This window comes from Marmota flaviventris, chromosome 3 (genome assembly GCF_047511675.1).
Source record: "Marmota flaviventris isolate mMarFla1 chromosome 3, mMarFla1.hap1, whole genome shotgun sequence".
NCBI lineage: Eukaryota > Metazoa > Chordata > Mammalia > Rodentia > Sciuridae > Marmota > Marmota flaviventris.
The window spans coordinates 63,140,565-63,209,534 of NC_092500.1; the positions used below are offsets into that span (position 1 = coordinate 63,140,565).

Sequence of the window (68,970 nt, forward strand, 5' to 3'; positions counted from 1 at the left end):
CTCTGGTGTCTTTCCTGCTGTTTTGGGTCAGACCTCAGAACTGCTAGGTCCTACATATCCCATTGGCCTTTAAGGAAGGAAGACAGGAAGGAAGGAAGGGGAAAGAGAGAGGCAGGGAGGGAGGGAGGAAGGGGGGAGGAGGGAGGGAGGGAGGTGGGTAGGAAGAAAAGAAGAAATATAGATGTATATGTGTGTTTTCCTGGGTAAATAGCCATGATAGTGGTTACATTTAAAAAAAAATATTCAGGGCTGGGGTTGTGGCTCAGCAGCAGAGCGCTCGCCTATCACGTGCGAAGCCCTGGGTTTGGTCCTCAGCACCACATAAAAAGAAATAAATAAAATAAAGGTATTATGTCCAACTACAACTAAAAAATAAAATATTTTTAAAATATTCAATTCTTTGCATTTTCAAATGTAAATTCTTATCTTCTCAAGATTACAATCAAGACAGACCAGACACATGCATTTGGATGATGAATTCTGGGTAGACTTTTGGACTCTCAACTAAGAAAGCCCTGGGAATCCCAGTGATATGTAAGGCATATTCTTTGCTATCTTCCCTTGACCCCAACTCAGAATGGAAGACTGTAGCTGTTGTCATGATAATCTTGGACGTAGACAGAGCTCCCTGGCCTCAGTCATTGAGACCCTGGGTGTTGCCGCTCAGGTTACCCTGACACTAGGATCAACTCCACACCTCTCTCTGCACAAGTACACAATTACTCCTGGGAGGAAGCAAGTCTGGGCTGGAAGATACAAGAGCTCCCTAAATAATAGGTGGCATAGCTGACATTCCTTGTGGGTCTATCCCTATTTGGTATCTTTTCCTTTTTCTATAGTCCTCCTGTCTTTCTATCACCCACACATTCCACTGCATGCCTCCTGGAAAGAAAAGGCCTATCCTCTGGGCCCTTTGATAACCCAGTCCTGTAAAAATCTACTCCTCTGAATTTCAGCCCATTCTCTATTGGGTAACAGCCAGATGGCCAGATTAGGAAACTTTCACCAATGTTTACACATACATTCTCCCAGGCAACCATGTTTTTTGGTAGGGGTATTCAAAAGCCATTGCCCAGAAGGAGGGAAATACCTCTGTTGCCTTTGTGGCAGGTGGCGAGATAGAAATTTGAGTGAAGATGGTTTATGATTTTCCTTAAACCATGTCATGGGGCAGCCACCCATCTTCTCTGTGGGTAAGGCCAACGTTTCCCCATATGTGAGGCTTCTAGGCTGTTTGGAGGGGCACAGGACTCTTTATCCCTTTATTGCCAGATCTTTTTTAAAAATATATGTTTTTTAGTTGTATACGGACACAATACTTTATTTATTTATCTTTATGTGGTGCTGAGGATTGAACCCAGGGCCTCACGTAAGCTAGGTGAATGCTCTACCACTGAGCCACAACCCCATCCACTATTGCCAGATCTTGAACAGCAAAATTAAATTTAAAAGAGACTGTCTTCATCGAGGGATGAAAGAGATTATGCATGAGTTTATTATGGTCCAACTTCTGATTTATTCTGATCATGGTGGTCATCATTTATTCTATAACTTAATTCCGACTTATAGATAGTATCCTATAGTCTTCTCTGCTCTCATAATCATAATAGCCCCTATTTATAGAAGATTATTATATACCTGATGATTTATATTGGATTTGATGAGGAAATGTAATCTCAGAAAGGTTAAATCGGTTGGGCAGGGTAGTGCATGCCTGTAATCCCAGATACTTGGGAGGCTGAGGCAGGAGTATCACAAGTTTGAGGCCAGCCTGAACAATTTAGTGAGACCCTCCCTCAAAATAAAAAATAAAAAGGGGATATAGCTCAGTGGTAAAGTGCCCCTGGGTTTAATCTCCAGAACCAGGAAAAACAAAAACAAACAAACAATGTTGAGTCACCTGCCCTGGTCACATGGCTGGATGTGAATCCAGGCTATAAAACCTATCTGCTAGGCTTTAACCCTTCAAATATGCTTTATGAGTTAGGTAAACTACAAAAAAAAAAAAAAAACAAAAAAAAAACATGGAAATGAAGAGGGTTTTTTTTCCCCCCTCCTAAAATGGTTTTACCTCCTCAGGCATACAGAAGGGGCTCCCCAAAGCACTTCTATACTGGCTTTGATAGTGGCTGACCCAGGTACATGTGTACTGTGGGAATTTTCATTTCCCTGAATCCAATTTTACTGGAAGCCCCTGTGATTTTTCAGCATGATCACTACCTCACTGCTTAGAGTCCACCCATTTTCCCAAGATGAAGAATATACCCATAATTGCAGGCATCTGTTTCTAGGGGAGTCCCTGAATTCAAACTTCTTCAGGCAGAGTCCAGCTTTCCCACAAGGGTCAGCTTGTGAAACTGAGAAGTATCTAGAGATTGTTCTTCAGAGCCCCTCACCTCCCTAAGCATCCCCCATAAGCACTCCTTTTCTGGCTCCCTCCTTGTTTGATGAAGTATCCCAGTGGTGCCTTTGTATTTTAAAGGATGTGATCTGCAGAGGGCTGTACTTAACATCATGTGCTCTAATGGTGGAACTTCAGGCATTTCAGTGGCAGGATAATTGGGGAGGGGGAAATAGAGCCTTCCCAGGGGCTTGAAACTGCATCACTACATAAGGCTGATCCTGCATCTCATTATCTATTAACTTCAGATGAAAGCTACAAAATTGGATCCCTTTATTCTGATATTTGAAACTAAGCAGATAGTGGGATGATTTCTCTGTTTTCACCTGGCTGCTGGCATCATGCAGACCCCCTCCCCATCTTCCTGTCCCATCTTGTTTTGCCTCTCTGGCCTCAGGGGCAGGGTCCTTCAGGGTAACAGCTCCCTATGGTGTGTCTGCAAGGGCCCCGTGGAAAAGGTTGAGTTGTCAAATGAGGAGACACTGCAGCAAACACCCCCACTCTCCCACCCCCCACCAACTCTGGAATGAAGATGAAGAGTCTTCTGTGCCTGGTTTGGTTCACGGAGACACATAGTCCATCATTTGATTTGCTACAAAGAGTATTCCTTCTCCCTGCCCCCAGCATCCACCAGTGTTTGCTTAGAGTCTCAGAGCTGGAAGGATCTTAGTGATAACCTAATCAAACCTCTTCATTGTGAGGAAAGGGAAACTGAGGCTTAGAGGGGGACCAGAATCCAAGTGTTCAGATGTCAAACTAGTATTCTCCGCAATACTACACTGAATCTGGCTCTCTTTGTGTTTCAGCTAGGTATCTTTGAAACCGCTCCCTCAAGATCCCAGAATGCAAACTTGATTTCCACAGCAGAGAACACCAACCATCATAATAATGTGGGCCCTCCTTCCTGGTTGTGACCATTTTTTGGTGAATGCCTCATCAGACACCATGCTTCATAATCCCATTGGAGCCAAGATTTGTGATTTCTATGACATTAGAGGGCCTCACCATTCCCCCTATTTCTACACTACATTACACATTAACCCACCTCAATCTGTTTCCTAGCTGGTCAGGGACTGGAGAGGGGGCTGAGAGGCTAGAGAGCAAAGGGGCAAGGGCAACTCTTTTGGCTCTTATTTCCCCCACTCCCAGCTAGAGATGAGAAAAGGAGACTATTGAAACAAATATTCCCTAAGATATTGAAGACTTAAGGTTTTCTTGCTTGTAAAAAAGATGGTGGAATGAGATGGACAACATCACCCTAAGTACATGTATGAAGACACGAATGGTATGAATATACTTTGTATACAACCAGAGATATGAAAAAATGTGCTCTATATGTGTAATTTGAATTGTAATGCATTCTGCTGTCATATGTAACAAATTAGGATAAAAATAAAATTAAAAAAAATATTGAAGACTTTTTCAAGCTTCAAGGAGGAAAAATCTCTTATTAAGTGGACTTTTCTTCGTGTACAACTCTGAGGACCGGAAGCAAGGGTAGGGTTGAGCTTAGCATTAGTAATGCTTGTTATACTTAAGAACGAGTGCCAGGGAGGTGGCTGGCACTTACCCATCCCTAAGTAAAATGTACACCTCACATAAACAACAACTTACCCATCCCTAAGGAAAAAAGAACCAACAAACCTGGACTGTTCCAAGTATAAAATCCACCTGATCACTTGGTCTGATATGGACACAGTGGCACTGGACTGGGGGTCCAAAGTCTGTTATTAGCTGAATTGTGTCCCCTGAAGATTCATATGTGAAGTCCTAACTCACAGTATCTTAGAATGTGACTCTGGAGATTGGGCCTTTAAAGAGTCAATTAACAAAATGAGATCATATAGGTGGAACCTAATCCAATATGCCCCATGTCTTTATAAGAAGAGATTAGGGGCTGAGGATATAGCTCAGTTGGTAAAGTGTTTGCCTCCCGTGCACAAGACCCTGGGTTCGATCCCCAGCACCACTGAAAAAACAAAAGAGATTAGTTCACAGACAGACACCTAGGGAGATGACAGCTACCTACAAATCAAGGAGAGGGGCCTCAGGAAGAACCAACCTGCTGATTCCTTGATCCTGGACTTCAAGCCTCTAGAACTATGAGAAAATTAATTTATGTATTCAAGTCACCCAATCTGTGGTACTATGTTATGGTAGCCCTAGCAAACTATTATAACATGTAAATGTGTTTCAGCCATTTATTTGCTGTGTGACCTTGCAAGCCTTTACACATGGACGCCAAGGTCACTTCAATACCTAACATTCTGTGATCCCATATAAAGAGAAAACCCAAATTACACATGAATTTTCTTGCTTGCAATGGTGTATTAAATTGTAGCTACTCATATTCATGCAATCATGTATACAGCCTACGCCCCTCCTTTACTCTTCCAAAGGCATTGTCACTTACTGGATCCAGTAATGCCAGGAGAGATACAGGGTTGAACGCAAACACATTTGAGTCCCCCAACTCTCAGAAGCCATTGATGCTGCTGCAATGGTTGAGATGAGAACATTTGGTCAGTTGACTCTTTTGCTGAATATAGTACCATGTAGCCCTGCTGGTTAATCTCTATTTAATGGATTTTTTTTCTTTTCCTTTTCCTTTTCCTCCCTCTCTCATTCTTCCTCCCTCCCTCCCTCCTCCCCTCCCTCCCTCCCTTCCTTCCTTTTCTTTTTTTTGCTACTAGGGATTAAACTCAGGGGTTTTTCACAACTGAGCTGCATCCCCAGTATTTTTATTTTGAGACAGAGTCTTACTAAGTTGCTGCGAGTCTCACCAAGTTGCTGAGGCCTTGAACTTGTGATCCTCCTGCGTTAGCCCAGTTGCTAGGGTTACAGGCCTGCCCTACCATGCCTAGTTGAATCTTGTTTTTAAACCATCAGATCTGGGGCTGGGGATATAGCTCAGTTGGTAGAGTGCTTGCCTTACATGCACAAGGCCCTGGGTTCAATCCCCAGTACCAGTATCACACACACACACACACACAAAAAAACAAAACCTTGTCAGATCTGTCCTTCCTTTTTGACTCAGAATTACTTCAGGGCCATGCAAGACCTAGTCAACAATCTGATCCAGCCATTATTCTTTTATTGGTAAGTTCATTCAGAAGAATCAGCTTCAGACAATTGATACAGCCTCATTCAGATCCAAGAGAAAGCACCCTTAGGTCATGTCTATAAGAGCCAAAACACCCACTTAGGTCAATCAGTTCGGTGAAAAAGCAGTCCAACCTACAACAGTAGCACAGTACATGACTTGTGCCCTTTCCCCTTCTCACCAGGCTGACTCCTCAGTATGAAGAAATGTGTGTCATATAAACACATGCACCAATACATACTATACCATGTCACACCACTCTATTCTTACCTTTTGGGGTGAGAAAAGACTGAGAGAGAAAAGTTGTGCTGGCAGGGGCAGTGGAAAGCCTTTGGCATGACTTACGTGAGGTGTACCTTTTCATGACTGTGACTCAGATTATAGCTTTGGTCAATATTTGGTCCATCTGATGGTTCAAGAGGGAAGAAGCCATCTAGATTTTGAGCTTATTAATTGGTAATAAGTTAAAAAAAGGTGGGGGGTGTCCCAAGGGTACTTCCATGTGTCTGGGCTTTTGTATTTGGTTTCAGAATTTCTGTGTTTGTATCCCTGCATATTCACATAACCCAGGTGTTTGGGTTTGTATGCCTGTGTTGTCCCACACACCTGAGTTTGATGAAAGATATTTGTACATTTGCATCTATCTCTGAGTGTTTGCATGTGTTTATACATGGTTCATGTCTGAGCAGGTGGATTTACTGGAAGCTTTTGGGTTTCTGTATGAGGATGCCATTCCATGTATCTACACATCTCTGGAGATCAGGAACTCCCACTTGACCTAAGACATCTCTCAAATGCTTGGCAAACCAAGAAAGTAACCTGATGCTGGAGAATGATTGGGTAGGCCCTTGATTCAGATTCTTTCTGGCTCAAGTCCTATTTTGTTCCAAGATGAGGTTTGAAGTATTTTCTAGTAGGCCCCTCTGGCTGCCTCTACCACATCTAGACCTCTAGGGCTCCCTCTCAGCCCTATTTGTTTCTTATTGGGGACTGAACCCCGGGGTGCTTCCCCACTGGGCTATATCTCCAGTCATTTTATTTTATTTCATTTTAGACAGAGTTTCACTAAGTTGCTGAGGTTGGCCTCAAACTTTGATCCTCCTGCCTCAGCTTCTCAAGCCAATGGGATTACAGGCATGTGCCAGCATACCTGACTCTAAGTCCCATTTTTAATGGACCTAACGAGTAAAGGAGGGGAGTTGGAGGTCTGGGATTTAAAGAAGGAAATAAAAAAAGAGCTCCATCTTTTCTATCCATTGTCATTTTCTCTTATTGACATTAATTAACCCTGAGCAAGAGACACAGGGAAGTCAGATTATTAGACCTTTTTTACTCTTTAAAAACTAAAGTAAAATTGCTAAAAAACTTAGGTGGCTATTATAATCATATTGTTATTATGCTATTAAAAAGTCTATCTTTTAGTGATATTCAATGAATTGCTTACAGAAGAAATGTTATGAAGAAATGTTATGATGTCTAGAATTTGCTTCCAAATATGTGAGATAGTTTTGAGTAGGGGAATAGAGGAAACTAGATTGGCTGTACATTTGTCATTGTTTAAATAAGGTGAAGAACACATGAGTATTTGATTATATTATGCTCTCTCATATTTTGTTTTGGTTTTTCCATAAAAGAAAAACATTGCATACACTTAAATAGCCTACTATTTCTCCCCCATACTCCTATTCTGAGATGTAGCTGAGATTACAATTATTTCCCCCCATTATGTGGATGAAGAAATGGAGGCCCTCACTGGGTAAGTGATTTTCTCAAAGCAATTGGGAGCAGAGAGCTTGGCTAGAATTCAGACAGACTAACTCCCCACTGAGAGCTCTTCTCATTGGATCCTGCATAAATATGAGTCTCATACTGTCATAAAACATAGAATTTGTGAATAAATACCATCAGATTAATAAAAGAACCGAGACTCCAGTTGTTCATACATTTGCATAGGGCTTACACTAGGACACCTGAGGGTTCTACATTTGTATCAGCAGAGACACACATCCACCTCAGCTCTCATAGCTATACTTTCCTTGTTTGTATACTTGTAGGCCACTTATTCTGAAAAGGTATGGTAGACATGATGTACAGGAAAAAGAAAAAGATAAGGATCAGACTGCTACTTCCAGTGATATTCAATGCTCTGTGTGATTATATGGAAAGCTGTGTTTTCTACATATTCTTGGTAAGACTGTATCTATAGGGGATCTGGAAGGAAGAGGTATTCCTAACATTGGACTTATTGAGCCCAGGACTATAGACATATGAGAATTTGGTGAGGAAGGAAAGACATTGGTAAGTTGGTGCCTTGGACCTCTCAGCATACCTATAACTTTGCATGCAGAGGTACAAGATATTTCTCTCCCTGACAAATAGATATATTCAGACAACCACAAACATGATATGCTTCCATAAATGGTTTGCATATGGCCCACATCTACCTTCCTTATGCATGTTATATAACCAGGCCTCTATGGAGACAGCGGCTAAGAAGGCAGGCACAGGACCAGAGTCAGAGGACAGGGGTTCCAATCTGCTGCCCATACTCGCTGAGTGCATCGTCTTTACAAGTAATATCCCCCCTATTTGGCTTTGGTTTTCCCTTCCTCAAACAATGCCAAACATGTGAAAGGTACTTTATCCATTGATTTATATTTTACTGTATATGCTTATATTTAAAAATGAAGAATAATATACCTATGGCATAAATATATCTGTCTATATAATCTGTCTATACAGGAGAAAAAAGTTAACTTGCTTAGGATAACTCAATTTGAAGACATCATGGAATAGTGAAAGGATTATGGGTTTTTAGAGTCAAAAGCACTATGAAAGAAATAAAAAAGCATCCAACAAAATTATTAGTGTGGCTTCTGCTGGGTATCTCAGCTGGTTAGTCCAGTGGACTTTAAAGTGTGGCCCAAGGATCTCTGGGGATGCTGCATACCATTTTAGGAGCTCTGCAGGCTCTTCCACTCCAAGTTACATGTCTGTGTAAGGCGACGGACTTCAGATATTTCAACCAAAGCATCATACCAGAAAAAAATTGAAGGCAGAAACAGGCAGGATAATCCACCTGCCTTCTATGAAGCTAGACATTAAGGAGATTTGCAAAAGTATAAAATAATAACATTCTTTGCCTTAAATATTTTTTTTTGTTTTGGAGAATATATTTTCATTAAAATGTAATTGTATTATCATTTAATCATCAATATTTTAAAGATTGTTTTAAAGTTTTAGTTTTAATTTCTAATAATATAAATATCGATGGATACAATCCATATAAATAAAACTCCTTAAAATTTTAATAATTTTTAAGAGTGTAAAAGGTTCCCTCCAGGCACAGTGGTGCATGCCTGTAATCCCAATGACTTGGGAGGCTGAGGTAGGAGGATCAAAAGTTCAAAGCCAGTCTCAGCAACCTAATGAGGTCCTAAGCAACTTAGTGAGACCCTGTTTCAAAATTAAAAAAAAAAAAAGTGTCGGGGGATGGGACTTAGTGGTTAAGTGCCCCAGTACCAAATAAATAAATAAATAAAGTGTGTAAAGGGTTTCTGGGACCAGAAGTTCTGAGAGCCTCTGGTTTAGAGCCAGGTGTTAATGAGGACAAGAACTTGCCAAGGTGAAACCAAGATAGGTAGCAAAACCCAGGTTATTCTCCAGGTCCCACTTGCCTCAAGCTGGGACTACCCCACCTCCTCACCATGATCCCTGCTGAACTGCTTATCCTAACAGCCAGTGACCATGTTCATTATGAGCAAAGAATTGGAGTGGTTCAGAAGCAGCCACTCTGGAGTCAGGTAAATCTGACTAGAGTCCAGGCTCTACTTTTGCATTCTTGGCTTCCTGAGCCTCACTCAGTTTCCCCTAGTGTCAGATGGGAATATAACTTTTTTACAGTGTTACTGTAAGGCTTGAATGAGATAATGAATCTAGTCCAGTGTCTGGTACATAGCAAGTGTTTAAGTAAATGTCTGTCATTGTTAATGATAATAGTAGACGGCACTCACTGACAGCTTATTCTCTGCCAAGCCTTAGTCTAAGTGCTTTTTATGCACTAATCCACTGAGCCTTCCAGTGTCACTCTAAGGCAGTTCGTGGCTCTAGGAGATAGTTATCTGCCTGTTGCTGCTTTATTGTTGTGGCAGTGGTTGTTGCCTAGATCCTACTCATGAGTAGAATGGTATAGGCTGAGGGTTAAATAAAGGTTCATGATTGTGATTTCTCTTTGACACAAAAATAAGTATAGTAAGTGAGGAATCTGCTCTCCTAGACAGTCCTCTGAGTCCTGACTCCTTCCTCTTTAGCCACCGCCAACCTAACAAACCAAATCAAGAGACAAGAATGAATCTTCAGGCCATGCGGTCCTCAGCAAAGGACCATTCCTTTCATAGCAGTTTATAGGGAAGAGGGAACAGCAAAAGGCTTTGTCACCAGTGACATAGTGATAAGTCAAAGAAGTCACTTCTTAGGTGCCTGTTGGGATGTTATTCTCTGTCACTCATTGCCCCTACACACATAAAGACCCACATTGCCTTCAGCAAGGCCACCTACCCATGCATATATATGAACAAAAGACATGAGTTTTAGATATTTGCAAGTATGTGTCATGTATATTTGAGGGCATGCCTCTAGGTAAACATGTTCAGAGAGCAAAGACTGTGAAATTGTTGACTGAAGAGAGACTCTCTCTAACTGTCTTTCCTCTTCCTTCCTAATTGACAAAAGGTTATCATAAAACACAGGTTACCACCTCCTGTATCTTTTTTGAGAACATCCTGGCTGGTCCAGGTCTATCTAATCAGTGTGTGTGTGTATGTGTGTGGGTGGGTGTGTAAGGAGTGGTAGGTAGTTCAATTGCCTTTCATCACCATGGAAACTGAATGGCAAAACTATTGGGAACATGAATCTGGGGCTCTTGACCAACAGCTGCTCTTCTAGGACAGAGAAGGAGACAGGCAGGGGCTACATCTCAGGAGGAGCTGAAGAAAGGGAAGTAAGAAATGGTTACTCTTTTCCACCAGTGTTCAACTATGGGTACTAGGACAGGACTTTAGAATTATTTCAGTCTGGTACCCTGGGGATGTAAAATGAGTTTTTGTTAGAGACAAATCTACTCAGTAAAGTTCAAGAACTTTGCACCTAAATTATCTGGACTCAACCCCAAGTGGATTGACTAAAAAAGGAAAGACAGGTTATTGTCTTCATTGAATTGATTTACCATGTTCTCCTTCAAACTTTGGAGATCATATATTCTCTGGGAATGAGAGGAAGGAAGAAGAATGTAAGGGAGTAATTTTTTGTTTCTTTTTTTTTTTTTTCTTTTTAGGAAACAAAGAGGATTCCCAATGTGCAGAGTGTGGATACTGCCTCAGTCTCCTTAATTAGATTATTAAATTAGATAATGGATTCTAGTAGGGACTGGGGACCTTTTTAATTGCTCAAAAAATGGCTTGGCAACCAAGGGAAGGGACAAAAGGGAATGATAAAAGACACGGCCAGGCAAAGAGGTCAGAAAAGTCCATCTCCTCTCTATGGTTAGAATTTGAAAGTATATCCCAAATTTAGAGCCCCAAAAGTCCCAACAGAGAACTGAAGTAGTTATCTAAATAATTCAGCACAGAGCCCTCCGACATGGAATCCTTGTTTTTACCTGAATTTAATGGATTATTGTTCCAGTGAGAGGAGACTAAACCCTGGTGGCAAAGACCCAAATTGTGCCATTCCAGGAACATTTCCAGCAGGGAGATAAAAGTGATGGGAGTTAGGAAGGGGTCCCAAGTTTTGGTCCAAAAGGAATCTTGACCATGTTGTATCAGACCAGAGGCCAGAGGCCTTTCATTTGGGTTTTTTAAATTTGACTGCGTGAGGTTGGGAGAGGAAGAAAACAGAAGGAAAAATGGTATGGGGGAGGGGCAGACAGGAACAGATGCTTCCAGATCTAAAGAAACAATTTGGGGTGGGGGCAGGATCAAACAGAGGAAGAGGAGGAGGAGGTGGGACCGGAAAGAGAACAAAGGTAGAGAGGAGATTGGAGTCTGTGCAGTGGAGGAAAGATGAAGGGGAATCTGGTGAGATGGCTGAGCCAACATCTGCCCCTGCTATAAAACCTTGTTCTTTGCTGCCAGCCTGGGGCCACTCTGGAATGGTCAGATCAGGCTTGAGGTGGCCAAGCCTCAGGGCCCAGCCAGGAACCTTTGAACCTCAGCAGTCCCTCTGAGATTGCCACCCCTCCCCCACCTTTTGGTTTTTCTTCCTCTTTTTTACAGTGGGAAAAGAGTCCTGGGGAGGGGGGCGGTTAGGGCAGGGGATTGTCCCAAAGGATGAGTGAGGATGGAGAAGAAAGAGGAGCAAGGACATGGGGAAACGTGGAGCACAGAAGGGAGTAGAAATGCTAAGCAGAGACCCTGAAACACCCAAGAAGACAGACAGGACTGGAGGCAGTCATATTTCAAATGGTTTGAAATCCTGGGAGAAACTGAATCCATGAGGGGAGTTTCCAGCTGGGAAGCCCACACCCCCCATCATACCTGAGCCAGGTCAGATGAGATAGGGGTGAGGTGGGAAGTGGGGGAAATTCAGGTCAGTGCAAAACAAGGCTACACTGGGAATATTCCATACCTTCCCATTTTTTTTTTTTTAACTTTTCCTAACTAGCTGCCTTTTTGTACCTTCCGTTAGAACTCAAGTTCCTTTCTGTGACCTTCTTTTCCAAAATCTGTTCCAGCTGAGTGGAAAGACTCCGCACATACAAAGGTACAGACAGAATGCCACCCAAAGGAGGAGAGTCACAAGTGAGAGACAGGCTGTCATCAGGGTGTGAGGCATCACCCCCACAAGAACAGAAAGGCTTAGAGGACATCTTCCAAGTGGCTCACAAACCCCGGGACCCCAACCCCTACCCATGGATAGCTCAGTCCTATTCCTGCCCATCTGATTTAAGAACATATTTCCTTTTTATAAAGTTCCAATCCTAGTCTGGGATTGGACAAAGGCCAGGGGACAGAAGAAGGCAATTCTTTATATGGTTGGGGCAGGAAGTGGACATTGGCCCGGAATTCCTCTGATGAAGGGGATTGTTGATTTGATGGACTGAGATTTTTTTCTAGGCGGTCCTGAGAGCTGGCTCGAAGCATTCCTACTGATAGCTAGATCTCCCTTCACCAACCTCACAAAAGTCTTGAGAAGGAACGTTCCATTTCCTGCTCATGTAACTGGGAGAAAAGTACCCTTTCATTTCTAAGGAAAATTAAATTTCATTTGGTGGTGGTAGTGGTAGGGTGAAGCAGCCATTGAAAGTCCACTCGAGATTCCAGAAAAAAACTGTAAAGTGAAATAGGGGAAAGAAAGGGTATGTTGGGTTCTAAAGGGTAGGACACTCCAGGCCGAGCAGAGTTCATCGTTCACCGAACCCACCCAGCCGGCCACGCAGCCCACGTCCCCCTCCTCGCGCCCTATTGTCTGCAGCCTGAGCCCTGGGTCGTGACCTGGCCGAAGGCGGCACCGCGACCTGGGCAAACGCGCGACGTGGAACCCGGAGGAGGAGCTGGGCCGCCGCCTCTGGAAGCTCGCCTTTGCCCTGGCTGGCCCAATTTCTCCATCCTTGAGACCCCTGCTGCTCCAAGAAAAATTGCTGAGACACCCCCACTTCCCCCGAAAACCATCGGATTTTACTCCATTGTCTCCCTACGACTTCCCAGGAAACCAGAAGAGGGGAGCAAGAAGGGAGCGGGAACCCAGGGTTGGGTTTAGCTGTTTGACAGTGCCTGCGACATACTGGGTTTCACGGTTTCTGCCCCGCCCCCCTAAATTCAAATATACTTCCCTCTTCCAATTTCTATTGCTGGGAAGAGAGGGAGTTCCAAAGTGAGGAGTGAGTAGAGATGACATTTCCGTAGGCTTGACCCATACCCCCAGGACAGTCAGAGTAGACCCAGGAGGACTCTGCTTATTAAAGAATCTAGCAATTGTTGATGGGGACTGGAGATTTAAAATAATCTCTTTTCCTTTATTAGACTCTATAACCCTATTCACCCTCAAACACACTCGGAGACCTCCAGCCTTGTCTTCCGTTCCTCCTGATTCAACTGGGGCTGGCAGGAGCGACAAGCAGGAAGAGGGAGATGCAGAGGCCCTTATCCCTGCTTGCTTTCATCTGGGTTCCGCTGGATCCGCCAGTGTTTCGAAGAAGCTAAGAGCTGACACCAGAGAGAAGAGAATCTCCTAGGAGTGGAGGGAAAGCCAGACCTGAGAAGGGGCTCCTGGACTTGGAGGGCAGGCAACAAACCTCCAGACCGGCTTCAGTTTCTGTCTGCTTCCCAGGTCCAAAAGGGAATGGAGCTTCCTGAGCTGCAGGTTTTAAGGTGTCTGAGGGAGCCCTGCAAATCTCTGATTCAAACAGTGCATCCTACCATTTTTCTCTTGGAGCAGCTAAAATTCGGATACTCAGAGCAGCTACATGCTGCAGGAGAAAAATTAAAATGGGGCTAGCAATGCTGGGTGCAGAAAAAACAGGCTGCCTAGAAGAGTGGTCAGTTCTATTAGAAAGATTGGTCAGAGGCAGATTCCCCCCCACACACACACCAAATTCCCCAAATGTTTATTTTGGGCTTCTGCCCATCCAGATAAATCAAGCCAACAGATTAGGAAGTTCATAAAATTGTATTCTTAGGTAATGACATCCAGAAAGGTAATAAATATTCCCTCTGCTCTGGTGGCCGCTGGAGTTGGGATCCTCCATTTCTTTTTTCCAATCATAGAAGACTCTCTGGGAAGGGGAGCATTCTAATTAGCTCTCCAAAGGTGGGGTATTAGATAAAAACTGGAGAACCTGGAGAATAGGCTTTGTGAGTACAACACCATGCTCCCTCAGGACTGGGAAAAAAAGCTGCTGCGGGGGCGGGGGTGGGGGTGGGGAGCATGGAACAGCCCCAGCACACTGATCCTCCTTGTCCTGGTACCCTCAATCTCAAGGGCCTCTTTCCCAGGCACTCTCCCTGAATCCCAGGAAAGCAGAGAAACCTAGCAGAATGCACCCTGACTCCAAGCTCCGGCAAACCACTTAAGTATTACACATTCCCCCACATTCATGTTCTCTCTCTCTCTCCCTAACACACACACACACACACACACACACACACACAAACACATACACACACACACTTACACAGAGTATGAAAATGTCTCTGGATTTCAATCTTCCAAGTCCACCCAGGAAGAAAGCTGACACGTGGATTGCAGAGAAAACTTTGTAGCAAACTTAATACAAACAGCAGTAAGAAGCCCTCAGAGAAAAAAAGTGCCCAGTCCTTTCCCCCTAAGTCTCACTTTTGGGGGGGGGGCTCCGTCTTGTTCCTTTTTGAACCAAATTTCTCCACCTCCAGATACATGAACTCAGCACAGAAACCCAATTTTTCCCCAAGAAGAACCTTTCCATTCACATTCGGATTTCCCGCCTTCCCTCCCTAACACTAGTAGTTAAGACAAAAATCAAGGGACGGAATTTGAACTTTTGTGCTCCTCAGCCCAGAGCAGATCCAGTGCTAACTACTTACATGTCAAGGGGATTTGGGGTCTGTGGGGATCTCCTGATGCTTGGAGAGAAGGACCTTGGAAGATTGGTGTAGCCGCAGATTCACCCCTTCTTTTTACTTGGCCATTGAAGAGAGAGATACAATGCTGCGCTAGCAGGCATTCATGCGCCTTGCCTCTCCCATGACTCTGGGCAAGAAATCCCCAGTTCTACAAAAGCAGTGGCATCCTATCTGGAGACCCAGGGCTGAGCAAGGGCTGGCCTGGGAGGGTTGAAGATGGGGGTGGGGGAGAGGTCAGAGGCGCTGCAGAATATAAAGGCAATGGGAAAGAAAATGCTGTGTCCTCCCCGTGAACCTGGGCTGTGTCCTCCCCCAAGCCTTTCCCCACTGCTCCACTCAACTTCAATAAAAGACTGGCCCTCAGCCTCCCAGTGAGAATATAGCAGCATTGGGCAGGCAAAGTATGGGGACCAAGACTGCTAGAACTTGGGGCTCCAGCCTAGGTTCACATCCCCCACCCACCTATGCCTGGGCAGCCTGAACCCTGGTCTGGGTAATGAGGTCTAAAGCAAAGGAGAACTTTTGGGAAAGACGAGAAAATGGATCTTACTGGAGGGAAGACCAGATACAGAAATCTTCAAAAATTCAACTGTAAAAATTTTTGTTTCATTTGTCAAGATTTATGGATTTCTAATGTTTCCCCTCTTCGGACCAAAAGAGACAGAGGGTAACTTTGTGTGTGTGACAAGAGGTTGGGGAAAAGCCATGCCTGTACAGAAGGGGAAATAAAATAAACACCCTAATCCTTTTAAGCTGCTTTTCCCGAGTTGAAGAGTATTCCTTTAGTAAGTTCTGGGAGAAACTTAAGAAATAAAATGTAATGATCTCCCCCTACTTGTTCTCATTTCTTCAAATGGCAAATTTAGGAAAGTACTGTGGATCTGAAGTTATCACCCCACCTCCTTTTCATTTCAGCTTCATTACAGACTTAAAAAGACATCCTGACCTCAGAACATCCTTCTTTTTTTCCCCAAGCATTGTTACATGCCCCCCCCCAGGCCCCAATACCACTGCTTTTCCTGTCCAAAGGCAATTGCCTTAAGATGATAGGGGCTACAGTCAGATCAGGCCCCTAGTTCACTTGATTACATAAAATAACTCCAGATAATTGTTGGCCCTGCTTCCTCACACTGTAGGCAGCATGTTTTGCTGTCTCCAGGGTACCATGGAGGGAGGAGAAAGTAGACCTAAAGGACTAAGCAATTCGCCCCCAACACACAGATACGCTTGTACACACACAGTCTATTCCAATTGCCAGCCAGCAAGTGGTTCAAGAGGAAATAAATTTAGTGCACACAAAACAGATTTTCACAACTTGGTCCCACTGTTGCCTTTTGATCCAGAATTTGGGATAGAGGAAAGGGGTATCCCTATATACCCCAAATTGTCTCTCAGCCTCTCTTCTACTTCTGATTGCCCTCTATCCTGAAATTTTGGATACATTGCCTAAGAAGTTTGCCAACTGCCTTGCCTCCACTTTCTCCCAACAAACAAGTAAAAACTTGAGTAGGCCTGGTTTAGGGCCTGGACTCTGGGACAGAATTTATCTGGGAGCTTGAATTAGTTTTTCAGGTAATCTAAGCTGCTTCCTCCCTCTCCCTTAGCCCCAAAGAAACCATTTTATTTTATTTTACATTCAGAGAGCCTTATCAGGCTACCAGGCTAAATCCAAACTCTGCCAGAACCTGGGAGGTTGTAGGAAGAGGGGGTGGTACTTCCCTCTCTTTGAGTCTCTTAACACCTGGCAGGTCCACGATAAAAGTTAGGGGAAAACATAAAAGTCCTTCATTATCTCCAGCCATCAGCCTTTGAGGTGTACCCAGGCAAGGGGGCCTTCCAGGCCTTTGGCCTCCACTTCACCCTTTTCCCCAAGTCTAAACAAACAGAGAAACCATCCTGACAGGTTACTTTGCTGCTTCAGAATCACTAGCTCAAAACCCTTTCCTCTTTTAAGGAGAATTGCTAATGTGGAGGGGACATCTTTCTCAATCTCCACCCCCAAAAAGATTCCTAAAGGATGAAAAGTTTTCTCTTTCCCACTCCCCTTAACTTCCCTTCTAGTCTGTAGATTAGGCAGGCCTACTTGCCAGAAGACAGAATGGAGAAGAGGCAGAGGAATAGACAAAATGAAGAGATTGTACCTAACTATAGAAAAGTGGACCTCCCCCCATGCCCGCCCCCCCCCCCCACACACACCCCAGCTCCACTTAAGCACACCCGAGTTTGGCTTCTCTGAAGATTCAAAAAGAAGGGACAGGAGAAATCAGTCACAATCTCCCATATCCCTTACCCCCAACCCCAAACTGATTCTTCTAAGGACATTGGAAACTGGAGTTGAGAGTTAAGGTTTGTGTGTTTGCTTAGAGTAAACTTAAGCAACTATAGAAAAGGTGGGATGTTACCAGGCCAGTAGGAGGGGGATAAAAAGAAACCAACAGACATTGACGTAAAACTAATTCACATCCACTGGTTTATTATTGATCATGGGGCATTTCACATCAACACTAAAATTCTTTATTGCAAGTTTTACAATAATCAAGTAAATTCAGTCCAAAAACACAATAACCACGATGGGGGTGGGGGGAGATTCTACCTATAGACTGCCTCTTTGAACTGAAAGTTCATTTTGATTTTCTTTTGGCTCCTCAAACTGAACAGCTCTGAGAGGCTCTCCAGATGCATTTAGCTTTGTCTGCTGTCCTCCCCCCTCCTCCCACCCCCCCACAATAATACAAAAGAACTTCATAGCTTTGTTCTCCTTAAAATGACTTCCCCCTCACTAACCTCCCCTGGTGCATTTTCAATGCAAAAGGCCTAAGGAAAGAGGGGGGAAGGAGGAGGAGAAGAAGGATGAGAATTGGCTTAAAAATCTCCCTTTCCTTTTTTCTTTTCCTCATTTCCCCTGAAATTCACCCAAACCAGACCATCGCACCTTGCAATATATATTTTTGCAGCTTTTTTTCTTAAAAAATAAATAACCCCCCAAATGACCTTTAAAAAAAACCCCAGCAGGTACCATGCTAAGACAACATCACATGCTTAAAAGGGTCCTAAACAGTGGAAGGGAGAGAAGGGCAGGGGGCTTGTTTGTTTATCTGTTTTGTCTGTTTGAATTGACAAGGGAGGAGGTGGGAGAAAGAAAAGAACCAAAATATATATATATATTAAATTCTATAAATAAGAGTCAATTTGTGTGTGAGGGGAGGATGGGGGCATGGGGTGGGGGCAGGGGTGTGAGTTATGTTTTATAACCTGGTAATGTCCTCTGCCCGTTGCTGCTCCGGCGGCGTGGCGCTCTGGGAGTGGTCTTCAGAAGTGCCCGGGGTGGCTGCGGAGAGGGTGCTGGGCGCAGCGCCGGCCGGGGGCGCTGACCTGACTTTGGTGTTGGGGAGTCGGTGGTCCTTCTTCCATTTCATGCGACGGTTTTGGAACCAGATTTTGATCTGCCTCTCAGAGAGGCACAGCGAGTGGGCGATCTCGATCCTTCTCCTTCGGGTCAGGTAGCGGTTGTAATGAAACTCTTTCTCTAATTCCAGGACTTGCTGCCGGGTGTAGGCTGTCCTCGAGCGCTTGGGCTCCCCTCCGTTATAATTGGGGTTCACTGAGGGGGCGGGGGAGGGGAAAAGCAAATAGTGGGGTTCAGAGGCAAGTGAGGCTCGCCGCCCCCCACCCTCACCCCATCCTCAGCTTTGAGGAACAGGAGGAGGGAGTGGTGGAAATAAAGTCATCAAGCTAAATGGGTTATAAAGAAGTTGAAGGAAGCTAGAGACTTTGTAGTGTAATAAGAGGGGAATCCTCATTGTAACGACACTGAATTATTTATGCGCCCTTAGAAAGCGAGCATAGTTTTCACACATACATAACAGATCGTAGCACATGGCTCGGACTGCCCAGAGTAGCTAAGCCATAAAATTTATGGGGGATGTAATTACCCATTCTCGCTCGTAAATCCAGTTCAATTGTGCTAACCCAGAGTCGCTCCTGGAGAGAGAGGGGGAAGGAGAGAAAGGAGGACGGGGGCCGGAGGGGGCCAGGGAGGGTGGGGAGCGCCGGGAAAGAGGGAAGGGAGGGGGGAGCAAAAAGCAAAGTTGCCTACCCGTGCTAACGTGAATTTTTTTCATCCATGGGTAGACTATGGGTTGCTTGCTGGCGGCGCTGGAGGGATGGTCGGGGGCTGGCTGGCTGCAGGCTGGCGGGGCTGGGGACGGGGAGGCGGAGGCGCCTGAGAGAGGCGCCGGCTCGCAGAGCGGCTGCGATTTCTCGGGGTGATGGTGGCCCGCCTGGGCCGGCCCGTGGCCTCGCGAATTGCCCGGCCCCTGGAGACTGGTGCAGCTATACTGGCGCTCAGGGTAGCTAGGGCGCGGAGGCGGTGGTGGGTACAGCTCCTGGTGGTGATGCTGGAATCCCGATTCCCTGGTCCGGCCGTAATATTCCGGACTGTGTTCAGGGATGTAGCTATTTTGCGAATATTCTTCGCATGGAGGAAATTTCGGATCGATGTAGTTAGAGTCCATCAAATACGAGCTCATGATCATTAATTTCTGGAGTGGAAAATAATTTTTCTCGCTTTGTCGTTTTTCTGCTCCATAAAGCCCTCCTACTAGCTAGCGACCCTGTAAAGTTACTTTCACCATGTGACTCCGCCGGCCAATCACACGGAGCAACCCAGTCCCCGGATAAGGAACCGAATCGCTTTATTCAAAATGTATCCAATTTTTTGTGTGTGTGGTGGTGCTGCTGCTTGTGGGGGGGGTGATGGGGTGATAGCTGGTAGGGGCTGGGGTGCCCCCCTAGCGCACGCCCCGCCAGACATACAACTGACCCCTGCAAAAGGGGTTGGGAAGCTTCCAGCTCCTCTCCAAAGCCTGGGCATTTGGGGGCTGCCGGAAGGCTGTGCTTCAGCCCCCGCCCAGGGTCTTCTCTCCGGCCTCCAGTTGGCCCAGTGGGCCTCTGCTCCAGTGCTTTTCCAGCGGTCTCCATTCATGGCGATCGTGTTTCAATCTGTGTAGGTCACCAGGCAGCGCCCCTCTTTCGCAGGAAGAGGAAGTTGAATGAGGACTGGAGTGGAGGTTGGATGGGGAGGGGCCCAGGCTAAGCCGAGGAGGCTGGAGAGCCTGGGGTGCCAAGGATCCAAGGATCCCAAAGTCCAGCCACCCTCCCCCCTACACACTCACCCAACCCTCTGGCCACGGGGACGGCGAGGCAGGGTCCCCAGCTGGACCAGGCAGGTAGAGGCAGCCAGGATGCAAATGATTCTGACGTCATTTCTGGAGGTCTTGGGGTTGAGCCCCCCGCTGAAGAGAGACAGGAAGTGGTTGGCAAAAGCAGAGTTCAGAAGCCTTGCCCTCCCCTACTACCCACTGACCCTCCCTGTCCCAGACCTAGAGCAAAGGATCTCTTCTACTGCTGGCTCCTGTTTCCACTCTCCACGCTGCTGGGCCTTCTGTTTTCTGACTACTACCTCCAGACTGGCCCCTAAGGAGCTCTGGCAAAGAGAAGAGCTTTTTGAGGAAGAGGTCAGTGTCCCATGATGGTGCCCAGTCAGGGTCCTGGGAAGTCTTCCTTCCCCATCCCCACAGAGAGAAGACCTAGCTAAAAGGGAGGCCTATCTGTGTAGAGCCTGCTTGCTTCCGGCCAGGGACTGTATCCATGTAACACGTGTGTTTACATGTAAACACATATTTCCCAAGGGCCAGCTCTAGGCTGCCTTCCAAAAAGGAGGGATGGGGTCACCAAGCTGGGGAGGTAGGGCAGGTCTTGGGGGTTCTCCAGCTCATTCTCAGCCTTCCTCTCCCTCTGCCACCCACCCACAGGAATACCATAATGTGGGGGGTGGCAGGACCATAGAGGAGGGAGGGGCAGGGAAAGGCTGCTTTCCCAGCCCCCCTCCCTCAGCGAGGGTGGCCACATCATACCACCAATTCTAATTAACTGATCATCCATAACTCAGAGTGGGGGGGGGGGGGGTGGCGGTTGCAGAAGGGAAAGCCCAGGGAGGGAGCCGGGTCCCCTTGTTGTACTTGATAACAATTATAGTTTAAAATCATAGCTTGCCGGGGCTCGGCTATATTTTACTTGATAACAATAAAAGTGACACATAAAGTTAACTGTTTATGTTTTATTTATTAGACTAAATCTGCCAGCGGTGGTAGGAGCGCTTGCCTCGTCGCTACAGCTTTTATAGGGCTGTAAAACGTCATAAATCAGTCTCGCGGAATCGCCCGCACTCTTTGTGTCGGCGGCGGCGCAGGGCTGGCGGCCGCTGGCTGCCTGCTCCCTCCTTTCCACGAAAAGTCGTAATGTGATTTTTTCCCTCTGATTTTATTATTATGATCGCCGCCGTGATTAGTCAATCTACCTTTAATTCGCAGCCCTACGCTGCCTCCTCCCAGCCCAGCCTGGTTGACACTTGAATAAGTACCTTTTAAAACGGCATAACAACTATTTGAAGGTTTAATTAGAACATCTGCAATTAAGGGAATGAGGAGGCGAAAGGGAAAAAAAATAAAGCCCTTGTGAGGGAGAATGAAGGTAGGAGATTCCCAACCTTCTCTCACCAGCTTTGGGATGTGTGAGAGGGTCCCCACTTACAAATTAGGGCTCACCTTGAGGGCTGGAATGAGAGGGAAGATGGGCCACAGGTAATGCTCAAAGGGGCCAGTTCTAGCCTGGGACCCTAGCCGCCTGTCCTGCTCCAATGATTAGACTCCCATCCCAGCCCAGGTCCACCCCGACCAGTTCTTGGTCCTGTGGGGGCTGGTGCTTGGGGAGGTCCCTGCATACCATCACTCCCCAGGAGGACAGGGTCCTGCCCCCACTGTCACCAGCTAAGTAAGGGAACAGGAATTCCCTGGAGGTATGCCTTCTCTTACAGGAGATTCCCAAACTTCTGAAGTTGATGAAGAACTCCTGCCCACATGGTGCAGGACCCTGTGAGTGTGATGGTTGGAAGTGGAACTTGAAGTTGTGAGTGAGGGAGAAGCAGTTACTTGGTTGTTGGTGGTTGGGAACTGTGTGAGGGTTTTCTGTCTTGTAATTGTTGTGGGGTGGGCATTAATTACTGGTTGCTGGAAGAGGGCAAAGGGAAACTAGTTTTGAATCTGGAACTACAAAAGTTTGAACAGTAGCCTCAGACTGCCCCCATGGGAAGGTTCAAAGCTCCAGAGAGCTCTAGTAGGGTGGGGGAAGGGTTGGTGAAGGGAGAGAAATACTTCCATCCCCACCCCCAATCTCCCTTCTAGGCCTGCACCTGGTTCCCAGATCATCCCAGCTGAGAAAATTCTCTTTCTCACCTGAAGAAGTGAGCTCTCTGCCTGGTTCCCCTCCTTCTATCCTTCACATCCACCTTCTACCAATCCTGCTCCCCATTTTAACCCTCTTTTCTTCAACCCTCACCCTCCTGAACTTATCCTGCTATGCTGCTCCTCCCAGGTTTTTGAGCTCTTGTAGGAGGGTTGAGGAGACCTCTTGGGCAAATATGAGTAGGTAGACACAGAGGGTTCAAATGCTTCCCATTGAATGTCAAGTCTATCTTTGGTATTAAGGTTAACAATATATATATGCATACACACTATTAATTCTTATTAAAATATTAAATGTCCTTTATGCAGCCATAAATACATTGAGTTCTCAATCCAGGTTTGCACAGCCAATGCAACCCGAATATCCAGAAAGTAAAAGCCAGGAGATAGCCCCAAATGTGCCCACACTTATCTACATCATTACAAAACCAACCCACCAACCCCCAACTCTCTTTAGGCTCCTGCAGCTTAATAGTAAGGAAGTCACCTATCACATAAATAAAATACCTCACCAAACATACACATACAAATATTTTTACCTGGAATTATTATTACAAGTATGGAAATAAAATCCTTTTGGAGGGCTCCTGCACTTAGCAATGGCTAAAATGGGATGGGAAAGGGGTACTAATGCAGCTCTGCCTGTGATGAACCTTCTATCTGGTCCTGCCTTCTTTTGTGCTTCCCCTCCTGCCTCTTGCCTTGCCAGCACAAGGACCTCCACCTCCATCTCTGCTCTGCCCTTCACCTCGCTCTGCCCCAATTTTATGTTCTATTTTTTAATGTTTTTCTGACTACCTTTTGCCAGAATCCAAATGCTCTCTGCACGCCGCCCCTAACCCCATCTCCTTTTTAAATCTCGATCTGGTTTCTCTTTAGGAAACATGTTTCAGTACAAAGCGCTTCCCTTCTGACACCACTGAAGAAAAATATGTGTCCATTGTGTGTGAGGCCTTATTGTGCCTGGATTACCATACTGACCGTTGGATAACCCATATTCCTCCCCTCCCCAGTAACAAGCTGCTGGCTGAGAGACCTCAGCGGCTCCACAGATTCTGTGCTGCATTAAAATCTCACCTCTCACGTTCCCTGGATCTTCCAAGGGAGAAAAATAAATGAGAGAAGCAATGGAGAATTTGGAGAGCAAAGAGAAGGAAATCGAGGGTCATTCCTTTCCCAATCTCAAAAGTGCAGTTTATTTTTACATGTATGTGTTTGGTTTTACGTTGTGATTGTTGATGTTTTAGGAATTAAAAATTGCATCATGTCTTTTTCCTTTTCCTCAAATAAATAGACTTTTAGATGATATGCAATCAGGCAATTAATTCATTTCATTTAGATCTTTCTAACCCTTCCCCCGCCAAAACTTGAAAACCCCAAATTGGAACAAGACTCTCATACCATTTTTCTTTTGTGTGTGTGTGTGTATGCGCAAGTACGTGGATATATGTGGATATATGTGTGTTTTTGTCCCTTTCTAATGCTAGCAGGCCAGGCTAATATATGCAAAAGAATATGCAAATACTTAATTGATTTTTTCTTAAATCTCTTGTCAGTAAAAGTAATGAATTGGTCTAAAATGATTTTAATAACCCGGACGTGTCACCAGAAAATACTCAACCTTTTTTTTCCTCCTGGAATCGTTTATAGCCTCAAAAAAAAAAAAAAAAAAAAAGCAATCATGGAATGTTAATTTGCCCCCCTTTAAAATATTAAAGATGAATTTCTCTTGTTTGTTCTGAGACCATAGGCAAGGTCCTCCCGTGGATTTCCCCCGCCTTGCCATGCCTTCCTTGAAATTCAATTTTCCTCAAATCTCGTTTAAAGTGGCTTTTTAAAAAGTGGCCGCATTTTAATATTGGTTAGACAGAGTGACCTGCATTTCACCTCGGGTGTTTGACTTGTTCCAATAGGTCACTGCCATGGGGTTATTGATGGGGAAACTCCATTGAAATTTGTCTCTTCGCAAATGGCCTTTAGATCTTCCAGCGAGTTCAATAACTAGTTATAATGTGGAAGGGGAAAAATGAAGGCCCTGGGCTAACGAATTTGATGTTTCATTTTTATGCTGGAGAAATTGTTAGTTAGTGGTTGGGTTCCCCACCCCCTTCTTTGCTCATCCCAGCTTCATTGACCCCCCCCCCCCACTCTCATCCAAGGCTGCTGGATTATAATCCCTTTAAAACTTGATTTGGGTTGCCTCTTTCTCTCTTGGATGCAAACTTTACTTCTTACTCTAAATATTGTTTTGTTGTTAAAAATTCTGAAGTGTGGATGCAGAAAGCTTGTTCTGCTGGAGGTTTGAAACCTGAACTTCTTTGTTAGGAGAAGGACTTTTAAAGGAGCCTAAATGTTGCTTGAAAAGATCTAAAAATTAGTCTGGCCTTAGTTTACCGAGTACTCCCTGGCCCAATGCTCCCAGGATTGTGGAATGGAAAGGAAACTGGAAACACTTTTAGAGTTTGATGAGGATATCTTAAGGTGTCCTACTCTATTCTTGGCTGCTGACCTGCTAGGGCAGGCACCTAGGACCAAAAAAGGCAGATGCTGGAAAAAGCTAAGGATAAAGGGAGAATTTCATGTACCACAGAAGGTAATCCTAGGTTCCCTCCTGGGTTAGAGTCAGAAAATGTATGGGGACCTGGACGGGTAACAGCTTGTCAAACTCTGCTCCTTCACAAGGAGGGAGCTCCCAGAAAGCTCTAAGACGTGCATTTTAGTGAACTAAAGAGCAGAAGAAAATGACGGGGTTGATGGAGATTTTATAAGGTTCTCCCCTTTCCCCCCAGAATTTTAAAGAAATGGGAGAGGAAAGGGCAGAGGAATGGAGGGAAGATCTTTATTCTATTCCTGGAACCATAGCCAAGCTGGGGAGCCCTTGGCTCCTCCAGAGAAGCCTCTGTGAAAAGGAGCTGTGCAGATTTCCCTCTCTGACCCAGACACAGCAGATCATCACCATTATTAACCTCAATAATAACAAGAACATCTTCCTTCACAAAACAGAGCTCTCTGTGTGCTTTATTTTCTCTTCTTCCAGGAACTGTTCTTCTCTTTCCCTTCCCAAAGGGGTCCAGTTTCCTTATCCCGAAATTTCCCCTTTAGCCCACTGGCCTCCCTCTGGCCTCACACCGGCCTCCAAATCTGGCCCATACATCAGAGTTAATCCAAAGAAACACCTTGAATCCCGGGATGGTGGGATCAAGGTCAAAGAAAATTTAAGTGCCTGAAACTAGGGTGCTACCTCCCTCCGTCCCCTCAAACCCAGAGGCAGCATCTTGGTGCCAATCTGGGTTTTCAGACAAACTTGCCTCGGCAAATTCGTGGCACCAGTGGGATCTGGGGAGCAGCCTTCAACTGCAACTGTGCATCTCAAGCCCGTGAGAATGGGGAAGCCGGAGAAGAAGCTATCCGCGACTTGAGGATCTGCTTGGGAGAGGGCACAGTCTCTGCTCTTCCCAGTCAAGCAGGAATCAATAGCGATCTGCTACAAACTTCCCCGCAGCCGATCAGCGCGCTCCAGCTGGGCGGCAGACATCCCCACGCCGCTCGCTCGCCTCGGCCCGCACTTTGGCCGCCTGCACCGGGAACCCAGGACCCCAGCCTCGGGCATCGCCCCCTCCCTATTTTAATTACGTGATTGATTTTCGGTTGGGCCGCTTCAGGACGCCTCTGCCTCCGATTATTTAAATCTTTGGGCTCCCTTTTTTTTGTATTTCCAAGTCCTCCAGACCGGGTGTAATTCAGAGACTGCCCGCCCCTGGGGCGAGCGGCGGGCTCGCACGGTGCGGCCTGGGTCGGGATCCTCGCGGCGGCCTCGCCCTGCAGCCCTACCCTCCACGAAGTGGCCTGGCCACGTTGTTAGGCGCGGCCAGGTCTGCAGCCGCCCCACGGCGCGCTACTCTGATAACTGTAGTCTTACCCATTCGCCTTTCTGAATTATTTTGTGCTCCATTATGTTCTGATAGAAAAAAAAATAATGCTCTCGGTTTGGGTTATCATTTCGTGCCTGGCCTCAGAGCTGGGCTGTCTGCATTTTTGTCGTCACTCGAATAAAATGTGTACCATATAGTCTGCGTTAAGATCTACAGAAGCAAGGACGCCTGACTCCAATCCCTAAAGGAACTCGGGTTCCTTTCCCTAAACACCTGGGCTTCACCCTGGCGGGTGATAAACGCCAAGAGAAGCAAATTCGGCCACAACTTCAGGTTACTAAGCACCAGTGGGACCGCAGAGCTGGCGATCCTGGCCGCGGTCCTTAACCGGCACTGCGCGGCTGGATTTGATTTCCACTTCATGGCCCCAGAGAGAGGCCCCCTCACCCTGACTGCCCCATCGGGCACAGGACAGCAGCCTCCAGGGGTACAGGAACAAGCGGTTCAGCCCTCTCCACCGAGGGGACTGAAGGTGAGGCAAGGAAGGAGAAAGGGGGATTTAAATGTAGAGAAGAGTAGATTTAGGGTGGGGAGAGGAAGGGGAAGACAAGAATATAGAACAGGAGCCCTTTCTCCCCCTGAAGCTGACCTCTTTCCCTTTCTCTCATCCAGGAGAAACTCTTTGCCCCTACCAAACTGCTTCTTTCCCTCTTACTATTTCATTTATGTACAACTAATAAACACTTCTCTGCTTATTTTACCATGTCCTGTTCATTCTTTGATCCTTTCTCATGAGGTAACAATGAGCTGCCAGTAGCAGTCTTTAATGTATGTGTGTATGTATGTGATATATATGTGCATGTATATATGTTTTTATACATTATTTATATACATATAAATATATATTTATTCTCCCCTAGGGGAGAGGGGGAGTGTTTGGAATGTTTTTCTCACTGCAGAAGTTCAATGAGGCTCAAGTTGGCCGCAACCTTTTCCCAATCCCCTGACTTACAACACCCAAATTCCTGCCCCCCAATCCCTTCCCCCACATCAATGTTGCTGGGTAAATAAGAGTCAGGATTCTGGAGACGTTGGCATCTGTAGCAATCATTAGTCAAAGCCGCAGAAGCCAAAGGAGCCGAGGAGTTGGACAGAAAAAATCTTGGAAATGATATACAGGAGCCACCGAGGCATCAATCCCCACCGATAAGAGCACGACTGCTGGGGGCCCGCTTAATTGGGCTTGAGACACCAAGAACAACTGGAGAGGGGGCACCTATGGTTTGTACAATGACCCTGGCATCATTTGGGTACCCTACAAAAATAGGTGGGACTTACCCTTTCCTCCAAATTTCAAAAACCCCTGTTAGGGTGGCAGGGTGAGGGAAGGAGATCTATATGCCCCTCACCCTGGGACCCATTAGGAACTGCACTGGAGGGCTCTCCACTTTCCTCTTTGCCCCTTCTCTTTAGTGGCTGCCTTTGCAGGTTCTGCAAGCTGGGGAACATGGCTTGGGACCTCCAGCTACAGAGACAGCCTGGAGAGAGGCAGTTATCTCTAGAGTGGGTTTCAGGGGGGCAGATAACAGTTGAACTAGAATTGGAGTTAGCCTTAATGATAGTGATAGAATCACTTGTTTTAATAGGCAAAACATCCAAAATATATTCATTCCCCACCCCCACTCACCTGACATCTTTATAGATCAAGAGAGACAGAGACTGAAATGCAGTAAGTGTAAGTTCTTCTAGAGAGAGATCTACACCTACACCCAGATATGTGCATTATGGAACTATCTCTAAACATATATTCAAACATTTTAAGTTTGCAGAAAAACTGCAATAACTATAAAGTTCTCCAAATATGTAGCTTCAATATATAGCTATTTTATGGGCTAGGACCCTTGAATAAGTCTAGATAAAATTTCAAAATAAAGATTGAACAACACATACATAGTTCTTTCCAACTTAGAAAAAACCACCAAATATTCATTTAGATGTTTAGAGAGAGCTATACCAATACATCCTATCATATAAACCAACATTTATAGGAAGAGTGGTAATGTTCAAAGAGGAATCCAACAGAGGACTATGTTCACTATGGATGTATGCATCTAAAGATGAGTAGGTCTGCATTTAAATGTGGAGCAGAAAGGGATGTGAAGCATACATCCTGATACAGACATAGAACAATCTATAAGTGCATTTTCATGTATACAATTATAGGAGTGCTCAGATCTCTACAGAGACGCATGTATTTGCTGGTATATAGGAATTGGGAGGATTCCCTGGTGTTTGTGGGTTTAGGGTGTCCCAGCCCATACTTCTCTGGGGAGTGGTTCAGAGAAAATGGAGCCTTCTCAAGTACTAAGGAGACCTAGGAACTCATAAAATTTATGGTTTCCTGCATATAGGAGCATTTTACTGGCAATAGATATGAGCCCTGATGCCTGCCCATACCCCCCAACACACAAAGGGTCCTGATCTGATGTAGACCACACTTAAGAGCAGGATTATTCAATTCTTTTTCCTTTAGTTCCCTAGCCCATGGATGAGAATGGGTAGGGACTTGTGGAGGTTGGGATATCTTTGGTAGGGGAAGGCTCATTATAATTACAAAATAGAGCCATCTGGGTAATATATATTTTGTATGGAGACAGCTTGGTAGAGAGATATGTGAGAAGACTGTGGGCTTACACACACACACACACACACACACACACACAGACACCTCTTAATTACATGAAACACAGTCACAGACTTCAAATAGTTTCCTCCATTCCTACAATAATGGATGAGGTCTCTATATTCCTCATTCTTATCTCTTTCATAGTTCCCAGGAGTTCTTTCTCTTCCACACCCAAGATCCCTACTTGTCAAGAAGCTGCTTTAAGGCTAGGAAAAGAGGTTACAGGGAGACAGCAGCCCCAAAAGAGTTAGCCCATAGGAGTCATGGTATTTGCAGATAGGCTCTGAAGTCTTTTGCCTTCAAACTTAGTTCCTTTGTGATTAAAGTTTGAGGGACAGAGATCTGTACTGGCAAAAGAAGAACCAAGGTTGCACAATTTCTACATCTGGAACATTGGAGGAGGGGATCACCAGCTGGCCCTGTTCTTATTGGAAGCAGAGGATTTGGAGGACTATGAACATTTTTTTTCCCACTCTGGTTTACTAGGGAAGGGAAACAAGGAGGAGCCTCAGGTGGGCTTGGGGACTTGCAATCCAATCTAGTTAGCCAACTTGGGGAAAGTGATTTACAAAGCAAAAACTAAGATGCTACTTCCTGAGAAGTCACCAGATCAAAACAGCCTCCTCTAGGTGTTTATGACCCCATCTCTACTCCCAACAGGAAAATCACCCTCAATAAAACCTTGGCCCACGCCCCTATTCTCCACCCAAGGGAGGAGGGGGAGACACAATCTGAAATGAGGGACCTGACCTTTATTCCCTTTAAAACACACACACTCACACACACACACACACAAACTTTTCAGCCAGAAAGTTTGACTGTTTTAAAGAAGTTTTTTGTTGTTGTTTTTTTTTCTAGAAAAGATTTTTCTCCAATGTTGGAGCAAAGAAACAGCCCTGAGGGGTTTGGAGTTGAGCCTGAAACAGCACAAAGGGTCAATTACATAAGGGTCTAGCTTTCTAGGCCCCCATGGCCCTACAACTCAGTCTGGGCCAATGGGACACTGAGGGTCACCAAAATCCTAGCTGCTACCAGCTTGGGGAGGAGGGAGAAAGAAGAAAACTCAGCACTTGTTCAGAGCTAAGGGGCTGGAGATGGGGAGGGCAGGACAAATGTTTTCAGACTGGGCTGATAAGCAGAATAGAGTAGGAGAGGATTGGGCAGTTGGTTGAAGGCTGGTTTACTGTGTCCAGCTCAGGCTTTTCACCTCTATCAAACCATACTTTCATACATACACTAGCTTCTACATGTTCAGCTATTCTGGTGTTTAGGGACAGAGAATGAGAGAAGTAAGGATCTCTGGAGGGCAGAACCAGTCTGCTTTACCTCTTTGAGACCTATGATGCAATAAGAAAAGATCTCAGGAAAATAAGCTCACAAATTTTACCTAGACTAATTTTTCCTAGAAAAGAAAAACCATAGTAAAATGGTAGAGAATGGCTAAGAATCATGGTAGAACTAGAGAGGTAGCCTTCTTCCCTTACCAGCTCTCTAGCATACCCAGAGCCTTCTATGCTGTCTCTCATCATACCTTCTAAGGAATGGTCGTCAGAGCTGAACAAGGTTCTGGATAACTTAATGACCTAGTTCAACTGTACTAGACCCCACACAGTACACACACACACACACACACACACACCCTCTTTCCACTCACTGAGCCTTAGGAATGGAAGAGGGAGATGAATCCCAGGGTTCTGTTGGGATCAAGGACAAAGAGATCTCTATCACCACAATTCCTAGACTCAGACTCTGTCTTGTGATTCCTTGGGCTCCTGGGGTCCCATCAAAGTAGCCAGGGAGATTTTTATCAGGACAATCCACTAGGAGTTATAAGAACCCAATAAAGTGGGGAGGGGAGGAAGGGATATAACTTTCTTGTCTCTCTAACAACCTAGTCTTCTCCTTTTATTGAATCCCTAACCCAACAAGCCCAGCTTAACATCCTGATTTCAGATTTTCTTTTTTCTCCACTTCCAAGGGCTTCAGAAGTTCTAGTTCCACTGTAGAGGAGGCTCAGAGTAGCAAAGTTCTCGGAGTAAAAGTGATTTAGAACATTGGAGGAGGGGATCACCAGCTGGCCCCTCAGAATCCCAGAACAATGATGTTTCAGCATTCCCCTTCTCAAAAACAGCTGAAGCACTTACAGACCAAGTGCAACAAAGAAACAGTTTGCTTGACCATTAGGAGGGTTTGAGGCCCTCTGATGAATCTTCATCCCCAATGCCTAGCTCTCCTCCTTCATCATGGGATCTGGTAAGCCCAGTGTGAGAAGTCTACACTGAAAGTGAAAGCCAGTCTCAGAAAAGGCTACCACACCTTCTACTAAGGAAAAATGAGTCTGGGCTTTAATTCTAACACATAAAAGAGGCAAATGGAGCGGTGTGGTTGAAGGTGATTTAGAAAGTAAGGGATCTCAATGATTTCTGATAAGAGTTTCCCTCTTCCTGGTTTTTCATCCTAATCCTTCCTACCTGGCCTGTGGCATTGTCCCCAAACCAGCCCTGCCCAGAAGACAAACAAACAAGCAGGAGTGTTGACAGAGGCCAGCTCAAACCAGCTATCACTCCTATCCTATCCTTAATGCCTTCAGAGGAGGGTGTAAAGGTCCAGGTACCATAGCCCTTCAAAACTCCTGCCCCTTAGCTTAAGGACTACAGGAGACCAGGAAGAGGAAGGGTAGGAAACCAACCAGAAAACTAACCCTGGAATAAAGTCCTGATGATGGAGTTGGTGGAAAGAATGCCCAAGTCTGGACCTACCAGTGGATTAGCTCAGGGCCAGCCTAAGTATTCAGAAAACGCAAGCATTTCTGTCATACATATACATTCTCTATGCTATCAGATGCTCTTGCCCAGAAAAAATTGTCACCCTTTGCTTGCTCTGATCTGACTCAAGTAAATACAACATCAAATTTTACACTTTCAGAGACTGTGTCCTTTGATAGCTATTGGTCAGGACACAGGATCATCACCTAGTCTATCATCACTACATACATATTTGTTATTTGTTGCTGGAGATTGAAACCAGGGACTCCTACATGCTAAGCTCATGCTTTATCACTGAGCTACACCTCCAGCCCTATTATTACATCTTGTTAGAAGAAAAGAAGGGGAAAGGGCTTAAACAAATCCATCAACTCATTAATATGGAAGATAAAGAGGGCTCTGATTCTGTGTCCACTCTTCTCCAGAATTCTTTTCTTAACTGATTCAAAGTTACTTGACAAACTATAAAGGTACCCCACACAATTTTCAAAATGAATCTCTACTTTTGCCCCCTTCCCCAAACCCTTCTCCAACCATACTTGAAGCAATTTAATAAAACTAATGGTTCCTGGAGCACTTCCAGAAAGGTAAATTAAAAGGGGTATCCTTTAATTGCCCCCACCTGCCCCCATGAGGATCAGAAGGGAATAAAAACTTCTAAAAGGTAAGTGTATATATAGAGAGTAATCATGGTCACAATTTGAATTCAGAGTTGGAGTTCATTTGCACTATAGCCTAATTTAGAGTTCACTTCTATAAAGCCCAGAACATTATCTGGGATCATGCTGGCAGACATGGAAATGCTTCAGAGTGTACTCCCACAACTTCAGCTCTCTGTATAACTGAGATTGATGGTTAACATTCTACTTAGTTAGAAACTGAGGACACAGCCAAAGACTCCATAGTGCTGGTGCAGGGACAGAGGAGGGAGGGCTCATATCACTCTTCCCCTCCAAATCTGAGATAGAACAGAACCAGGAGCTAAGGGCATGGTGAGAAGGGAGAAAGGAAGGAAAGGAATGGAGAGGAAGAGCTAGACAGAAACCAAGCACTCTTTTGCTGATTGGTTGGTTGCCATGTGACCCTGCTTAGCACATTTCTCATTGGTTGCTTGCCCTCTTCTAGGGTGAAAGAACTAGGAACAAAATTAGAAGCCTTTTGGGTTGGCTGGGGCACACTGGTACCCGATTGCCTACCCACCCATTTCCCTCTAGGGATGATCAAATGCAGATCCCTGAAAGGGAGTGGGAAAAATCTCAGACTCCTTTTGTGTTTGTTGTCTTGTTTCCAGGTGAAAACAACAAAACAGTAAAAAACTGACCTGAGGCAAATTATTTAAGGGGAAGAAGATCTAATTTGTGACAGGAAGGGGGATGGTATTTAAATGAAAATTTTTAGCTTAAAAACCAGAAAAGAGGGTGAGGAAGTCATTGAATACCTCAAGAGATGTTGGCTATGTAAATCTGTTACATAGAAGCCCACACAGCCCTCTACACAAAAAGGGAACAAAACTGAGACTTGGCTAGGAGTCAGAGAAGGTGGTGAAGTCTTGCCAGGGTGTGAGACTTTGGTTCTGGCTAAATTCCTGGCAAAACACCATTGACCTCTATGCTAGGGCCCTGGGGAGGCTTATGGGAGTGCAAGAGTCAAATTATAGGCCATGGAAACTCCCAACTCCCCAAGCTTGGATGGGAAAGTTTCCAGAAACCTTCAAAATTACAGACTGGTGGGGAGGAGAGAGTTGAGGAGGATAGGTAAAGTGGGGAGGAGAGAACTCAGGAGGAAATAGGCTACTGGAGAGAATCCTCTGGGATCCAAACACTTCCCAGGGAAACAAAGATCTCAGGCTGGAGGATGAGAAAGGCCAACTCTTGGAATACAATTCTTCTCACAGTGAGACTCTGCTTGACTCCTGCTTTGGGGTCTCTGTCTTCCCAGAGTCTGCCTAGCTATTTCTACTTGATACTCTCCCCTTCCCTAGTCCCTTGGGCCTGGGTATCTGAGTGTGCTAACAGCATTCCCTCTTCATCACCCAAATGCACCTTTCCACAAAGCAGGTACCCAGACCTCTCTGGCTCCAAGGCAGCCTCCCCTTCCGGAAGTTTGTTCCCTCTTCTCCACTCCCCTTTCCATCTCCTGTTGGCCTTCTGCCTGCTTCTGGAGGAGACTGAGTTCATATGTTGTCACTTTCCTGGCTTAGCTCCTGGTGACAGTGACGCATGGGAGTGAGTATGCACTCTCAGGTGTGGAGGACATGTGCCTCCCATGCCTGATTCTTTTGCTACTCCTCCCCCCGGAAAACTGAAGGGAGCCCCTCCAAAACCCCCTGAGGAGTGACCCCAGGATACAATGCCCAGATTGGGTCCTGTTACCTCTATCCCATAAAGATCACTCCTCAGGATGGAAAGCTTTCTAGTCCAGCAAAGATATTGTCTCTATTCCCTCCCATCCAATACACATTGATATTACATTCACAGAGAAAAAAAACCTCTAGGCCTCCTGGGGCCTAAGTTTTACCTGAGCCAAGGACTAGAGATGCCAGGAAGATCCCAGCAGCTAGAGGCAGGGGGAAGCATGAACTGCACTGGCCCCAGACAAAGACCCCAGACTTTGGAGACTGGGACTGCTGCCCACCCAGGCCTAGTGGTGAGGGGCGGGGGAGAAACTTTGGGAGCAGTCCAGGCAGCAGCCTTTGGGTCTGAAGCCACAAAGCCCTCCTTCCCTGCCTTTCTCCCCAGCTTCCCTTTCCGCCTGGATTCTGGGCCACTAGCCAAGGACTGAACTGGCCCCTCCCTGGAACAGAAGACCCCAGAGGCACTTTGCACTTGTGTCTAGAGTTTACACACTCGTACAAACAACAAATAGAAACAACCCATGTCTCTGCCACTGGCTTCCTTCCCAACTGAGAGGGAGTGAGGAGGACCTTGCAAAACTCTAAGGAACCATGGCGTCTTTCTGGTTTACATTCAGAGACAAACGGGGTAGGGAGGAGAAGACTGGTTTGGGGAGACAAGTTCCCCTCTTCCTACTTCCCAGCCGCTTCCTCTCCTCTCCCACCCCAGCATGGGGAGGCTTCCCCCCTCCCCTTAATGAGTAGGAACTGCCTTCTTTCAAGTGGTGGAGGCGGGGGAGTTAGGTAAATGGGAGAAAGAGTCTGAGAGAAAGAGAGAGAGGGAGAGAATTAACTTACAGCGTTCGCCTGGGATTCATTTGCGAAGATGTAACCTCTCTCGCCATCATCCCCAGCGCCGTAATCCCCTCTAACTGCCAGGCCCTCTGTCCTAGCATTAAACCTCACCAGCAGCTGCGTGGCTGGACAGTTAAGATTATATATGATGTAAATATATTGTGGGTTTGTCAGCTCTCCCTACACCATAAAACTTGGTTTAATGACATCACGTGGTCCCCCAAGAGCCACTCACGGGCTTGCCTTCGGGCCATTCACATAAATAACCTCCAAAAGTTTCAAACTCCTAAATTCACATAGAAGCTGTGCCTATTTTTCTAATGCTCAGTTACACTAAAAAGCCCTCGTGCTTCTTTTTTGCCCCACCCCCACACCCCCCTTGCAGGGTGGGGAGGGGAGAGAGGGTGGATACTTATTTATTTATTTACTTACTTAGTTACTTGCTTACTTATTTCCATAAGGACCTGTCGCCTTCGTGGTCGTGTTGATATTTTTTCTTCCTATTTTTTTTCCTCCTCTCTCCTCTAATTGCTCAGAGTGGGCCGTGTCCCCTCTTCCCACTCCCCCGGGAAGGTAAGTCATGCTTCTTCCCCTTCTTTCTGGCTGCCAGAGTGGGTGGGTTCCAGGGAAAAGTGGAGAGGCAGGCTTGATGGTCTCCTTTTGGGACCCAGAAGCCCCTTCACTTACTCCTCCAGAGCAGTGCCAGACCCTGGTACCTGGAGATTGTTCCAGGAGGATGGCTGGTGGGGCAGCTTCCTCTGGACCCTAAGCAGAAGCTTCTGCTCAGGGGGAAAACAAGGGTCTGGGCCTCACCCACCCCCAGTGCAGGGGAGTAGATCCAAGGCCTGTGGCTCCTCTGCCGCTGCTGGCGCTGCTGCCGCTAAAGCTGAGGCTGGGCCTGGATGCAGGCCTGCAGGCTGTGACAGGAGGGAAGAGAGCAGGCGTCTCCCTAAGCCTGGCCAAGCTGAGGCAGTCCTTCAGCTCCTTCAGGGAAGGGGAGGCCCAGACCCTGCTGGGAAGAGGTGGACAATGCCAGAGGGAACTGGTGCACCTTGCCTGATGGGTTTGAGCAACATTGTCCCCAGTCCCAGTAAAACCCTTGGTTCTCCCCTGGTCTATCTCCTGGGGAGGAAGCACAGGCCCTCTGCAGCCTGGGTGGCTGGTGTGGGTGAGTGCAGGCGACATTGCCTCTTTCTTAGTTAACTGTTACCCACCGGGAGATGCCAGTGCTTCTTCATGCTTCACTGCTCGCCCAATAGTTTTACTCAGCATGGAGAAAAAATTAAAATAACTCCCTGAAGAAAATTACACATTTTATTTCAGAGAGGGGGGAGAGGGGGGGAGAGAGAGAGAGAGAGAGAGAGAGAGAGAGAGAGAGAAAGAGAGAGAGAGAGAGAGAGAGAGAGAGAAGAGTAGAGTTAGTGCTGGTGGGCTGGGCTGACCCTCTGTGCAAGTTGAGGAGAGATATCACTGGTGCTCTAACCAGGCCTAAGTGCAGTATGAAGGGGAAGGGTAATAGCAATGGGTGCTAATCATGGAGTGAATAAAAGCTCTTGGGTCTTCTAAAAATGATGGACTGGTAGCCTAGAGAGTAGGATGCAGCAAAGTCAGTCCTTATAATAAATCCAACGAGCATAAGCATTAATAATCATAAATATTCCCCCTGCCCCTCCCCAGAGCGCCTCTGCTCCCTTCCTTCTTGGCTGTCAGAGCAGCCCCTTAGCCCAACTCCAGAACCCCACCCCACCAGTGCGGGGGGCCTAGGCTAGGCTCCAGGAAATCACCCCATTGTGGGAGGTGGGAGAGGAAATGCAGTAAAGTTTTATGGACCCTTTTCACATTTGTTTCTCCTATAAAGTGCTTCCTCCCCCAATTCATCCCAGGAGCCTGGAGGAGAGAGGAGCAGAGCCTAGGCCCAGACCAGACTCAGAGACCACCTGAATTAGCTGCCTTTCCTCTCCCTAGAGGCTACTCTCCCTCTTCACACAAAATCTGAGCCTGAGATAAATGATGGCAAAAAGACATGACACTGGCACTGGTCTATACAACTCTTATCCCATTTAATTGTTCTGCATAGCCCTAGACCTCCTAGGAGGAGGGGGAAACCACTAGAACATTTCCTGCCAGGCAGGTATACACTGCATATTGCTCTCCCTCTCATCTCCCCAGCATCTTAGAAAGCTGAAGTACACCTAAGTCAATTTCCCCAGCACCACTCTGTCCAGCAGTACCAACTCTCTGGGAGGTCCTTCTGGAGCCAAGTGGGTCCTTAGACTAGGGGCTCAACCCTCTTATGTCCAGTAAAGCCCCAGGACCACCTAGCCCTAGGGGAGATCTTCAGAGACCTATAAGGGCCTGAGTCTGAGCACGGCGGAGCCACTGATTCTCCCTACACATCAGCTCTGGTGTGGAATGAAGGATACTGCCAGTCTAGAAGTCTCAGATACACCCAGCCAAGGTGGGAATGAATGTAGAGGCCTGAATACCCTGAGTAGCCACTGCATGGGAAAATGCCAGTATGGGAGGACCGGTGCGCTCCTCTTCCCTGGAGGTCCTTCTTAGAGCTAAGAATCAAGAAAAGAACTCACGTTCACTTCCCTCTTCTTGCTGTCCCTAGAAGTACCTAAAAATATTTTTTTTTAAAGGAGAGGCTTAAAGACTGTAGGCCTCCCCTTAACCCTCACAGCTCATTTTGACACTTTGCCCCAGTACATGCCCTAAACAGACAGGAGCCACTGCGTCTTTAGTCCTGTTCTCTCTTGGTCTTTATTTGATATGACAAAATATAGTTTCAGGAAGAACCCCGGAGTCAATAAATAGTTGGGCAAGAGCGATGGAGCAGGAAGGAAAGAAAATCATGGCACGAACTGTGGGATGGCATGGAGCCTCTAGGATCACTTGCTGGGGTCCTGTGGCAGGAAAACCCAATAGCTGAGCTAGCTAGGGGGTTGGGGCTGTGGACCTGAGAGGGCATGCAGCAGGCTCGGATTGGGTAGGCTCCCAGTCTTTTTTTTTTTTTTTTTTTTCCGGGAAGAGGTTTGGAGGGGGATAGGGCAACCAAGAGGACCCTAAGGCCATGTTCAGTCATCTCCCCCTTTCATATGCAAATCATTAATAAGTGAAGACCGAGTTTAGTCGCTATAAGGAATCGCCCCGAATCTGGCAAGAGACTGCCAGGCATAAGCACTCTCACACCAGCTTGCAGCCGCCTGGCCCGCCTAACAAGGAACAAAGGAAAGCTCAAGGCCGGAGGTCGGGTCGAGGGTCCTGTGGCCGGGCCCACCTTAACTTAGGCGGGCCACTCTGGGGCAAAGAGCTGAAGAAGCCGCCCAGGCTGAGGTTTGTTCAGCACCAGCCTGCGGTGTGCCGCAGCCCTCTGGGGAGGCCCTGCAGAGTTTGCCCTGGGCCCTGAATGTCCAGCTAAGCTGAGCTCTGAGCTGAGCTGAGCTGAGGGGAGATGGGGCAGTGCCGGCAGCCTGGCAGGAACCCTGGGTTGGTGGGGATACAGAATGCCAAGGAAAGAGCGCTTGTCTGTGAGGCCCGGGAGCCAGTACTCCAGCCCCTGACCCACCCAAAAATATAGAGAGAAAATCGAAAGAAAAGGCGCGAGGAACCCAAGCCGGCTGGGGTGATCTCTGCGGGCCTCCCCACTGCCTCTAAAGAGCCTCTTTGCTTTTCATTTTGGAATCTTTCTTCCACTTCATCCTGCGGTTCTGGAACCAGATCTTGATCTGTCTCTCGTTGAGACACAAGTTGTTGGCGATCTCTATGCGCCTGCGGCGAGTGAGGTAGCGGTTAAAGTGGAATTCTTTCTCGAGTTCCAGAGTCTGGTAGCGCGTGTAACTGGTTCGGGACCGCTTGCCGTCCGTCTCTGGAACATAAATCCCCCCAAGCCAGGAAGGGGTGAATAGCGTGCAGCGCCCCAGCGTCCCATCCCAACCCCAGGCCCCCACCCGCGGCCGGAGGGAGAGGAGGCGAGAACCGCAAGATAGGCCCGGTGGGCCGCAGGCGGGCCGACCCAGCCCAACCTAGCCCCGGGAGAGGCGCCTCCGCCCAGGCAGGAAACTTTCCACCGCAGCCTTCACTCAGCAGTCGGAGGGGCTGAGGGGGGGTGGGGGGAAGAGGGAGACCCAGGCTCGGACCGAACAATAAGCACCCTCGAGATCCGGGCACCGGGGACCCCCCTCCCGCCCCTCCCGAGTCGCTGGAATCCGCCGGAGCCGCGAGCGCCGGCCGAGCCGGCTCCGCAGGGGAGGGAGGGAGGGAGCCGCGGGGGGATCCCCGCTCTGGAGCCCCGCGCTCCTCACCCTTCAGATCCCTCTATTTTTTTAACTCCCTCCCTCTCCCCCAAAAATTGAATATTGCCTTTTATACACGTTTTGTTCCTATGATCCAATTATGTCGTCGTAAATTTGGGCGCACACAGCCTCTAAGCCTTTTAGTGGACAGTTTTACGAGCCATTGATGCCTGGATCGTAAAATTTATGGCCGCAGGTTTTTTTTCTTTATTTGCCCCGCATGGCCTATAAAACCCAGGCGGACCCGAGCGCGCAAAATGAAGTCCTAAAGTTTACCGTGGCTCATGTGCAGTTTGGTCATCCACGGGTAAATCTGTGGCGGGGCCGGTGGCTGGCTCAGTCCGGCGGGTTGCCCTGTCTGCGCCTGCTCCTCTTTGATCTCCCCACTGCTCTTAGCTCGCTCCTCCAGCGCCGGGCGAGCTGCCTTCTGACTGTACATCCCGGGGTTCAGAGGAGCCGCTTCGTCTCTGCCCAGAGCGTGTCCCGGAGCGGCCGCGGCGCTGCAGGCGGGGCGGTCGGGGTGAGCCCGGGGGTTGGCAGCCATGTCTACCCCGTGGAGAGAGTTGGAAGGCGCAGGCGGTGGGAAAGTGATGCTTAAGTCCAATCCGCCGTAGCAGTACCTGGATGCCTGCACCTCTGAGGCCGATCCATAGTTCCCACAAGTTTGCATGTTATAGGCAGGGATATTGGGGCTCTGCTTATAGAATGAATTGGCTACGTAGGAGCTCATGGCGGGGAGGGCCCAAAAAAAATTTCTGCACCCTTTTTGATTAAGGGTGATTTGTGACTCTTTGAAGTTGAGGGGTTTTTTGTTCTCCAAAGTGCACAATTTATAGGTGGAGATATCTCTTTCTTTATCCTATGCGCTCTTCCCAAATAAGGGAGCCTTAAATAGAGTCACGTGACTCGAACGGCCACTCATAAATTTGGCTTGATGACCTCCGGGAGGTTAGTGATGGAAGCCGGCGAAACGCATCTTGATATGTTGGCAAAGCCCAAGCAAGGGGGAGAGGGAGTGAGAGAGAGAAAGAGAGAGAAGGGGGAGAGGGGAAAAAAAAAGGTTCTTGGAATTGGGGGGTAGCCGTGACAACGAGCCCACAGCGACACCTGGTGTCTACATGGAAGAATTGCATCCTGAAGCTCTGGTCGCCTTCTGGCAGCTGGATTTTTCTACCCTGTGGAGAAGCTGGTTGTAGCTGCAACAAATCCCTGAGCTGGCCTTTTAAATTCTATTTAAATTTGAGAAAAGATAAGGTCCCATTTAAGATATACAGAGGTGCCTTTTTAATAAATAGTCCCATTCTCCTTTCCTCCAGGGCCTTCCAAACTTTAAAAATGGATGAGGAAAGGGGAATTCAGGTAGTGTGGCTGGTTCCTGCCTAGGTTGGAGAACCAAGGGGGCTTATCTCAAGTTTCCTAAACCAAAGGTCGAGGTCCCTTGCCTCCAAGGCCCCAAGGCCCCAAGGCCCCAAGGCCCCAGTACTACTGAGGAGGTACCTATAAATATGGGAAAGTAGACTCCTTGGGAAAGGTGGACAGAATTCCCAAGAGGAAGGGTCCTGGATGGGCAAAACTAGACAGGAAGGTCATGAGGCTGAGAGTTCTGGAAATTCTCTGGAATGAACCTGGAAATAAGATGGTAGATAGACTTGGGTAGACCTCATCATGCCAGGGACCCCAAAGTGACAATAAGGCAGTTTTCAAATGTGTCCCTGTGTGTGTATGTAGAACCGGACACAAATGGGTGGGAGGACTTTTCCCTGTGTGTGATCCTCATGCACTACTCATGCCAGATATTTTAGAAAGAAAATAGATGCTACTAGAGAGCATGGTGAGGCAAAATTCAAGCCTCCACAATTATTATCTAAGCAAAGAGATCTTTCCTTTGGTGCTTTTCCAGGCTTTCCAGGAACCTGAATCCAGAAGGCCCACAGGAGAGCAATTTCTTAGCTCTTCAGAGGCATGGAGAGGACCCGGCTGAGGGGGCTGGCAGAGCAGATGCCTGGGCAACATTGGCAGCCTTTGGCCAAGGTCTCTGCAGCCCTTCTGCCCCTTCCTCTCCTCTCCTAGTCCCAAGTCTTACTCTTTCCTGCTTGCTCTTTCTCCCCAGGAAATCTCCGCCTCTGTCAGGAGAAGCCCCCCTTCCCGCAGGCGGAGGCGCTGGCGGGGATTTGGAGAATCTGGAATACTCTGGTGGATTTTTTTTCTCTTCAGGAGACCCCCCTCCCGACCCCAAATACACACCACCTCTCCACTAGGCCCACTCAGGTTTTTCTGACTGGGCTTGGGGAGAGAAGGCTGGAGCTGAGAAATGGTTAGGGTCCTGCTGCGCCCCTCACCCGCCAGGTTTGAGAGAAGGAGGAAGGAACCAGACAAGCTGGGGCGGTAAAGAAGGAGGAATTTTGTTCCGGCCACTTCAGGAGTCCCAGCACAGGCGAGAGCTCAGTTTCCAGGCTTTCTCTTTCGGGATGTCCTTGAGTCGTTCAGTCCCGGCCGAAGACTCCAATCCAGCGGTCTGGTCTTCTGGTTCTCCTAGACTCTCCGCCTCCGCCACGTTTCCCAACAGCGGGCCTGGTTTGGGCCGGGGACTTGCTGCCGAGCGTCCCCCTCCCCACGGTCCTGGGAGAGGTGGGGAGGAGACCCTGGTGCCTGGAAAATGCTTCTCTTCTAGCCTTTAGGGCTAGGGGTTCAGACGCCGAGGACCCCATGCTACCACAGGCAGGAAAGAAAGGCCTGTGTGGGGCTTGGAGCCCAACCCTACTAACCCGGGCTCCTCCACCCCCACCCCCACCGAAATCCTAAACGGCTTTTTTTTTTTTTTTTTAAATGGGTGTGTGTCGGTTCGCGTGGGGAGCCCTGAGAGACTTCCCATCCCGCCCAGCGCGGTCACGAGGAGAATTCGGAGGCCGGGACTCGGCGCCCGGCTCCCGAAGAAGGCGAATGCAGAGGACTGGGGGCTTGCAGGCGGCGGGCAGACGCGGGAGTGCTTGGAGCCTGCTCCAAGCCGGCGGCTGAGCGAATTAACAGAAACGCAGATATAAACTTTTAAAAATAATATGTTTTATTAAATATTCGAGAACGGATCCAGAGGTCGGATTTATACAGGAGGGTAACACGAGGGGATTTATTTATTTATTTTCTCCTACTGGCTAAACAAATGTCATTCACTTTTTTTCTTTTTTTGTAATTTTCCCTCTTTTTCTCCTTTTTTTTTTAAATGAGATCGGAACACTGAGGGTTCTAAACATAAATATAAATACAGAGACCACAAATACAGCTAAAAATATTCACACAGAAACGGTCACAGTTTGTAATATGCCATAATGACCCCCAGGAATATTTAAATACAATTTGCCTGGGCTGGGCATTTGCTGGGGCAGAGGGGCCGGACAGGGATTGCGGGGAGGCCCTGGGGGTTGCTGTGGGGCCCAGGCGCGCCCTCCTTGGGCCTCCGGCTCTCCCGGGCTGCCAGGCCGGGCCCTAAGGCCCGGGAACAGAGGCCCCAGGCCCGCGAGCCCGCTCTGGGCGCGGGGGCGGGGGTGGGGGACGTCAAGCGACTGGTGGGGGGAGTCAAGTCCTCATGTGGAGGGAGATCTGTGGAGTCTGAAGCAAGGCTCAGGGCTGAGAGCCCCCAAGGCCTGGGCGGGGAAAGGGGCCTGCAGACAAGCCGAGAAGGAGCTAGCGAGGGAGCTAGGAGGAGGAGGCCAATGGTGAAGAGTTGTGCGGTGAGGGAGGGGGTCCAGACTGACTTTCAGGTCCACGTTTGACTCCCTAATTTTGCTTTAGAGAGTCAAAACACATCAATTGTGCCAGTGATAAATACAGAGTGTGTGATTAGGGGAGAGTTGGGGTGAGCAAAGGGAGAAGGAAAGAGAGGGGTGGCAAGGACAGTCCTGGTCACTCTTTCTGCTTCTCCTCTTCTGTCTCTTCCCGCTTTTCCTCTTTTCCGCCCAGGCTGTCAGCTGCGGCCCCTCCGCCGCCCCCTGAGAGCGTGGACGTGAGATTAGATTCTTTTTTCCACTTCATCCTGCGATTCTGGAACCAGATTTTGATCTGCCGCTCGGTCAGGCAGAGCGCATTGGCGATCTCGATGCGCCGGCGCCGTGTTAGGTAGCGGTTGAAGTGAAATTCCTTCTCCAGTTCCAGGGTCTGGTACCGCGAGTAGATCTGGCGGCCGCGCCTCCGGTCTGCTCCATAGCCGACCCCTAGAGATCCGGGCACAAAACACACTAAAAACAATCAGCAAGGCGTCCTCTGCAGACGATTCCCCCTAGCAAAGTCCTGAGCCTCCCAAATTGGCCTGCAGCTCGCGACCTCTCTAGGTCTAGTCTTCTGCCTTTTGCCCTGCCCCACCCCCACTGGGGGTACAGCCTAGGGCCCCAACTTCATTCAGTCCTCCCATAGGGTAGGAGATGTGTGTCCCAAAGAAAGGTGGGGGGCGGGGCAAAAACCAGGCAGAAAGCTGCCAGTCTAAAATCTGAATTTTGAAAAATCTCAAATACTGGGGATAAGGGCCCCATTTCTCAAGGACTGGGCTCCACACCTCCTAAGCACCCTAGCTCCTTAAAAACTTCTCCCCACTTTTCTGTCCTCCCCTTTCCCCCTCCCTTCTCCTCAGCCTAACTCGACTTTGGGGCTCCCCCACCACTGCCCCTTTCCTCTCATCCCCTGTTCCTTCCCCCCTCAGCTCTCCTTGAAGCCCTCCAATCCACCAGGGGCTGAGGGGGCCTGGCCCCTGTGAGCCAGCGCGGGAGGCAAGCAGAGGGGGCAGAAGAGGGGGCCCTGTCTCGGCGTCGGCGAGGAGACGAGCGTGATTGTTTTTATGGGGCCATAAAAAACTCTCTCCGCCCGTTCTTCTAGGGAAGCCGGTCATAAAGCCAGTTCAGTTTATTTAATTTATATCTCGGAGCTGTAAAACTCACCACTGTGCGAATTCATTCGCTGCATCCAGGGGTAAATCTGGATACTGGCTTTCTGGTCCTGGGGCGCAGTCCTGCCCTGCTCAGAACTAAAATCCTGAGCGATTGAGGTCTGTGTGTTATGTCCTAAGGTGTTTTGTCTGCAGTTTGAGAGCATGTCTTTCTCCTGGTAAAAGGAATTAGATCCATAGTCATACGGCCCCCGGCTGGAACTGAACACGACATTCTCCTGTGGCGAATAAAAGGGAGTCGAGTAGATCCGGTTCTGGGCAACGGCTGCTCCATAGGTCGAGAAATGCCTCACTGGATCATAGGCGGTGGAATTGAGGGCGACGTTAGGGAGGACGTCCTGGCCCCCGGCGAGGTGGCAGGATAAGGAAGGGTTAGTGAAGTAGGAATTCATCCCTTTGCCTTTACCTGGTCGGGCTATGATTTCTTTAATATTTATTTCTGTCTCCAGTTTGTACTCGGAACTAGATGGTTATAGGGACGGCTCCAATCCAGGACAGACAAAATGACAAAGTCAGCTGACCCCCTTCCAGCCAATCGCAAGCCAGATGTCAAGAAGGGGGAAAAAAATCGCTTCTGCTTCTGTTGATTCCCTAGTTGAGACTAAGTGTGTGATTTGAAAGTAAGACTTGGATTTCTTTTAAAAAAATATTTATGTGGAGAACTGGTTTGGGGGTGAAGCAGGGGGTGCATGTTCATAAACAGGACCTTAGGACCCAGGGAAGGAGAGATGTACTCCCAGGAAATCTCTCAGACCCAGATAACTTTGCTCTTCTGTGGCCAGAGCCTGGGCCAGAGAAATCTCTGTATTTTCAACCTGATTTCATCTTTTATATCTTCCCCCTTCTAAAATTACATTCTGTTTTCTTCATGGGAGGAATTCCCTCCCAGCTCAGAGAAGGCTCTCAGAAATCCTACAAGAAATCTTGGTTGACACTCCATGGGGTGAGTCTCCATCACTAAACTGCTATATTTTTGTCCAATAATTTTAAAAAATCAAAAGGAAAAAGGAATTTCATAAAACATGGTTCCCAGAGGAAAGAGAGAGTGGCTGAGAGTCTTGGGTTAGAGGAATGTGGGGAGCAATTAGGTTTAAAGAGGTGAGACTGAGATTGCAGGGTACAGTGACTGAGCTTAAGTTGGCAAAGGAAGCACGCATCTGTTCTCCTCTGCCTCCTATCCCCCTTCTGCCTCCTCCACAGGACCCTTTCTGAGGAAATACTAGCAACATTTTTGCTTAAAAGGGAAAATGTATAAAAATACAATAGGAAAAGGAGATAAAGAAGTTTAAAAGTGGGAGAGATGAGAGAAGGGAAGAGAAGAAAGAAAACTCCCGAGTCTTCTTTCTAGAGACATCAACTCCTGTTTATGTTGGTGAGAATTTATGATTTGAAGCCAGCGAGGGCCGGTGGGGTAATTCACACAGGATCCAGTCTGGAAGAGGAGAGAAGACTGGTGGGGCTCTGATGAACAGTTAGCTTCTTGAAGCTCAAGCCCCTGCACAAGTCAGAAACCCCTACCGGCTCCGGATTCACTGCCCTGCCACGGGAGGCGCCCCTGGACCTGAGTTCTGATGCCTGAGGATTCTAGCAAAGAGGTCCTGGGGAACTCTTTCCCAAGTGCCAGTCACCCCAGACTCTCAGCAGGCTTTCCCTCCTTTTTCTCCCCAAAACTTGGAGCTGAGAGGAAGAAAGAGATGGTTAGAAAAAATGCAGCTGGGTCAGAGGCTTGAGACAGCCGCAGTTGGCAAACTGAAACTACGAAGGTGTGCAGAAGGGGGTTTGCCCCTTTTTAATTCAAACCTAATTTGATATCGCGACATAGGCTAAAATTGCTTTCAGTTGACAAAAAAGTGGGTGGTGGGCGTATGCAGGAATCAGTGAAAGCTTATATTTTCCCCCTCACTTTTTTTTTTGGGGGGGGGCGGTAACTGGCTATAACAAGAACCCGGATGTCGCCGGATTTTATGATCTTTTCCTTCTGTGTAACAAAGCGAAGTAATCAATGGGTAGCAATAAAGCCATAAACGGGACTACGCTGGGAAAAAAACTCATTTATTCATCTTCTGTAACGTTAAGGTTTCCCTGGAGTGTCGCTAGGGGGGAAAAATAAAGTTTCAAACCCAAAAGCAGACAGTGTATAGGAGCTGGTGCAGACAACATGTTAGTTAATACATGAACCTCGTTAGGGGGTTGAAGAGTCTTCCTACAAGACGATTTGTGTTGGCTGTAAAAAATATCCAGACCCCATCCTTCAGAAAGGAAGGAAATTGGTTGGCATTTAGAAGGGTGGGTAGGGGAAAGATCCCCATAATATAGAGGTTTCTCCCTTTAGACTACACTTTCTTCTTCCCAAGGAGAGGAAGGTGAAAGGATAGAGGAGGATGCTCACATTAAGAAAGGAATTTTAAGAGGAAGTTATCTCATTTTGGGGTGATATGGCAGGTACACATAGACACGAGTGTGAGTTACTTTTTTTTTTTTTTTTCCTTGAATCCAGCTGTCCTCGAATTCATGGCATGCCTGGGCAGAGGTTTCCAACAGCTGGCTGGGGCTCCAATTTCCCTGGAGGGCAAGAGGTAGGGAGGAGAGAGAACAAGGGGAGGGGGTACCCTAGAGCTGGAATAGGAAACAAGTCAGCACCCCTGGATGCAAGTAGCCTCTTTCAGATTTGCCAGCCTCCTTTCTGCCCTGAGGGTAGCGGTGTAACAAGTAGAAGAGGCTGGAAGAAAGAGTAAATCCCCCCCCCCAATTTCAAAGCAAGATTGTTAGAGGGATAAATCATGTCAGTGATATTTCCTTCAAGATATTAAATTGTTGCAATGTACAACAAATTGAATGATGGAAGATAGGATGTCTTAATGAGGTTTCGCTTTCAATGAGTGTTGATTTTTCTATGTATTTTAAGACCTCTTGTATGGATGGGTGGGAGGGAGGGAGCTGGAAAGAAAGAAGGGGCTTCTTGGGGAAGCACTGCTACAGCCCCCCAGCAAAGATGCTTAAGTTTCCTTGAGCCTCTCCTTAAGCAGTTCTGGAGAGGAAAGGGACCCCAAAGTTGGGGAGATTCTCTTTTGGGGCCTAAAGTCGGTGGGCTTGGGGGGTGGTGATCTGAGGAACAGAAAGTAAGTCTCAGGCCCTGAAAGTTAAGTGTTTTATTACATCCCTAAACAGAGGGCAGAGACTGAAAGGTCTCGCGGATTTATAATGAACAGAAACCAGCTGCTGGGGGGAAAAAAAAAGGCAGAAATGCTGGAGGGGGGAGAAAAAGGGAAGCAGAAATACAAATACATTCCCCCACTGCTTAAAGACTGGAGGCAAAAATAATTTCCAACACAGTTTATTCCTCCATCACCTTCCGATTCTGAGAAAAGAAGCCTCCTTCTTTCAGTTAGATCTTTAATTATGCAGCTGAAAATTGCTGGAAGGATTCGCTCCAAGGGGGTAGAGTAGGTCAGATTAGCTCGATCTTCCCTACATTGGATTATATTTTCCTTTTCCCATTTCATGTTAATTTTATTTTTTGGCAAAAGCATGGCTATCTGGAGGGGAAGAAACTGGAGCTTGGATTTTTCTAAATATATTTATATTTTCCTGTTAAATTTGTCTGAAAACAATTATGGAAACTCATCAGCAGAAGCAAGAACAGATGTTTTATTAAAACTGCAGTTGAGCTCTGTAAATATGCACAAGTCTTGGGAAGGAGGGAGCGAGCAAACTCATTCTTTGTTTCTATAAAACAAGCCTAGAGAAATCAGAGAACACCTCCCATTAGACCGGCAGGTTTAGGAGCTTCTCCGGCCCCTCAGCTTTTAGAATTAGCTATTCAGAAGGGGCTTGGTGTCAAAAGCAGTTTTTTTTTTTTTTGCTCTCAGAGCTGTAATTAGTGGATTCAAAGACAGAATTCAAAAAGGCAGAAAAGGAATGAAGGGGGAAAGTTGGCACTCCATGCTCCAGTCTTCCCCCTCCCCAATCCAAAACACATGCTTTCGGTGAGTACTAATTATAGGAGAGGAATTTACTGCTGGCGCCTTGGGCCTGAGTGGGGTGCAGTCACCGGCCTGGACTACCCAAGGCTAAGGGTCACCTTGGAGCTGGGCATTTGGGGGTTTCCTAGGGTGCCTTAAGTCACTCCTATTTGAGCCCTGTCCCACTGTAGGCCAGGGAAAGGCTGGTAGCTCCCTTGATGGAACTGGGGAAAGAGTGGTGGGACTGCCCCCACCCAGGGCCTAAAGAGGTTCATGGGCAGGCCTTGCTCTGCCTGCCTTTTCTGTCCACTGTACTCTGGGAAATAGATTAATTTCTGGTGGAGGGACACGTGAAATGAACACGATGAGATCTGGAATTTTTATTTGGGGAGAATCTTTTCCAAAGGTCCTCCTTAGTTTGTGTTCTGCAGGGCTCCTCTCTCTCTCCCCAGATCCCCCAACTATGTCAGGATGTTTGTGACTCACCCACACTCATACACAGATACAACACAGCCCATTTCTGGCTGCCAGCACCACCAATTAGAGCTTGGTGCCTCCGAAAGCTGCTCAAGGACCCCAACACTGGAGCCACAGGACTCAGCACTCCCTTGGCCTGGGTGCTTGGCTGCCTGGAAGCTACTACAGCTGCCAGACCCTACTCTTCCACCACTCCTAATTCTAGTTTTCCAGAGCCAGAGAAGAGCGGTTGCCCCGCCGGCCCCTTTTGTGCCACTGGGCGAGGGCTGAAATCCCTCTTACAGAGAAAGCCGTTTCAACAATTGCTCAGCTCACCTCACAATCGAACTATTTGGTTAAGGCTTTGCTGTTCTGGAGTGACTGCTCAGCTGGCCCCAGTAGCATGTGATTAGATTTTTTTTTTATTTAAAAATTTAAAAAATAAACCCTACTCAAATGCTTAATGTTTGGTGTGCAAGCTCCTTTGATCTCCGTAGAACCCTGAATAAAAGGATTGCAAAGAGAGCTTCCAAATCTGTCAGAGAACCTGAACGAGGAGACTGGTCTCTTAGGGGACACCAAAGCAAACTCATCCAAGGTGTTCCCAGTTTCTCATAGATATTGTAGTTTTCTGAGCACATAGCCCCTCCATACACACACTGCATTCCAAAAAGGAACACTCTCCTTTGTAAGTTCAGGCTTGGAGGCTCTTGGAGAAAAATGAAATTCGACACACCCAACCTGGAAATGGATCCCATTTGTAGGTGCTGATATTCTAGGAATAGGGTTCAAGCTGGCCAGCTAAAGGGAGTTGGGGGTCAGCAGGGAGTGGGGGAAGGGTCCAGATGAGGCATGTCAAGCTTCTGAGAACCGCCTCAAACACCGCTGAGGCCTGTGTTGGTGACTACTCTTCTGAGGACTTAGACTGCCTGAGCTGTTTTTGCTTTATTGTAATTCAACAGAGAAGAAAGGTATATGGAGGGGCTCTGCTAACTTAAGTCATATTTCCTTTCCTCCCTCTCTCTTTCCATATTTCTGCCTGGCCTTTCTTTATTGGCACCCCACTTGCTGCTGCTGCCATCAGCAGATAAGCCCCCACACACACTGGTGTTTGTCTGGCCTTTCAACTTACTTTTCTGGCTTATAGTTAGAAACTAAAATAGGTCCCAAACATCTCTGCCCTATCACACTCAGTTCTGAGCCCCCTTCCGGTTCCATCTGGAAAAAATCATTTCTGGCTTTTTGGGGCCTGGCCCTCAAGCCTTTCACCTTTATCATAAGCAGCTGAATATCAGCTGAGGAAGGGGCTTGGGGGACTTAGCATCTCAGTCCCATTGGGAATGGGGAGGGAGCTCAGATGCTTAGGGACATTTCAGGAGGGCAAAGCAAGTGTCCCAGCTCGGCCCAGGAATAAAAATTTAAATCCTGAATATTCAGAATATTTTAGGGCCTCAAGAGGGTGTCAGACAAAGAGGGAGGGGCAATAGGGGGTGTGCTGCTCTGTGCCAGCTCAAAGGAGCCCCAACTTCTGGTTTCTCTTATGCCTCTCAACATCCAAGCTTTGCTTTGACCCATTTTGGAGGTTTATGAGAGTTGCAAAATTCAAGAACTAGACACTTATGACATCACAGTGAATTGTCATGTGGAAATTGTAAATGTCATAAAAGTTATGTACAACAGGATTTTTATGTGTGGGTGCCCAATCTCCCCTCACTTTTCTTCCTTTCCTCCTCTTATTCCCTGGTCTAACTTCTCCTGCTTGAAAATAAAATATTTTTATGTTCTGGAACAATAAGCCAACAATAAAACATCACCCTCTTTTCCCTATAAATAATTTTATCCTTTATTGTTTGCAGTTTGAAAGAACCATTTAATATGCGTTGGTGAAAAGAGGGAGAGAGATGAGGAGGGGGATTAATTTCAGAAACAAGAATATTACTTACTTCCATGATACTCTTTTAGATTTGATAGCCAGGAGCAAAATTAAAGGCGAACAGCAGCCTCTCCTACTCTACACCTGGCGGGATTGGAGATTTATAGGATCTTTAGCAAAGGGGCAATTTAATTTTGTAGGATTTGCTTAAATTCACTGCTATTTTGGGGGGCTGAGGAGAACGAAGTGGGAAAAATGATATGCTTTGTCTAGCTTTACAAATCTACCAACATTACCCTGATTTAAAAACCCAACAACCTGTGTCTCAGGGAAACTCCTGCAGAAAAGAATGGAGGAGTGCAGCGAGGGGAGCCCAACTTTCTTAATGACTGTGCCCCCCCTAGCCAAGAGGTTACCAGGGGGAAGGAAGAAATGCTAGCTGGAGGCAAAAGAAGGGCTGCTTGTGAGTCTCTGCCACCAGGACACCCGGAGGTTTATGGTGTCCCCATAATTCCCTGACCCTTTAAACAGCTGCCCTATTTTAGAACAATTTCTGCTTCCTCCCCTCCGAAAGGCAGGATGAGGGAGAGTGTTAGGGTGGGAGAAGGGTGTTGGAAAGGGGAGGGAGTTTGGGTTAGTGCTGCACTTTGTTCTTCTAGGCGAATCTGCTGGTTTGGCGGGTTTCTGACGCAGGGTGGCAGCAGACAAAACAAGTAAACAACTCACAGACACAATAAACAGGGGCGGCTGCAGCGCCGTGGCAGAGGACATGGGCTGGGTGAGGGGCACGGTCCTGGGGTAATGTCACCCCAGCGCCCCAGGTGGCCAAGGCTCAAAAGCCTGAGTCCGCCTGCAGTAAGTGTGGAAGGAAGGTGGAAAAATAGCTGCTGTGGGCCTCCGGCACAGCAAGTCTAGACAGGAGATTCTTGGGAGGAACCTGAGTGCCTTGGGAGTAGCAGAAAACCCCTCCAGCCCTGCTCCTGTTCTTACTTTCTTTTATAGGGCTTTCTACTGACATTTTTATTTCCCTCTGCCCTTGTCTTTTCGTGGCCCCAGAAGCTGGAAAGGCTGGAAAGGAGGCAGATTAATTCCCAGTAGCGGCCCATGCTGAGTGCTCCAGGCCCGAAGGCGGCAGGGCCCAGTTTCCACTCCTGAAAGTCTCCATCGGCCTTCTTTCTTAGCCTGGCTTTGCTTTGGTCCAGGCTGCAGTCAGGATTAAAATGCAATCCCACCAGTAACCAGATCTGCACAGACAGGGGACCTTAACTCTTAATTGGGCCCCTTACACAGTCAAATCTGGGGTAGGGTGGTGGGGTGAGTGGACAGAATAAGCAGAGGGAGGGAGAGATGGTCACAGAACCCCTAACCCTTCTGGTTAGCCTTCTACACCAGCCTCTCCAAGCACCCTGGTCTGGTTGGCAGTCACCCCAGACCACTGCCCCGAGTCACCTCATTAACTACTCCAATCCCTTCACCGCCCCAATGAGGCTTCTGGCAGCCAGACTCCAGTTCTGACTGCTGGGAACTGCTCAGAGGCCCACAATACCCCCACAAAACGCCCCAGAGACCTCACTTTCAAGATGACTGGGTTCCCTTGTAACAAAGTCTGTCAATTGGAGGAGTATGCGGGAAGGTGAGGAAGGAAAACAGAAGGGATTTAGTATTTCCCCAGTCCAGCTGCACAGACAGCAAAAGCAGTAAAGTCTGAGAAAGCTCCTGTAGCATCCGTTGGTTACTGGACCCGCATACTCCGATTCCAGAGCACACATATTTCCAGCAAAACAGCAGAGAGGGCCTCTTTGGTACACCAGATGCTTCCATGAGCCCACTCTCATCTAGTGGGGGCTAACAAAATTTTGCACGCACATAAAACGGAGTTTGAGCGAATATAGGCATGGTAATATACAATTAACCACCAAGGAAATATGAGACTGCATATATTCATGCATAAGTCTGAGTCTGTACATTTGAGCCTGTATATACTAAATGCATAAAGTCACCACGGCTGGTTTCAGAACACAACATTCAACCAAACAAGGTTGCCTTCTCCAAACAAGGTCGCATTCTCCGTGGGGATCACAACTGACAGACCAAGGAGAGAAAGTGTTTGCTCTGCCCATTTCTCCTTAGCTAGGAACCCTGAATGTAACACAGAGGGTGTGATTGCTGAACTAACAAAGCCCCAGAAGGGGCAGGCCTGAGGGTGCCCAAAGGGTGGGTTCAGAGGAGAATGGGATGCTGGGGCCCTGGGCTCTGGGAAAAGTTGCCAGGCCCTGATCCTGTTTCTGCCCAGCCTCAGCACTAGGTTTGCAGAGTTCTTTTGCCAGATTCTATTATCAGCCACTATGGCTATTATTAGATAATCACAGAAGAGATCTCCTGCAGTGAGGACCACATCCACAGAGAATTTGGCCTGCCAAGAGCTGAGGGCTGCCACTGGGGGATCCCCTGGTGCTTTCCATTTGAGCACCAGAGAGGAAAAGAAAGAAGGGGAAGAAAAAACGAAAGTAACTGGGAAGCAGAGGACTAGCTTCTGGTTTCTCCCCTAGCCAGACCGGAAAATTGAAAAACCAGGGCCAGTGCCTGCTGCCCTGCTATCTCTGCATCCCTCTATTTCTAGGGGTGAAGGGCATAGGTAAAGTGGGGGCCTGCAGAACCCTAGCAAGGAAGAGACAGTAAATTGATAAACACATATAAGGATACCTCAGGATAGTGCTGTTAACCTGTCAACCTTGCATCCTAGCACCCCGAAATCTCGCTGTTAGCACATTCAACTAGATCCCTGTAGGCCTAATGAAATACCCCTGCTTTGCTCAGGACCGCCCCTCTGATGGGAGGGGGGTCCCGCTAATATCCCAGGTGAATAACCACTGGCCTGAATAGCCTTCTCCCGAAACGCTTTTCTTTCTGTGATAACAAAGGAGATTTGTGCCCCCCACCCCCCAACGTCAGTGCGGCCATCCACAGAGGCCAGGGGCGGACAAAATACAGGCGAAAGAGAAATAGAGGCCTCACCGGTCTGCGGTTCCCACAATACGCCAAGAGAAAGGCTCCCGTTTTCGGGCCTCCCGGGCCCCTCCACAGTCCCACTGTACTCCCCTTGCCCTTTTCAGGTCCCACAGACTCGAGTCCCAGCCGGCCGCTGCCTGGTTCCCCGGGCGCCAGCCCCTGGGCCGTGCCTGCGCCGCGGGAGAGCGCGCGGCAGCAGGAGCAGGCGGCGGGCTGGGCCCATTTGGGAAGAGCCAAGCGCTTTTCTCGATCGTAAACAAGGAACGCGAAATTAGCCCCTCGGCAGACGCCTCTGCCGACACACCAGTCCTATAGGGGGTGGGGAGTGGGAAGGGGGAGAGAAAATGCCATTTCTTCCCCCGGGAGAATACCTCCGAGGCCTTTATGTCGACTGCGAAAGGGGAATTTTGGGGGGGCAGGAGAGGAAGGGAAAGGGATTGTGGGGGGAGGGGAGAGAAGATTCACCGTCAGCTAGGGCCCAAGGGGTCTGATTTGATTGTAGTCGAACCTTATTTTTTAACATTTTGATAAAAACGGGTTCCCTCCCCCTTCCTAACCCCCCCACCTCAGGCCACCGGTCAGGGTTTAACAGGAAATCCAGGAGCGCTCCCCTCCCCCCACGCGGGCTTGGCGCAAAATCCCAGTCGCGACCCTGGGAGAGAATGGGGGGGGAGCATGTTGGCCTACATTGAAGGTGAGTCTGGCCCCCAGACTCTCGAACTTCGCCAGGAATACGTCCCCTCCCCAACTCTGGGGTGTGTCTGCTTGGTTGTGTAAGCATTTGCATATGCGTCGGGCTTTATAAACAGAAAGTCAACATATAGGGCTGCCTTGGACCCAGGCTGGGGAGCGGGGCGGGGTCATATATCACAGTGCAACACATTCAGGGCCACGTACATTTGGAAGAAATTAAGCCACTGTGTTATGAAACCATATGTGTCAGGTTAAGTCTACACAACATGCCATTAGCACCAATTATTAGGAAGATCCTGAGCGCCCAGGACTCTCCTGACCACCCTATTCTGACGCCGCTACCGCAAGATCCAACCATCCTCACTGCCTCCACAGCACCCAGGAGGCCCTGCCATCGAGGCCTGTCCAGTCCCCCCTCAGCCTAAGGCCTCCTGAATTCCGACCTCCTCCCGGGAAAGGGCAGATCCTAGCCTAGAGCAGCCATGTGGGGTGCGTGAGGCTATTCAATGGGTACCCCGGTGGAATGGCCGCGGTTGGGGATGGAGGGCGCTGGCTCCCAGATTGGAACTCGGATAGGCCTCTTTCCTCCGAGCACAAGATGGCTTTTGAGTACTGCATCCCCAACCCCCACCCTCCACCCTCCACCCTCTACCCTCCACCCTCCACCCTCCACCCGCAGTGCAGGGCACCTCCCATCCTTCCATCCGCCAGGGTAGGGGCGGGAGCAGGGGGTGGGCAGACGTTCTCCCTTCGGCTGACGCGCACCAGCCACTAGCCTCCCCCTTAATTGCCAATTAACAGGCGCTGCCGCCCGCCTAGCAGCGCTCGCTTCCTGCTCTGCGGCCCAGCCCTGGGCCCACACTGCGCATGTGTGAGCTCTTTCGGTCGCTCTCGGCGGGAGGGAGGGGGCTGCTGGACAGGGAGGGGGCTCTGGAAAGTTTGTTTGGAGGTTGGGGGGGATATTTTGCTCTGGGGGCAATGGGCGCAGCCTACAGGTTCTCGCTCCTGCCCTGGAGTTTGAGCTTCTAGACCCCTCCGTTTCAGTCCCATTAGCCAAAGTAGGCAGATCTATAATAAACAGGTATAGACACAGTGGGCATCAGGCGGCCGGCGCCCTAGACCCCAGCTTGCGCCCCACAGGAGAAATTCTCGAGCCCCCGACCCTCAATTCCGGCGCACAGTGACATCAGGACAGCACATTTGCCCCTCTACCGGTTACCAGTATTCCAATTTAACCCCATCTACTCCCCACTTTTTCTCCCCATAATTACCCACGCGCCCACCCTTCCGCCAGCCCCCTAGCCTCTCCAACCAAGACAAGCCGCTGCTGCCCTTATCTTAAAACCGCCACCCAGCTACGGACCATTAGTTACATATTTGAACCAATAAGAAAACACTTACCGGGCGCTGCTGTCACTCTCCCTCTTTCCCTCTCTCTCTGCCTCTCTCTCTCTCTCTCTCTCTCTCTCCCACTCTCTGTCTTTCTCTTCTTCCCTCATTCTGTGCCGCTGCCGAGCCTGTTTCAGCTCCACACACACATATACTTTATATAAATTAAAATAAAAAAGAATAGTCCTGATTATCAAAAAGCCAAATAAAATTAAGGAGAGTTGCAGGAAGGGGTCAGGAGAGAAAGCCTAGGAGAGGGGAGGGGGAGAGGCATCTGCAGCTCCCTATCGCAACTCCTGCTCCTGCATTCCTCCTGCCCCTTGGGGGCCAGAGGGTCTGGGTAGGGAGAGGGAGATACCCTCAACTCCTGCCTCTCCCCTCTCATTACCGACCTCCCTAGGTGCCCCCACCTTCCGGCAACTCCACCTGGGAGGATAAAAATTAAATGGGGCGAAAATAATTATTAATCAGATTAATAAAAAAAATACTGATAATGAAGGCAGCGCCCAGCGCAGGTTTCCCTGGCAATGGTTAGGCTCTTACAGGGAGGACTGTTCTGCGGAGCGCTCGGAACGGACAAACCACAATAAAAAGTTCACGTTCATGGATGGAATCCACATGACTTCTTGTGGCCAATCCAACTTGTGAGTCGATCGTAAACTTTTATTACTCAGCTGTAAATTTTCTGCAAACAACCGGGAATGCGATGCATTTGTGTAGCGTGTGCAAATGGGCGCCGCGGTCGCCATGTTTACCCAATTCTCTCGGAAAGGGAGCATCCCCCCCGACCCCCATCCCACCCCCACTCACCGCCCACTCCCCAAGGGCCCGCTGCTCCAGGCGAGTACAGAAAGAGCGGGGAGGGGATGCAGGGAGGAAAAAGGAAGGGTTCGAAGCTGGGGGTCTGCTGCCTCCTCCTGCTGTGCCGAGTTTTAATATTTTAATATTTTCCTTAATAAATGGAGGTAATAAGGTTGGATCTGGGGGAATCAAAGCTTCGCAAAGATTTGTAGCCTTGAGGCAGTGAGGGTTGGTAAGGGTAAGGAACTGAACAAGCATACCCTCCCTAACCTTACCATTTTTTCTAGGATGAGACCGACATCATTCCTACTGGGGTTCCCTCACAAACTCCCACTCCACCCCTGACAAGAACAGTAGTTCCCAGGCCACTGACAGTCTCCCAACCAAGCATGCCCTGGATGTCCTCTAAAGAGCCTAGAGGGCTAGACCAGCCCTGGACAGTCTTAGGAAAGCAGCAGGAGAGGTGAGAGTTTGGGGCTTTAGAACTCTCAAAGTAACCCTTATCTCCATCTCCATGTCCATGTCTGAGACAGAATGACATTTCCCCCCAAGACCATCCCTAACATCTGGTCTCCTCATTTCCTAGGTCCTCAATAGCAGCTTAATCACAAACATTTTAGAGTTAACATCAAAATCAAAGCCTAAGATCTTGGTCCCCATTTCCTTTTTTTTTGAGGTGCAAAGCAAATTTAAGCCTTTTCAATTTTGTCAGTTTGCCCACACCCATCTGCCTTTTTCAGAAAAAAAAAAAATCTGGTTCTGTATCGTAGCAGCTGGGAGGTGCTTCTGAGGCCTTGAAAGAGAAACATTTTACTGCCCTGAATTCTACCTTTGATACTAAAATTCCAAGCACCCATTTCTCCAGATCTCTAAATTTGGTGGTCGACCCTAATGTGGGAAATCCAGAATAAATTCCCCCATATAGACCAAATTCTGCTGCATTGCAGCCTAGCTACCTCTCTCCAATGACTGGAGATTTGAAGGCCAGCAGCTTTCCCCTTGGTCTAGCATGGAACTGACATGGGAATCTCAGTGGCTGGGTGTCCCCACCCCAACCAACAGGGAATCCTGCGTCCCTTCCTAAAACTTCCCCCACAGTAAGCAAAGCAGTTCCCTCAGCCTCAGCCGGATGCAGAGACCTCGTTTCTTTTTACAAACCCACCCATAAATTTTATAACAGGTAGTTAAAAATTACGAGGAGGAAGCACTGGCCCGGCTTCTCACAATGGGCAGCCTGGAGAATGGGATAGCGCTGCGGGCAGTTCACAGGAAATTTTACCTCTAGTCTGTGGCACAACCTGTCCTGAGTTCTCTTTAATTGGGGCTAGGGGTAACTTTCCCAACCACCAGGCAGGCAGACGGTGGGGCATCTAATTTAAGGAAGATAAGACTGGGAGGCCAATCTCACCCTCCCACTAAAGGATCCCCCAAAAGGTCTTTCAGGGTGCTCACTAAATCCCGTGGTTCCCCTGATTTCTCCAAGGCCGCACCTCCCTTGGCTTCTGCAATAAGGTAGTGGGGAGGGAAAGAAAATGTCGAGAGAATTTTTTTTAATCCAGAGAAACGAATTTGCCCCCCAACTTAATAGCTACATTATCCTGTCTCTACTGTTGAGATTAGAATAATAAATTCAAGGCGAAATGAGCGAGATGCTTCAACTCAGCATTTTGAAAGATACTATTTTTCACAAATCACAAATAGCTTTCGGAAGCCACTTTGATTGGCTAATAAAAAAAGTAAAGAATGGGAGAAAGTCCTATCTGCAGCAGCCGAATGGTCCCCATTCCGGTAATGGGATGGCGGGAGCATTTGGGAGGACGCGTTTCTAAAGAGAGAGCATCCCGCTCGCAATTACGGTTCCCCCATAAAACGGGTTTTTACCTCCTTTTCTTTCCAAACGAGAAAACAGAGGCGGTGGGCAGGAGGAGTGGGGAACGAGTGCTGCATGAGGGGCCGGCTAGGGCTCCCGGGGTCTGACCCTCTAGTTGCCCGACTTTTTGAGTCAAACCGGGCGCCAGACACACCCCGCCCTCCGACGCGACAGGCTTGGGGCCACGGACGTTGCAGAACACAGAGCCAGGGATGAATGGGGCATTTGGTGTGGGGAAAATGCGGCAAGGCCCTTCGGAGTGACTTAATGCAGGGCTCATCCCGTTTGGCTACTGGGCCAGACATTTTTATTAATAACAATCATAATTCCACGTTTAAAAATGAAACAGCCCTCAGCCATCCCTGGGAGTACGGAGGGGACGCCTATGGGAAGGCCTGCGATCCGGAGCAAAATGCCCTCTATTCGGGCCTCCCTAGGTAGTAGCAAATGGGGTTACCTGGCTGGCTCCTCAACTCGCAGTAGGAACCCCAGGTTGGGGCAGATTTTCCCGGAGCTTCTGCTTAAAGCTGTCACCAGCTGCACCGCAGCCTGTGCTTCCAACCGGAAGCCTGTCTCCAGGCAGGAGTCCCCTATGAACATGGCTTGACCCAACCCTGTACTCAGGACCACTTTTCCTAGGAGTCAAGGACGGGGACTCCAGTAAAGCAACCAAAGATTTGGCCTCAACCTAGATCTGTGAAAATCATTGACCAGGGGAAAGGGGTGGGTGTGTGAGACAGGGATAGCTGGCCTCAAAAATATTTCAGTCTTTGGGGGTCTGGTATGGAAGACCAGAAGATCCTCTTCCCTCCCTATCTCTCCCCCACCTCCTGACTGAGTCAGAAGTTTTGCATCTCTGGAATTTGGGATTATTTGACCAGAATCTTATTGGCATAAACAGACTTCTCAGTTTAGGACCCTCCAGAGAGAAGAGAGAGACTCTTCTGCCCCCTGGGTCCCTAAGCCTTCAACTCTTTATTTTAGGAAATGGAGATTCCAATGGAGACTCTCCTTATCCTGCAGTGGTTGGGGTGGAGGACTGTCCACTGAGTAGCTCCATCCCCCCAGGCCAAGGGGTACACTACGGGGGCCCAGCAAGCTGCCCAATTGCCAAGGTGAAGCCTGGAGCTGGCTTGAAACAGCCAGAAGAGAGGTGGAGTGAACGTAAGAGGGCTGAGTGACAGTGATGACCCTGTGCTGACTGAATTTGGATTCTAGAATGTGGACCCAAGCTGGTTGATCTCATCCATTTCTTCTTCCCCTCTCATCTCTCCCAGACTGAAACATCCTTATCCCCCACACTTAGCAGCCTCTCTTTAGGCATCTTGTCCTTCAAGCCCTTCTGACAGGTCAGCTGCCCTGAGCCTCACACTTCCCCCACCCTGTTCACTATTCCAGTGCTGGGTAATGGGTGCCAGGGACTGGCTGCAAAGGACATGTGAAGATCAGAAAGAACCTCACTGCTTCATCCTCAGCCCTAGCTCCTGGGGGAAAAAAAAGACATATCCATGGGAGGGGCATGGAACAGATTCTTTGTCTGGGCCCAGGCTATAGCTGAGGAGGAGAAAGGTGAATGACTGAGATCTTTCTTCCCATTGGGGTCCTAACACCTAGAAACCCACTTTGGAGCATACTCAAGAGCATACTGATGTACCCCTTCTTCTTTCTACTAGTGAACTGTTCTTCTTCCTCCTCCTCTCACCCTGGACACCAGTCACCTGCCCTTTCAGCCCAATCTGTTCTCTCCATTCTTACACTTTTCCCCAAGCAAGTTCCCCCATCCCAAAGTCAAATCAGTGGAAATCTTTCCCAGAGTGTTAGGAAAGGAGAATAAGGAGGGAGGGGGTAGAGAATGGGGGAAGAACTGTGAAGAAAAAGCAAGTCATTTCAGCTTCAAATATTTTCTCCTTTTTTTTTTTTTTATTATGACTCACGTATACAATACAAAGTACTTGGACCAGGAACAGGGCTGTCGGGACACAAAATCTACATTCATAGCTGGACATAAAGACAAATGACCAAAAATTATTATTATAGATATATTTTTAACGTTTTTTCTTTCGAGCATGTTGCATAAACAGAGAATTCAAGACAGAGTTAACTATACATTCAGTGCAATTTAGTTCTACTCTACTGGGGTTAGAAGCACAATAAAAGCGCACAGGACCGGCGGGCTAGGCAGTCTTAGTTGTTGGGTTCTTCTTAGTGAAATAAGCAGCAACAAACGACAACAAAACCGCATTACGAATACTCTCAAAGCAGGATTTCTTTCTATAGGTAGTGATAAAATACGTTGGAGGTTTCTTTCTTTTTTTTTTTCAGTTTTAATTTTTTTCTCTTTTTTTTCCTATAGTAGGATTTTTAAATTTTCTTTTTCAAGGTTATTGCAGGTTCCCTTTAGGTAGTATGTTAAAGATTTATTGTCAGTATTACTATTATTGTAATTATTATTTTCATGATTATGGTGATTTCTGAGCGCTAGCACTGCTGCAGCTCAGAGGAAGCCGGGCCCAAAAGAACAGAAATCAAATAGCGAAGGCAAGGAAGGCATGGGCCCGAGTGACCATGGGATGGCTAGGTAGGATTTCAGAGGTGACCATAGGCCTCTAGTGACCCCTTAGAAAGGGAGGAGGGAAGAGACCCACATCTCCTTCAGGTTTCCATCAGGTTCCTAGAGAAAGTCAAGGGGGTTTTCTAAGTAGGGAGCCTCAAGGAGGGGGAAGGAATATTCCTTGCTATCTTTTCCTGTTTCTTTAAATTTTTTTTTCATTTATTTTCCTTTCCTTCCTTTTATAACTATTCCTTTCCTTTCCTTTTTTAAAGTAAATCTAGTACACTAATCCTAGCATAAAAGCAAAGCCAGGAGTCCTCTTCTGCATTTTTTTGGGGGGGTTCCCCTCTAAAATAAATACCAGAGAAACAGGGAAGTGGGAGTATGGTGAGAAGGGGCAGAAAGAGGGGGTAAGAAGGCCAAGTCATAGACCTTAAAATTCAGGAAGGACTCAGAAGGTGGGAGTAGGGACAAGTGTGTGTGTTAGGGCAAGGAGTGGGACAGAGAGTCCAAACTTTTTGCTGCGTCTGGATCTCCCCCCTCCAGCCCCCAAACAAATAAAGAGGGGGAGTCCAAAGGTAATAAAACCAGAGCTGCAAGTATCTGACAGGTAGTTAGAGTTGTGAGTGTCATTCTATTCTCTATAAAAGCAAATGACAGTCGTAAACTTCTCAATTTATCTGCTACCATAAAACGAAACTTCAAGGGAGTTGCTAAAAGGAGGGAATTTTTCTTTTTCTTTTTCTCTTTTTTGCTTAGTCCTTGTTTTCTTCCTTTTCCTCCTCCTCTTTCTCCTCTTCCTCATTTCCTTCTTCCTCCACCTTCTCCTCATCTCGGGCCCCAGGCAGTTTATCCTTGTTGTTCTCCTTTTTCCACTTCATTCTTCGGTTCTGGAACCAGATCTTCACTTGTCTCTCGGTCAGTCCCAGGGCGTGAGAGACTTCAATCCGGCGCTTTCGTGTCAAATAAGGATTAAAGAGAAACTCCTTTTCTAGTTCCAAGGTCTGATACCGGCTGTAAGTTTGCCGACCGCTGCGCCGCCCCGGAGCTGGACAGAACAGAACCCCAGTCTGGTTATGTCTGGGTGGGGGCTCAGTTTTATTTACCCTGCTACTCTGCCTCTCAAAGTCCCCACTCTGGTCTCCTCAGTTCGCCTCCCTCCTGCGGAAGAGGATAGAGCAGAAGGCAGGCAAGGGCAAGAAAGTCTGGGGGATTGTTTTGGTTTGGCTTCACCTTGGGAGATGGGGTGAGGGTAGGGGCAAGGTCTAGAGGTATCTGGAAACTGGGGGCTTAAAGGGGCCAGAGGAACCCTTCAGAGTCCCCCAGGCCTGCAATCCCAGGAAACTGGCTTTTGCAGCTTTGTTTACAAGTGCAGAATGGCATTTAGTGAGATGGGCTGGGGACAGAATCTGTTTCTAAAAGAAAGGAAAAAAGGCTGGGAGTAAGGGAGAGGGGCTCTGCCCACTGCCCCCTCATTGCCTCTCTCTGCCTAATGCTTTTCCAATAAGGAAAATAATTGATCTCCTGGAATGTATGGCTGCTTCGCCTGATTGCTAACTGGAGACCAGCAAATAAATCAAGGGCCATCCCTGCCGGAACTTGTCGCTTTATCGCTTCCCCCTGTACTTCGAAATTGGGCTGTGAGGGGCCACCCTTGGAGGGGCTCATGACCTGAGAAGCTCTGTAGGTTTCAAGAAGACCCCACAAGTCCTTGATTGGAGGGTAACCTGGCAGGGTCCTCTGGACTTCAGAGCCCCTCAACCTGAATACCCCTCTCCTTTTGAGCACTTTCCCCCCTTCTCTTTTCTCAGGCTCCCTGTCTTCTCTTCAACTGGGGGAAGTACAAAAAAGTTGAGGTAATGGCCCTTGGGTTAGTTCTCTGAAAGGAGGCAGTGGGGACCCTAGAGAGCCAGAGTGTCTATCCTAGGGGTTTTCACACTCTCTGGCTAGGGTCTGGCTAGACCCAAGACAGCTTGGCCACTGTCTTGGACTGCGGACTCTTTGCCTTTGGAGAAATTGATTATCAGCTGCATACACTGATAACCTCAGGGTACTCAGGGTACCCTTCCCAGCCACCTCCCCAACTTTGACTTTAGAGATGGAGAGAGGGAGAGACAGAGAGACAGACACAGACAGAAATGGAGGAAATTATTTTTAACCCTTTGTTACCCCCACACCACCTTTTCCCCACCTTCACCCCAATTTCCAAAACGTCCCAGGCACCCACCTCCCAACAACCTCCAGAAACCCACTCAGGCATGGGGGTGGGGTGGGAGAGACCCCAAAGCCAGGAGGGAAAGCGAGGACAGACAAAAAGGCGAGGGAGGGGGAGAAGACCCCGGAGCGCGGGAGACCAAGGGGGAAAGAGAAAAGGCTTCTCACCGTGGGGTCTCATCCATGGAAACATGAGGCTGGGAGACGAGTTTTGATTTAAGTGGCCTTGTCCTTCGCTACTGTTAGTGTTGGCGGAGGATTTACAGTCGGGATATTGCACCACGCTCGCCTCTTGCTGAGCCCCATAAAGGGACTGTCTGGGGAGCGCCTCGTAGCCATAGAATTTGGAGGCGTCTCCGTGGCAGCTAAGCGAGCACGGGTTCTGCTGGTAGCCCGAGTTGGAGATGCCGGAGGTGCCGTGGTGGAAGAAGTCTTGGACGTGGTGCGAGGCGTGCTGGAAGCCGGGCGCCGAGCCGCCGGGCCCGTACACCAGCGCATGGCTCCTGCCCACACTCTGAGGGAACCGGCAGTCGTAATAGGCCGGTTCCAGGGACTCGCCGCCTTTGTATTTGGAGAACAGGGGGTTGACGAAGTAGGAGCTCATGCTGGGTACATGAAAACCCGCGGCCCCCTCCCCTCTGGCTCACGGCTCCCCCGCCCGGTACCCCCGAAACTCCCCTCCCCCCGGGACCGAACCCCAGGTCGCCTGGCGCCCCGGACTGGGCTGGGCTGGGCTGATGGGCTGGGGGCTGGGCAGGTGGGGGGCGCTTCGGTGCCGAGCTCCCGGGTCTGGGGCGCGGGCGGCGGCGGGCGGCGAGCGGGCGGCGGCGGCGGCGGCTCTCTTCACTGTCGGTAGGTAGAGCTCGCGCTCTCTCACTTAGCTCTTTCCTTTAACAGCCCAGGCGAATTCCTCAGACTCCCGGCGGTGGCGGCGCTTACACGCGATTCGCGTTCATCAATCCACGACATGAAGACAGGCGAGAGAGAGAGAGAGAGAGAGAGAGAGAGAGAGAGAGAGAGAGAGAGGAAGAAGAGAGGAGAGATGGCGGGGGTTGAGGGGTTCAGGGCTGGGGGGGACCTGAAGGAAGGGGAGGGAGGAGGGGGGAGGGATGGGGGGTGTGGTGTGTGCAGGGGGTGGCCAGCCAGCCCCAGCTAATGGCTGGGGCCAGCTTTTCCAAGGTACGCATTCAGATTTGAAGGTGCCCCCTCCCCCTTCTCTTTCCCTTCTTCTGGGGGTGGGGGCTATACCTTAGCCCGCAGGTCAACTCAGGTTACCTCAACAGGTATAAGAACTGCCCCCTCCCCCAGACCAGTTTTGAATATCAGCAAGCCAGAGCAGAGCCTCTAACCCAAAAGATGGTCTCCTTAGGGGGTCCTTTAAGGAGAAAAAAGATAAACCACATCACAGCCCCAGGCATAGGTCCCTGCAGCCACTGGCCCCTCCCCAGAGTCTGAAGCTGCCCTGTCTTCCTAAGACCCTTAAGACTCTTCTAGAGAAGAACACAAGGGCTGGTTATACCAGGTACCCTATCAGGGCCACACTGTCCCTTCAGACACCAGCACCTACCTGGAGCAGGGAACCCAGGCAATGGCAATAAGCTTGGCTGGGGTCTGAGAGGAAAGCTGTTTATGGGGACTAAGGAAAGGACAGCTTGTGTGTTCCTGGCTTCTGCCTGGGCTGATCCAGGATGTTTCTTTTCAGGAGACTATTTGTATCTGAGGTAGAGGGGACTGGAGCAGGCCTCTTACTTGTCCCCACATACTCCCACCTCATAGGAAATGCCAGCTCAGCCTGGGGGGGGGGGTGCTCCTTGGCTTCTCTGAATCCTCCTCTTCCCCAGGCAAGCTGCCCAGGCCAGGATGTGGATGGGAACTGTCAACAGACACTCTTTAAATATTTACCCACACTTTCTCTGTGTGTGGGGAGGTCACTTCATCCCCAATACTGGGCAAATTGAAGTTAATTCTAATGGATAAAAGAATTTTAATCCATCAGCATCCTTCCCTGGCCCTAAGTGGGTATAGTTATATGGGTCGAACACAGAAAAAGGGAGAAAGTGAGAGAGCCATGTATGTGTGCTATGTGCATATGAATAAAGAAGATGAGTAAGAATGTTTTTCCCATTCCTCTCTCTCTCCAGTTTGTGAGGTTGTTACACACAGTGCAACCCTGGGGCACACTGTGTATACGAATACACACAGTACATGCTACCTTCTCATCCTGGGACACATCAAGTGCATGCTCACTGTAAACTAGCATGTACATTCCTGGAAGCATCCCTTTCACGTCACAGATACTACACACACGTGCACACCAGGCTCACATGCACATAATGCCTGACAAACACAGATGCATCTTTAGGTCTTTCGCATCATGGAGAAAAAAAAAACACACACCAAACCCCCAAAACCCTGCTACCTGTTTTCCTTCCATATCCTGGGGTTTCAGGGTTGGATGAGGAAGGAGGTGATTAGAAAACCAGATCTTTTTCTTCCCCATCCCCATCCAGAGTCAGCTCTGGGGATGGAGAAAGGAATAGCAATGCAGTGTAGGATGGTTTGGAGAGAATAACCACCACCATCCTATTATTTGAATAATTGCTGGGGAAATGGTCACTCTCAGCCAAATTCCCAACGGAGGTTCACTGGTACACCAGCAAAAGATCCTTCCAGGATCCCTTGCATTTGGGAGACCCACTCCTATCTCAGTTAGGGACTGCCCCAACTGTTAGACACTCAGAACTCTGGCCCTAGGGCCAGGAGGGAAGGGTCAAAAGAGGCAGTTCCAGAGCTGCAGCCCTCCCAAGGGTCCAGAACAGTGCATGGGCACAACTAGGCTTCCACCTACCAGAGCCTGCTGCATCCTTGGCTCCAGCCCTGCCTTTTTCCAAGCCTGCTCCTCTGGTGCCGGGTTGAACAGGGTGGACTCTGGGCTCCCAGCATCTGGGTCACTGGGGACTGTCATAAATACTTTCTCTTCTCTGTCTGGAAAGAGGAGGCCCAGAGGGCAGGATCCGCTCTGGGGCCTGCGCCTTATCTTTTAGGGGGTGGGGGGATATTTCGACATTTTATGGTCCAGCGAAAACCCTGCCACAGAGCTATTCTTCTGGGCCTTTGTGTCTTGGAATGCGACTGTCCCGAGTGTGCCGCCACCGCCGCCTGTCCGGAGAACCCACCAGTCCCGCAACCCCTGGTCGGACTTGGTTTCCCCTTTGGGGGAGATATTTCATCTTCCTTTCATTTGATTATTTTATTTTATTTTATTGCTTTTGCACGTATCTGGTTTATTTCGCTTCCTGAGCCTGGAAATAAAGGAACCGAAAGCAGCCATCCTCGCCGGGGCCATCTCTATTCCTCTCCCTGAGGCCTGCACCGCCCTCTTAGGTATCACGGATTTATGTTCGTTTGTCCGGGTCATTCCGCCTTTTTGTGTTAATTACGCGCTGCCTGCTTCGCACTTATCTCCTCCGCAAAGCGATTATTTTTGATGCCTACCCTCCTGCGCCTCACGAGCCCCCTGCCAGAGCGAGGGTCCATCTCCCGCTGCCACTCGCGAATTATTTACACCTCGCAGGTGAGAGGATTGATTTGCTCAGAGCCAGTGGGGCCGGGCCGGGCAGAGGCGCGGGGCCTTCTCGCCGCGGCCCTGGGCCAGGCCTCAAATGTCAGTGTGGCCAGGCAGGTCGGGGGGCACCGCCGCCTCTAACATTGAGCAACAGCGCCACCTCGCGTCCATTTGCTCTAATGCAGTCCGGCCGGCAAAAAGCCAACGGAGGTCCTAGGCTTGGCCCAAAGGTGGGAAGTGGAAGGAAGGAGGCTCCAATTGGGTGCAAAAGAAAGGGATTCCCCGGAAGGGTGTTGCCTCGGGACTGCTGTTCTTTTGTTTTCTAAGTTCTTGAAATAAACCTTGTGAAAGGTTACAAACTGTTCTCTTTTTATTACCCTCTTTTCTTGCATTAAGAGACGTTGTGCAAAGAAACTGTAGCTATTCTCCCCGCCCTCCACCCCGCCCCCCCGCGCCCCCGCGCCCCGCAACACCATTCAGGCGCATTTCTGACCTCGGAAAACCTCCGCGCACGCGGATGCACGAACCGAAGCTCCCGGGACCTCCTGTCCGCAGCGCGCACCCTAAACTCCTCCTTCCTCTTATCCTGATGCTGGACCCGCAGGGTCTATTCTGCCGCCGCCTGTAGGATTTTAGGGTGGGCTATGACTTCTCCAGGCTGTTTGCCCCCTGGTTTGTAGCCCATCCCTCGCGCGCGCGCGCGCTTTCTCCACCTCTCCCTCCCAGCCAGTGAGGTCCTGTTCTCCGTGGGCCATAGACAAAACATTCCTATAATCCGATTTCAAAGGAAAGAGTGTCCACCTTATTTAAACCATAAAACAATTAAGCCCAGACGTCTAGCCAGCTCTGCGCTGCTGTTTTGTTCGGCCCCATTCAGAACCCAGAGCAGGGAGACAAACAGCGCCATAAAAGTGGCATTTCGGGGCTGCGGAAATGTACCTATCCGCTGCCTTCCCAAGTGGAACAACCTTTAGGGTTTTGTGATTTCTGACAAAGGAGCAGAGGAGAGGTGGGAGGGGAAGATTAGGGAAGGAGGGCATTTGCTAACCTCTCTCTCCACCGCCAGCTTTCATTTATTTCCCCAGAAGTGTGTCGTGTTGTTTTAATTAATAAGTGATAATGAATAAAAATCGAATCCATTCCTGACCTGCAGGCTGAAGGCTGGGCTGGGATTGTATATTGAACCCGGCGGTGGGCCTGTTCTGAATCCCAAGCGCTCCTCAGGGTCTTCCAGCCCTGCAGCCCTCCTTCCTGCCCGCAGCAAGGCCGGCTCTGGCGGGCAGGCTGCAGGAAGCAGGCCGAGCTGATGGACGCCGAGGGGAGGCGACAGGGCCTTCGAGCAGGGGCGGGGTGGAAGCCCGGAAACACCGCCGAGCTCGGGCTGGGAGAGAAGCCCTCATCCCAGCGGTCTCAAATGAGGGAGAAAGGGGTCTCTTGGCTTCCATCAAGTGAGGAACTGAGGCCAGGGTTACAGAACAGCAGAGGGCCAAAGGGAGAAGTGAGAAAACCTTTCCAAAATAGCAAGAAAACAATGCTTCTGGAATTGGGGAGGAGGTCTCCTAAGCAGGAAAGAGGAGCAAATACTTCAACAACAACTAAATCGGTTGTTGCAACTTGATTGTTCCCCAAAATATTACCACAACAAAATTTTCACCCCTTTCCACTTTCCTCCAGACCTCAAAATTGGAATGTTTAATGGAAGGAGTGGGTAAGAGATTCAAATAATTAAGTAGAGACTGGTCCCTACAAGTGTATCAACAGTCCTGTGAGGTGATGCTTTGGGGGAAGCAGCATATGGACTGGGACCCCCAATTATTGTCTTTTATGGTGGTATCCTCCAAATATTCAGAGCAACACCCTGCATCCTCAGCAAAATGGGCAGCCTGAGATATTAAAGGGCTATATTTCAAGCAGTCTGATTTTAATAGTTTCCAGATTGGGGGATTTCCGAGAAAGGGGGCGCCCAGGGCCCAGGCATATACCCAGCAGCTTGTGTCTGCTTCTGATTAGCAGATGAAAACTGCTGGTTTTAGGGAAGGCGCTCTGGGGTGCAGCTCAGTCAACCAGCCCCACTAGGCTGTTACACACACACCCTCACCTTTGTGCTTGGGGTCTCACAGCCACCAGGGAGCACCCCACTCATGGCTAAACTCTAACCAGCTTCCTTGGGCCTCACCAAGCCCTAGGAGTGCTGCAGCTGCTTAGCATGACCCTGGTTACTCCCAGACCAACATGCCAACTCAACACCAGAAAGAGGGAGAGACTGACAAGAGAACTAGGAGGAGAGGAGAGCATAATGATTGAGAAGTAGAAAGTAAATCTAATTCTGATTATATTGGCTTTGTCATCTTCTTCCTCTCCTCTTTCCTTCCTCCTCCTCTCTTTCCTTTTTCCCTTCTTTCATTTCTCCTTCCAGCCCTTCCTCCTTCTCCTCTTTCTCTCTCCATT

The 68,970-nt window shown here is 48.4% G+C and overlaps 4 protein-coding genes and 1 non-coding gene across 7 annotated transcripts; 1 reads left to right on the forward strand and 4 right to left on the reverse strand.

Annotated features, from left to right (window-relative positions):
- The first annotated feature begins 5,297 nt into the window (after window positions 1-5,297).
- Trnav-uac (transfer RNA valine (anticodon UAC)) lies at window positions 5,298-5,373 on the forward strand. The gene has a single exon. It is a non-coding gene; the product is annotated as a tRNA-Val (tRNA).
- Window positions 5,374-17,564: 12,191 nt separating this feature from the next.
- Window positions 17,565-34,958, reverse strand: Hoxc4 (homeobox C4). Of its 2 annotated transcripts, XM_071609178.1 has the most exons (5): window positions 34,915-34,958; window positions 20,482-20,585; window positions 20,275-20,394; window positions 19,197-20,128; window positions 17,565-18,701 (listed from the first exon to the last, which is right to left on the reverse strand). In XM_071609178.1, exons 4-5 carry the CDS (start codon window positions 19,633-19,635, stop codon window positions 18,346-18,348), a joined length of 795 nt encoding a protein of 264 aa, XP_071465279.1. In that variant the 5' UTR covers window positions 19,636-20,128; window positions 20,275-20,394; window positions 20,482-20,585; window positions 34,915-34,958; the 3' UTR covers window positions 17,565-18,345. The 2 variants fall into 2 exon arrangements, with proteins under 2 accessions (XP_071465279.1, XP_027805672.1); XM_027949871.2 differs by lacking the exon at window positions 34,915-34,958 and having other exon boundaries at window positions 20,482-20,697.
- Window positions 34,959-36,621: 1,663 nt separating this feature from the next.
- Window positions 36,622-40,641, reverse strand: Hoxc5 (homeobox C5). The gene is made up of 2 exons (XM_027949876.2): window positions 39,486-40,641; window positions 36,622-38,782 (listed from the first exon to the last, which is right to left on the reverse strand). Exons 1-2 carry the CDS (start codon window positions 39,937-39,939, stop codon window positions 38,568-38,570), a joined length of 669 nt encoding a protein of 222 aa, XP_027805677.1. The 5' UTR covers window positions 39,940-40,641; the 3' UTR covers window positions 36,622-38,567.
- Window positions 40,642-42,247: 1,606 nt separating this feature from the next.
- Window positions 42,248-53,716, reverse strand: Hoxc6 (homeobox C6). 2 transcript variants are annotated; one of them, XM_071609801.1, is made up of 3 exons: window positions 53,446-53,716; window positions 44,132-44,477; window positions 42,248-43,414 (listed from the first exon to the last, which is right to left on the reverse strand). In XM_071609801.1, the coding sequence occupies exons 2-3, from the start codon at window positions 44,283-44,285 to the stop codon at window positions 43,107-43,109; spliced, it is 462 nt and encodes a 153-aa protein (XP_071465902.1). In that variant the 5' UTR covers window positions 44,286-44,477; window positions 53,446-53,716; the 3' UTR covers window positions 42,248-43,106. The 2 variants fall into 2 exon arrangements, with proteins under 2 accessions (XP_071465902.1, XP_027805674.1); XM_027949873.2 differs by lacking the exon at window positions 53,446-53,716 and having other exon boundaries at window positions 44,132-47,950.
- Window positions 53,717-60,129: 6,413 nt separating this feature from the next.
- On the reverse strand, window positions 60,130-63,568 carry Hoxc8 (homeobox C8). Its single transcript, XM_027950009.2, has 2 exons — window positions 63,126-63,568; window positions 60,130-61,791 (listed from the first exon to the last, which is right to left on the reverse strand). Exons 1-2 carry the CDS (start codon window positions 63,559-63,561, stop codon window positions 61,499-61,501), a joined length of 729 nt encoding a protein of 242 aa, XP_027805810.1. The 5' UTR covers window positions 63,562-63,568; the 3' UTR covers window positions 60,130-61,498.
- Window positions 63,569-68,970: the final 5,402 nt, after the last annotated feature.

Excerpts from the sequence above, each read along its gene's own strand:
- Hoxc5 (XM_027949876.2), bottom strand. The coding sequence starts at position 39,939 with ATGAGCTCCTACGTAGCCAATTCATTCTATAAGCAGAGCCCCAATATC. Across the intron at positions 38,783-39,485 it reads CAAACTGCACATGAGCCACG|AGACGGACGGCAAGCGGTCC; the intron begins GTAAACTTTAGG and ends TTTATGTTCCAG.
- Hoxc4 (XM_071609178.1), bottom strand. The coding sequence starts at position 19,635 with ATGATCATGAGCTCGTATTTGATGGACTCTAACTACATCGATCCGAAA. Across the intron at positions 18,702-19,196 it reads AAAAATTCACGTTAGCACGG|TGAACCCCAATTATAACGGA; the intron begins GTAGGCAACTTT and ends CCGCCCCCTCAG.
- Hoxc6 (XM_027949873.2), bottom strand. The coding sequence starts at position 44,531 with ATGAATTCCTACTTCACTAACCCTTCCTTATCCTGCCACCTCGCCGGG. Across the intron at positions 43,415-44,131 it reads GCGAATGAATTCGCACAGTG|GGGTCGGCTATGGAGCAGAC; the intron begins GTGAGTTTTACA and ends CCGGATCTCTAG.
- Hoxc8 (XM_027950009.2), bottom strand. The coding sequence starts at position 63,561 with ATGAGCTCCTACTTCGTCAACCCCCTGTTCTCCAAATACAAAGGCGGC. Across the intron at positions 61,792-63,125 it reads TCCATGGATGAGACCCCACG|CTCCGGGGCGGCGCAGCGGT; the intron begins GTGAGAAGCCTT and ends TGTTCTGTCCAG.